Source organism: Notolepis coatsorum (assembly GCF_963971535.1).
Source record: "Notolepis coatsorum genome assembly, chromosome: 5".
NCBI lineage: Eukaryota > Metazoa > Chordata > Actinopteri > Aulopiformes > Paralepididae > Notolepis > Notolepis coatsorum.
The window spans coordinates 104925345-104997433 of record NC_140169.1 but is presented as its reverse complement, the minus strand read 5'-3'; positions in this window follow the sequence as shown (position 1 = coordinate 104997433).

Below are 72089 nucleotides of genomic sequence, written 5' to 3'. Positions count from 1 at the left end.
GAGTGCATGTGTGTCTCAGGGACTGGTTTTAACCTGCCAGCAGGTAACCAATCAGCAGCAATTAGCTAATTAGCAGCCCTTACCTGCATGGCCAGTGACACAGGAGTGATCAAGCTCATGGTACATAACAACACCCTACTCAACCTATTACGTGATTCCAATCCCGGGTTACAAGGCCGAACAACCAACAAGCGTCGGTTTCGGACAAGTGACCACGTCCGGTTTCGGCTGGCCCTGAACGGACCATTCACCTGATGGTGAAAATGATTGACCTTACGCGAGGGCTGATTCCTAAGGTAAAGGGACAGAAGAAGATGGGGAAGTTGTTGAAAACACTTGTTTATCATGGGATTGTTATCATGTGTCACCGTGTTTGTATGTTTTCCAGCTCCTACCTCTCAGCTGGAACTCAAAAACAGGCATCTGCCAACAAGTAAAAAAAACTTTTATTTCAGTGTGTTCAAACCTCTGTAACTCTATTACATTAGCACTCAGAGTGATTCTTCCTGTTGAGGAAGAAAGTTCAGAATGTTTACTTTCAAAAGAGATCAGACTCATGCATGTGCTATAAGTGGTTCAAGAATAAATCGCAAATTACTTTGGGTATGCAATCGTCAGACACGTTATGCAAAACTAGCCCCATTTTTGCCCAATGGATAACTGGTTAATGATATTGTTGTATTTATAGTTATTATAATTATTTAATTCTGAGGATGTCTGTAGAGATCACCAATGATTTCTCCCAAATGAAGCCCTTAAGAACACGGCGCACACCAGTCTGTCTGACTTACAACTGCTTTTTCTAGTTGGTAAATCCTGTTCGTAGTTACGAACGAATCTCAGAAAAGTAGCCGTTCAATCATGCCAAAGTTCGAAGTTCGTAAGTCCTGTTACGAATAATTTGTTCCTAACTTTCTAGTAAGTCCGTTCGAGCATGAGGTCCAATGTTTCTAATGCATAGGAATTTCACCTACAATATGTGGCTGACTCTGGCATGTTGTGTTGCTGATCTGATTATAGGAGTCTAGGTGAGGCTCAGGCTTAGTGTAGTAGTGTCTTCTTGCATTTATGTTTACCATTATTGATTTCACTGAGCAATGATCAAAATGAATTCAAATTAAATACTTGTCGTTGACCGACTTGAAAAATATTCGAGAATTCAGGTCTGTCAGCTTATGTGCAATGTTTCATCCAAATCGGATCAGAACTGTAGAAGTTGGTGCAGATGGATAGACAGACTGACAGAACGAACCACAGGAGTGATTGCAATACCCCCTCCAGTGCTTCACGCTGCGCGGGTGTAATGAGAAAGAGAGAAACACACAAAGGGGAAGAAGTAGAAAGAGAGAGACTGGTGAGAGACAGACGGATGGATAGAGAGGAAATTAGTTGGTAGGCAGGGGGTGAAAGGGGTAAGAGAGAGAGAGAGAGAGAGAGAGAGAGAACTCTGAACACACTGTTATTCAAAGTGGCATTCACACACACACAGTGGTTTACCATGTACTGCACACAGACTCCTTGGCCTGTTCGGTTCCTAGTGTGAGACATGTTGCACGGCCCCCCTGTTGTTCTGCTCGGTAAATACAAGACCACACTCCGCAGGGGGCTCTCTCTCTCTCTCTCTCTCTCTCTCTCTCTCTCTCTCTCTCTCTCTCTCTCTCTCTCTCTCTCTCTCTCTCTCTCTCTCTCTCTCTCTCTCTCTCTCTCTCTCTCTTCAAGACTCATACACTCACCCTAGCCAAATCTTTCATAACACACTTCAAAAGCCCCCTGGCAGCAAACCTTCATACAGTATATCCACACTGAGCCTCTCTCCTTCCCATTGCTCCCTCCTTTTGCCTCCGGTTCCCAGCATCCTTCCCTCGACACCCAGCTCTATCCTTCCGCCAACCCACCTCTGTCTTTCACTCCATTCCCGCCTCGTTCCTCTCTCCATCCCTCTGTATTTTCTCTCCACCCCGTCCCCTCTTCTCTCCGTCTCCCAGAGAGAGAGAGAGAGAGAGAGAGAGAGAGAGAGAGAGAGAGAGAGAGAGAGAGAGAGAGAGAGAGAGAGAGATCCTGCTGAGAGAGTTCCCACTGGTAAACAATGCAGGATGGGGGCTTTGTAACAGAGACACAGCTAGAGGACATCATTGGAACAGTGCCAGGCAGAGAACTACAGTTCCCAGAAATTCTGGAAATTTGGATGATGGAGCTACATGGGGGGGGGGGGGCACTGCTGTTTCTTTGCACAATCCCATATCAGGGGCAGAAAAAATGCTGTTCCTAGTATTTCTCCAGAAATTGCATTGACATCGCTTTCACAGGGAGCTCTCACGTCGGAGTTCTGTACACTCATTACTTTCGGTGGGGCCAAAATCCATTAAACTGGCTTGATTGCTTGAGAGGCAGACCCTGTACAATGATACTGCAGTTAACTTGGTCTCAATTGGATGATGTTTGGTTCGGTGTGTGTTTTGGTCTCACTCAGGTGGAAAGTCGAGTCCTTGAAGTCTAATTTGCTTTCAGAGTATAAGCAAGCAGAGAGAGTCTCCAATTTTCCGATGTTATTAAAACGATTTGCACAGAACATTTCCTTACAAGTGGTGCCAAACAGCCCAGAACTAATTACAAGAATTACAAATTATATTTATTATTATTATAGATTATTATAATATGAATTATTAGCGATAACTGAAAGTATGCCATCTTGAATGAACTAATACCAGCGCTTCATAGTATTCTCATGACGTGTTTTGCCAATAAGGCTCAATGCCACAGCTCATTGGCCAAGGATGTAATTGAATGATAATCAGTGATGCCAGTAACTAGTTACTAAGTAACTAGTTACTCTAATCTGATTACTTTTTTCAGTAAATAGTAATCTAACTTGTTACTTTTTACAAGCCAGTAATCTGATTACAGTTACTTTTCCCAAGTGGCTGTGCCTTACTATTTAGTTACTATCTCATAATTTACCCATAATGATAAGCCTAATTTGAGAGAATAACAAACTATAATACCATGTTTTATATTACACGGTTTTACAATTTTATTTTTAATTAAAATTATATTATATACATTTTCTATTTTATTTAGTTTGGGAACCACTGTCCTAGAGTGCCTGAGCAGTGGACAGCTGTGACCTTATATGGCCTGATGGCTGATGACGTCTCATGATGACCTGTCTGAGGAGCCAATCATGATTTATGACATTATGCACTTTCAATAAAGCATAAAAAAAAAAATGTTGTCATTCTTATGTTGTGGCAGCAGCAGGGGGGACGACGACGACTTCGTAACCTAGTTACTTTCAAAGTAACTAAGTTACTTTGCTAATCAAGTAATCAGTAAAGTAACTAGATTACTTTTTAAAGGAGTAATCAGTAATCAGATTATTTTTTACAAGTAATCTGTGGCATCACTGGATGGAATATGATGAGTCGACCTGCATATAGATAAATTGATGGAAACCTAATGGTCATGAGAAGCATAAGCGAGGTACTTGTAAGGTATCGTGGGTTCCTGGCTTCGGAGAGTCTGGGAAAGTGGTTTCCAGTCCCTGAACAGCTCAGGGCAGTCGAAGGGGCCTTGAGAAAAGCACTGAAGTCCAACACGCTCCAGTGAAGCTGCTCAGTGTGGTCAACGGTGCACCACTGTGCTTGTTACCGGGCAGCTCCCTTGAGTGAGTGTGTAATCCTTCCTCCCTGCGGGGTTAAAAAATACTATTACTGTGTTCCTGAGGGTCGTAGACATTTTATTTTTTATTTTTTAAAGAGTCAACTTGACTGGTGAAAAAAAAGAAAGGATCACTAAAAAAAAGAGATTTGGAATCCTCACAAATTCGGTAGAGAGAGAGAGAGCGCTGCAAATCTCAAAATCTCAATTACCACCAGTGCAATCGTTTGAAATGAATCAGGAAGAGAAAACAGAGGGGGAGTAAAGAACAGAACTCCCTGTCTCCCTGTCTGGCTGCGCTGCATAATCCCATCAGAGGCGGCGTCTGAAAGACCCAGCGGGGCCCCGGAGGCTGGACGTTTCAGTGATGGATCACAGTGTGTGTGTGTGTGTGTGTGTGTGTGTGTGTGTGTGTGTGTGTGCGTGTGTGTGTGTGTGTGTGCGCGTGTGCATGTGCGTGTGTGTGTGTGTGTGCGTGTGTGTGTGTCTCAAGAGGGCTGATACTGTCAGGCCATCTCAGTGTTCTGAAACAGCAGATCTTAAGGGGATAGAGGATATGCAGGAGGGGGAATGCCAGTCTGAGTGTTTGTCCTAATGGAATCCTAGATCGGCGTGCTATCTCTGAGTCTTAATGTCCCTGCAGCTGCCCTGATACCAGGATCAATACATGGCAATGCCCTCCCCTCCCAGCCTCCTCCCTCCCTCCCTCCTTCTATCCCATCTCCCTTCCTCTTCCTTCCGCCAGGCTGTCACTGTTCAAAATCTCTCCGGCCTGTTTTGACAGCATCTGGCAGTAAAATAGCTCCACTCCGTTCTCAGCCGCAATGACAATGTGATTATTAGTGAGGAGGAGGTATATTATTTCAGCAGGGATGGAGTACAGCCAAGGCACGAGAGGGGGGGGGGGGGGGGGGGGGGTTGGGTGGACGGAAGGGAGGGAGGGCGGGACGAGAGACTTTGGCAGCCAGTCGGCATGGTAACACCTGTAGTGAAACGCACTGCTGCCCTAATTAGCCGTAGAATTTAGTCCAACATGAAGGAACACCGCGCTTCACCTTCAACACCATCACCCCTCATTAAATTGGGACAGGTCGACCTAGCGGGTATATAAGGCTGCTGAAGTCTCCCAAGAACACTCTAGATCCCCGTAATCAGTCTCCTGACTGCCGGCTCACACTCTTTCATTTTGTGATCACCACTACCAGGATACTCTGTCCACACCTTTTTCAACCCACTACGCATATCCCATCCGGAGATTAACTGGCCGTGGTCTGCATTATTAATAGAGAGAAATGATGCAATTGTTTCAAAGTCTGTGGCAGCAGGCGAAGCGTGAATGCTTGGATTTCATCAGGTCTTTCTTGGAGGCCAGGCCTAATAACATGCAACATATGGGCGAGGCCAAACGAGCCAGGGAATGACAAATGTAAAAAAGAATAAATGGGAGCCCTGGCTGTATTATTATAACAAAGCACATAATGTCCATAAATAGGGAACATATTTGTGTCCTTTTCAACAAGTTAATATACAGTAGGTCGTTGATGTCCCTTAAACATACCCTAGGTTTTTTGCTGAGAAGCTCTCTATACCCCTCTATTTCAGTCTTGTTCTCAACGGGTTGTTTCTGTGCCTGTAACAAACACGCCACTGGTGCACCATCTAGCAGTGCATGAGCCTGTACCGTCGACATTCAGATCACACTTTCAGACTAGATGTTTCAGATCAAATAGGACTCAAGTCTCAAGATCCAGCAATAGCTATGTAAAATGTATTGTTAAACTAAGTAAATTTTCAATATAAGTATAGTAATGTATGTGTAGCAGGGTGGATTATCCCTGCTTTATGGGAGTGGTTGTACATGGCCCCCTGGTAGCGGGATGCAGCAGAGCTGAGTCTAGCTGGATCCCCGACTGTAGGCCAGGAATGTCGAAGTGGAGGTCGAGCAGCAGGAGCGGATGGGGCCTAGGATTCACTGACCTAGGGATGGTCCTTCTTGCCCTCCAGGGCAATCAGCAGTAGCTCCCCACACACCCCCACTTCCCCCAATACTTCCTGTGCCCTCCCACACCTGATGGCAGTAAGATGGATGATGTATTCGCTCCCCAAAGCAGTACCCTTCCTTAATGACCTGTAGAGACCTTTATCAATGAACTATAAGCAGGGGTGGGGAAAGGGTTAAATAATAATGAGCATTACCCGGGCAGAAAAGGGTTAAGACAACAGACTCAGTAACAGACACACACACAGTGCTCCCATTCAGTGTTCTTTTAGTGAAGTCTGATTCAAGTTACAATTAATAACAGTCTGATTCAAGTTATTCACGCCCTGGGCACCTAGTGCCCTTGCTCTGTAACACAGACTAAAGTGCTTCCCACACTGGGCTAGTCACAGTAACAACACCTTCCCTTTAAGGGTTTATATATACTGTTCCGCTACTCCATAGGTGGGGAGGGAGGGGAGGAAGAGGGAAGGGATAAAGGGGTTACTGAATAAGAATTTTATAAAGGAACACACATATTATTACACTCAAAAGAAATTAACAGTGGGCCCACATTTAGCAAATAAAGTCCTATCTAAAGCCGGCTTGAAATGGTTGGGGCGCCCCTATACACTGCTCTCCAGTGTGCATTCAAAGCACCGTTTATCTTCACTCTTACAGAGCCTGCTCCCCACAGTGGACTGTCTACCGAACACGTTTCAACACTCAGAGCACCGCTGATACTTATCCAAGATGACGGGCCCAACCCTAGCACCACTAGTCCGGATGCTAAGATGGCAGACGGAGATCCCGCGATAACAGCCAGCGGGGCGGAGTAGACGCTGGGGCAGGTGATGCTGGGCAACGGCTTGGAGAGGCTGGAGAAGCGTGCAGTGTAGTGGCGTCCTCTGCTGGGCTGAAGAGGTGTGCCGGCGCGCATGCTAAACTGTGGTACTCGCCTAAACACAGCTAAACTGTGGGTCGTGTGGAACCCTCCTGCTATGACGCCTATAAACAGCTAACGCAAGGTGGCTAATGTCTACCACCTGCTCTTCGACGATGCTCGCCTGTTGATTCCTTCACAGTGTCCCTGGCACATGAACCAAACGCTAAGCTACCGCAGATATTCCTAGGATAACCCATTGTGTAACTGAGCTTATCCGGCGCATTAATCAAACGCTCAACTACCGCATGTATTTCTGGAATAACCCGTTTTGTAGCTGAGTCTGTTCCTCGCACGCTCGCTCGATGGTGCTCTCGTTGTAGACGTCCTCCCTCCTCTGTGTAGAACGCCCAAGAGGAAGTCCCTCTCCGCTGCACTTGGCGTTGAACTCCTTCTTCTTCGCCTGATGTCCTTCCTGCCCAGCGACCACCACCGACCCCCGGTGGCACCTATATCCTGTGTCGCTATGAAACGTCAATGTTGTGAAGAAGGAGAATCAAAGAGAACTGCACGTTAAATGTCCATGTCCAGGAGGGATGATCAAGAGCGGTCAACTGGTTACAACGTCCTTGTGAACACAGGGAATGCAAAAGATTAACGTTAGCCACCCTGAATAATAGCCAGACATATTCAAGTGGCTACATATAAATTAGTAAATAAAATATAGAATGTTCTGATGAGTAAATAGGGGTGGGATTAAATAAGTGTATGCTTCTTCCACTCCTTTTCAAATATGTAAATGACAAAAAAAAATTTGTTTGACTTTTTTGTTTGTTCTTTCTTATTTGTAATTAAAACATTTTTATATACATTTATTATTAACGGCTTAAGGCTATATATGTACTTGATGTTTGTTTGTTATGTTGCATATTTGAAATAAACTTCAATCAAATCAAAATCAAACTTGTTGTCAGAAACATATTTTAGGTTCAACCTTAGGTAGAAAATAAAATGTTTACGAGCGAGGCGCCATCTTGTACACGCACATATACTGTAAGGTTTTACTAATCTCTGAACTGCAGAAAAGGCACAATGTACATATTCCCATAATCTATAAAAACAATGCAAAACACAGGAAAAGGCCACTTTCACAATAGTTCCCGTGGGGAGTTTAGTTTTTAATTGTATTTGCTATGTTTTGCTTTAAAATGTTTGTTTACATTGATAATGTGTGTAAACAACACTGTAGTAAAACATATCTATATTCCAATTTACAACGGGTTAAGATAGTTCCAAATACCTTACTTTCCATCTACAAATGGACTACAAATTGGAAGAAGGTGAATATATCTGAAAGAAATGGAGTATGCCTATAGCATGTGAATTGAGGGCTCCTAAAGCAGGTGAAAACAGATCTCAAAACCTGCCCTCTGGTCATGAATGTTTAAGAGAAATACCATGTAGACCAGGGAGACGCATTATAATAACATGAAGGCTGAGTAGACTTTGCTCAACCACCTCAGGAATCTTACTACACATACTGTACCAATCCGTGGCTAATACTTTGACCTTGGTGTGCTTTTTTAAAAAGATTTAAAAAGTTGTTTTTAATCAATAGCGCAGGGCCTTGGCTGACTGTCAATCTAGCTATCCGCTACATTTAATACGTGACAATGGTTAAGACTTAAGTAACTACATGACCCTCTTTGGGATGAGTAATCTGATACATGATGGCTAACTGACTACATGACAGAGACGAGCAATCTGACATGTGATGGCTAACTAACTACATGGCCCTCTTTAGGACAATGATCTGATACATGATCAGTTATTATGATCAGCAAGTTACTCAGGAAGTGTAATTAGTTCCTTATTACTGATTATTACTTTACTGATTACTTTGTATCAAATTAATGTGTTATGTTACTAGTTACGTTACTCTACCCACCCCCCTGAAACAAGTGATGTACAACCTGTAGCTTCTGTTGTTAGCCGTCCAAATGTCACCTGTGGTGGAAACAAGGAGTGTGGCCTTCAAATGAACTTCCATCACTGCATATTCTCTCTTGAGATAGCCAGTATCTTTCTCAGTTGGCAACTTGTTTTTTGTGGGTATTTAGATGAAATGAGGGCGAGTCAACCAAATAGGTAACATCTCCTTGACGAGCGCTCCACTCACTGGTGGTGTTTGCCCTGATCTTGTTGTTGTTAAGCCTTACTTTACTCGTTACTGGGGAAAGTAATAAAATTACAGTAACACGTTACCATGTAAAAAAAACTAAAAACTTAGACTTGAATGATCTTTTGGTTAAAATGCGTGTTAAGTAGTTCTACAACAGCCATCACTGGTATAGTGTTTTTTAAACTATCAGTGATGGCTTTATATTCTAGAGATATTATTTTAACATGTAGACCACATATTTTAACCAAAAAATACCACTTACAATGCCTTTAACTGCATTTCCGCATTAAGATCACTCTTGTCTATCTCTTCCCGTAATCTCTCTCCTCCCCCTTAATCGTACAATCTTTTCTTAGTAGCCCTCTCTTTTTCTCCCACTCCGGATCTATCGTCCTCTCGCTCACCCACCCACCCCCCCCCCCCCCCCCCCCCCCCCCCCCGCCCCTACATAATGTCAGACGGCCAGATTGGATTTGCCAGGGTGCATTTTCATCCTCACCACCCGACCATTTTCTCCTCATCATCCATCCCTGAGATGTGGCTTCAGATGGATTCAAGCACCGGCTCCTGTCTCCCCCCACTGTAATCCAATAGTCCTCTAGTCGCAGACTCTCCCTCCACTGCAACACTACTATCACCGACATCTAAAAAGGGAGATCCCCCCTTGAATGGCCCTTCTAAGGTTTCTCTCCTCCAAATTGCCTGTGGTGCATTTTTTCCTATTGCTAGGTTTTAGAGTTTTTCCTTACCTTCGCGTGGGAGTCTGGGAGTCCCCCCACTGTAGTCCAATAGTCCTCTAGTCTCAGTCTCGAGTCCCAACCCAAGGTCACCCCACTGTAGTCAAATAGTCTTGATTGATTGATTGATTGAAAACGTTATTAACAGATTGCAGAATGGGTACATTACAGTACAGCTCAATACATACAATTGTTAAGGGGATGCAGACCAGAGAAAGACTTTCGTCTTGTTTACATATTGAACATGGCATTGTGTCTTTGTTCTTCAAAAAGTTTATATATTTATATATAGACACATAAATGCTAAATGGTGCATATAGCGCTTTTATCCAAAACGCTTTACAATTTGTTCCTCACATTTTGCATGCAAGGTGTCAACCTGCTCATCGGGAACAGTTAGGGGTTAAGTGTCTTGCTCAAGGACACTTCGACACGCTGCCTGGGAGGAGCGGGAATCGAAACGGGATTACCCACATATACTATATATATTTACAGTATATATATTATATTATCTGAACATAGTCCTGTTGTTAGATGAGCTTTAATCCAGAATTCCCTAAATGTCTATACTGTAGATGGAATGATAATAAGGACACAGTGAAACCACAATACACAATCACAATACTCTAGTGAAGCAAATATTAGTGAAATTAAACTATTCCCCATTTTTAAAAACTACTATTGGGCACCGGTTAATACACTGGTCAGTCCAGCGGTGTGAACCAGAGAGGACCGTTCCTTCATGACAGCCGTCTCCAGGAGAGCTGCTGGTGTCTGGACTGTAAGACATGCTCACTGAGCCTCTACCAGAACCTGTGCACATTAATCATCAGCCAGCACTCACACGTGCATGACCCACACACACACGCACACACACACACACACACACACACACACACACACACACACACACACACACACACACACACACACACACACACACACACACACACACACACACACACACACACACACACACACACACACACACACACACACACACACACACACACACACACACACACACACACACACACACACACACACACACACACACACACACACTTGTACATTTGTATGCCTGCCTAGACACATGCACAGGAGCCCACACACACACAAATATACAGTCCGGGTCAGTCATGCAGATACAGTAAGACAGGGAGTGGACACACGCCCATGCACTCCCGCACAAACACACACACACACACATATACACGCACGTATACACACACACATACATACACATGCACACCCACACACACAGGCGTGTTTCGGCTCCACTCATAATAAGTGATTGCTTCCTTTCCAGCTCCTTTCTTTGTATTTGCGTAGAACAGAAGGTGGAGGGTGTAATGTCTAACGCGCTGCCTGAGCAAGTCAGCTCCATGTACAATATAGAGAGGGGGGGGGGGGGGCAACTTAAAGCTAATGGCATGCGATGCCCAGCTGTTGGCTTTATGCAAATATGTGTCAGCCATCTGCTTTCTCTTGCCAGGTTAAATGTTTTCACTTTAACAGTGACGAGGGGGCTATTGAACGCTGACAGTCACTTTTGGGGGGTGGGGGTTGGGGGGTGGGGGGGGGGGGGGGGGGGGGTTGGAGGGGGATTGGAGAGAACTATTATGGAAAGCATCTCTGGATCTCAAGAGTTCACGATCGGGGTGAGCGGGCCCCTACGATGAAGAGATTTCATCATCTGAAAGTCGGATGTTGTGACACGATGGTCACAGTCAGATCCATAACGAGTCAATAACGGCCATCACACAGTCTAATCTATAATGTGATGAATGCTGTATTGCATTTGGAAGGTGTTGGGTCAATACTTCAAAATCAATTGCCTCCTGTGGACCCACCCCTCAGACTAATATAGCCCTCTCTTGATGTGTCTCACTTTGTACTTGATATGTATGAACTTTAAAACTTTCTTTCTCTTTTAAAGGGGACATATTTTTGTAATTTTCAATGACTTAATCTTTGATGTCCCCTAAACATGCCTTTGCAGTTTCTTTGCTGACAGAAACCCGACTCAGATTATGCATTCGAGCAGCCTCTATGCCCCTCTGTTCCAGTCCTGTTCTCAATGGGCTGTTTCTGTGCCTGTAACGAGCGAGCCACCATCCACCATCTAGCAGTGGTGCACGAGCCTGTGCCATCTAACACAATTCTGATCAAACTGTCAGATGAGAGGTTGCAGATCAAATATGACTCAAGATCCAGCAATAGCATATCAAACGTACCATTAGAAATGGTGTCAGAAACATATTTTGGGTTCAACTTAGACAGTAGAAAAGAGAAGATTTGGGATGCAGTTTTTTTTGGGATGCACTCTTGCAGAAATCTCCAAACTGTTTATTTTCTTCTTTTTTTTTGTATTCTCAAGTGATCAAAATAAGTTTTGTTTCGCACCAAAACTGTGTAACTAAGGCCCTGGAACAGGCCGCCCACCTCAGCCATGTGTGACGGCTGCTCCGCTGAGCTGCAGCGGCTCACATGCATAATGCTATCCACACAGACGGTGCTACTGCTGCGGAACGGAACAGCCGGCCTATATCTTTCTACAGTTTTGAGTTTGCCTTTGATAACGGCCATAAATTATTATGATAATTTTTGTTTAGTTTAGAGAAATGTGTGCACAGCTGTAAAAAAAATTATAGACATCAATCACACTAATTTAAAAACTGGTTTCCAGTGGCTTTTCTGTTCTGCATATACGGTAGCCTCCTGGAGACTAGATGGCCATGAAATCTCATTGACATTAGAAGAAAGTTAACCCTTTCACTGCCGCACTACCAAACGGTTAACCCTTTCACTGCGACAATACACAGAAGATTAACCCCTTTCACTGCCACACAACAGCAGGTTAACCCTTTCACTGCCACACTACAGAAGTAGTGTGGTAGTGTGATAGTAAAGGGTTAACCTTCTGTAGTGTGGCAGTGAAAGGGTTCATTCACATTATCGGAAGCAAACTGGCGAGGGGTCTCCATTTTCCTTTTTCGCTCTGCTTCCTCTGATTCGCCTTTTGGCCAAGCTGGTTTTCATTGAGATAAATAAATGGGTTCTATATCATACTAGCTTCCGCTCAGCGTCATCTGCACTAACCTCACTTTGTGCATTTGCACTGAATAAAAATTCACAATGTACCTTTACATACCAACATTCATCTGGCCACACCCCTATCCGCTACCTTCATAAGCAGGTGTGTGGCCCCACACTCGCCTCCTTCTTCACTTTCACCACAAGGAAGTGCCTGTATACCAATCACTTGACGAGGTTATTAAGCTGAAGAAAGTTGAGTTACGTGTTTAAATTTTTTCTTGCTTTTTTCTTTCTCTCATACTTTTACAAAGAAAAAAGCTAAGTCATAATGTTTACCTCGGAGGGTCGCGCTAGCAACGTTACCCTTCACCAGCGGTTCTCCATTTCCTCCTCTGTCGTGCGTCTTGGAGCGGGGTTGACTCCTGTGAGATGGCCTGGTTCTTGCTCTGGTTCCTTTGCCGCCGGAGAGTCGTCCGCTGTTGGGCGGCCGGCTCCTCTGGTGGTGGAGGATTTGAGACGCAAACTTTTTGCGTCTGCTCGCTCCAGTCGTAAGATGGTGGCTTGTAGACGCGAACGGCCTGGTTTTGGGGAGTTGCTGGAGCCGGATGACGATGCGTCTGATTCTCCATGGCCGATGGAAACAGAGGACTACATGGTAGAGGCAGACGGGTTCTTGTTTGACGCCCCGGTGGAGACATGTCCGCCTCCCATCCAGGGTACACTGGCGGGGGGTGATAGGTCTCCTTGGGGTCCCTCGTACGCTGATGTTGGGTTAGAACCTCCGACTCAGCGGCGGGATGCCCTGCTATCAGCCACATCAGAATGTGGCTCTGTAACCAGTAGTCTGCTGCATGTGAGGGACGCGAGCTCGGTGGGGGAAAGTATGCAGGGGGAACTGCGTGCTTTGTTCCCCGAGCTCATGGCGGCGGCAGTCGCAAACGGCGTGCCGCTGCCGCAGCCACTGCCTGTTCCTGTCCCTGATGATCTCATAGGTCATCTATGGCAACGTCGTCCTGTGAGAGAGACGGGCGTTGTCTGCCCATTTCTCCCCTCGATGGAGGCCTACGTCCGTCAGGGACAGGTGGTCTCCCACTTCACGGGCCTCACCCCCGCCTACGTGCGAGTCACGAGGGTGGTGGGTTTGGTAGACGGTATGAAGGAGGGGGTGCCTCGGCTTGATAGGCCGATGGCAGCCCTCCTTTGTCCTGAGGTAGTGTGGGAGCCGTTACGGAAGCCGGTTCCCCAAGGGAAATCGGCGAGGCGGTTGGCTTACTGGAGTGACCAGTCATTCATCTCCACGACTCAATCTCTGGCTGCCACATCTAACATCGCGCAGCTGGCGAGATTCATGTCCGGGATAATGACGGGCGGTACGGAGCTGACCGAAGTGCAACGTGATCAGCTCGCCCAGTCGGCAGGAGCCATCATGCATCTGATCCAGCTGCAGGCCGTCGCCGCTGGGAAAGTACGCGCCCTGGCCACTCTAGCCCAGCGCCACCTTTGGCTGGAGCAGGCGCGTGTGCCGGAAAGGAAGAGGACTCCACTTCTGACGGCACCCCTCTCCGATGCTGGGCTCTTCGGGTCGGCGTTGCAGCTGATGACCTCAACCTGCAGGGAAATGCAGGAGGAGCGTTCCGTGCTCCAGCCTAATTTCCCCCCGCCCGATGTCGCCGGTGGAGTCAGACGGAAGGCTCATCGTCGAGGTTCCGCCGCCGTAGCCGCCGCTGCTACCACCGCCACTGCTGGCCCTTCAGCGAAGAAGGCCAGGAGGAGAGAGGGCGCCTCGGCCACTGCAGCCGGCCCATCCACGCTCGGAGGTGACGGTAGGGATCGTCGTGACCAGCCTCCAGTCCTTTACCGTCCCTCCGGGGCTCCCCGGGGTGGCAAGTTCCGAGCGGCTCGTGGCAGGCGTCGCTAAAGTGACTTTTTCCCTCTGTGGTCCCCCATGTTCCCTTCCCGGCCCATCGTATGATTTTGTTAAATAAAAGGTCCCTCCTGGGAGGGACAATTTTTTGTTATAAACTGTGTGTTTATTCACTACATATGATGGGGATATGATGTGTGAACCTTTCGCTAGTGTGGGTTTGATAGAAGGGCTAGACTTATAGTCTTGTTGGTCGCTACATTTTATGTTATAGAGCTTAAGCAAGGCCTGCAGCTTACACTTGGTTGAAAAGGGTTTTTTCTGCCTCGACCTGAAGATTAGGTTCTTCACATAAAGGTGGAGGTTAGTTGTGTGCTCTGTTGCTTAAACAGTGATATTGAGCCGCAACACTGTTGTGTTGGTCTGCAGTAATGCTCGTGTGTGTAAAGGTACCGCGGTTCAGGCCGCTCTCTCTCTCTATCAGATTTTCTGTGTCTTGCAACATAAACACGGGTGTCGGGTTCACACATATATAACTTTGGCCTTGTTATAAACCCTGTTCACAGACTTGTCTGTGGCTAGCGCGCATTGAATTAGCTTTGCGCTGTTCATCAGCATACTGGCTACTTAAGGTATCATATGGCTATTGTTGTTGTCGTGTTCGAGGGTTGGGCTTGCGAGGGGGTACCGGATAAACCCCTCCTTCCCTCTTCTGATTGGTCTGGGTTTTTTTTTACTCTCTTTTCATTCGGTCCGGCCAAGCTGTTAGCAGCTTGGCACGGGGGGGGGGGGGGGGGGGGGGGAGGGTTTCCCTGACTCTGCACCTATCACAGGCAGTTGAGTCATGGGTTTCCCCCATCATAGAATACGTCACTGGACACGTTTCTATTGGACGACGGCTTCCATGAGTTTTTTAAGACCCGTGTGTGGGTCTGTCATTGTCAAGTTGTCGGGGCAGAGCGTAGGAACTTAGTGTTCTGCTACGCTCGATATACGTGTAACTTAAGTCTGTTGGTCACATGGCTCAATGTTACAGTGACTTTTCAATTCATGGCTCACGTGGGAAGTCTCTCAGAGGATTCCCGTCTCCTCCCTGTGGTGAGGGTGGCGGGATGTGAAAATGAAGAAAAAAAATTACCCTCAGCCGCGTCACGTGGGATCCATGTCAGTCTGTGTTTCTTTCTTTTTAATAAAAAGAGGAAAGAACGTGAAGCACGACGGCTCCTTGTCGTTCTCCCAGGCGACTTGGAGGAACAATGTCTGGTGTCTTGTTAGACTATCCATTGATGTGTTTGGGTCTCGACGCGTACATAGTGCTGGCTCGGGGTGTTTCTGATAAGAATCACGCATGGGGCTGGTACGCCTTGGTTGCTCGTTATTAAAACTGCGTTTTTATAGGGCAACTGGGATGGAGGTTTTCTCTTCCGACTGTTACTAGGTCTCGACGAATTCTTGTTTATATCTGGGAGATGTTAACGGAATAGATCAAAACATAGGTAGAGGGGTCTCACGCCCTTGGGGTGGGCCACTGAGCGCGGTACGAATGGGACCGTCTGGGTGGCACCCTCTTTTCATGTTTTAGATCGACACGCGTACCTACCCCCTCTCTTGGAGTGGGGATGTCGCCGTGATTAGGGCACAGGACTGAGTCTGGTCACGCTGGTCCAGGTCAGTTAACCCGTTGTCCGCCGGGGACGCAGATCTTCTGTTCTGGTACCCTGAGGGACTTGTGCTTTTTTTGGGGGGAAAAATGCCGGGTCGGCCCGGGTGTCACAGGGTTGGGCGTTATGGAGACCCTTTGTTGGGTACATGTTGTACCCTGCGTTATCATAAAGGGGCTGGTTTTCCATTCTTTTCGCTCCTCTCTTACGCATGGCGAAGAGGGGGCTGTTGGGGTGGTCTTATGGACCTCCTCTGGCATCCCTGTGTGCTTCCAGCACCGCCGGGCCCGGTCCGAAGTTGTGTTACGTCGACCCGTAGGCCTGGGATAACCCCTTTTTGAAAACTGAAACACTTGTACTGCGGTATAGCCAGTGTATACCCGCAGGTGTGTTTTGGCGTTTTTTCTTGAGGGGTTATAGGAACAACCACCGCATGTGGTACCGAGAGGATGGTTGATTCCCTGGTGTGTTGGAGCGGAGTCAACTCCCGGGTTACCCGGTTGAGTGTGCCCCTGCACGTTCATGACGCCTGCCAATCGTGTCAGCCTTCTCTGCCTCGGCCCCTCTGGGTCGGGTTTTTTTTGGTGGAGGCTTTGTCATGGTGCGCAACAATGCCAGCATACGCCCCTTCCGCTGGGGGTGCTGTTTTCAGTTGACCCCTTTGGCGCCTGTCTCGTCCGCAGTGCTCCAGGCTCGGGTCAAATGCCTGCTGCCTGGATAGAGAGATCGACCCCTTCTGGTGGTCGTCTCCCTGGTGCGCTGCCTGCTCCCGCTGTAGTGTAGCCTCTTGAGTGCTTCGAGTTACAGCCATGCTGACTGCCTGAGTGTGCCAGGGTCAGTGTGCCAGGCGGCATGCTAGTGGGGGGAAGGGCCCGCTCTTGGAGGGGCCCTGTCCGAATACGCTGGCGATGTGGGGGGTGGTGTCACTAGTGACCGCCTGGTGAGGTCTCGATGCTGTGGCGTCGTTGACCTCTCCGGGCCCCCTTTTTCCGGGGGATCCAGTCCCTTCAGTGGGTCTGGGTCTTCCTTCGCGCTCCGCCGCTACGGCCTTGCCACGGGGTTGAGTTGCTCTTGACCCCGTGATTTTGGGGGCGGTAACGAGGTTTGTTCCTTCCGTTCGTTCCCTGGTGGCATGCGGGTTGTGCGTGTGCGTAGTCGTGGGGTCAAGCCACGGTCTGCTCACCCTGTGCGTTGAGTTGCTCGAGTTTCTCTTCGCACGGTCGGATCCGTCTCCCTCCTGTCCTCCAATAGGGATGGTATTCTCCATTAGGGAGGGTCGGGGGGGCTCGGTCCTCCCCGGTTCTGATGGTTGTGGGGGGCCTCAGTGGGGTACATTTGTCAAGCTTCAAGCTCCCGCTCAGCTCCCGTTGTGCAGATGGCGCTGAGCGGAAGCTAGTATGATATAGAACGATAGGTTATGAATATAACCGTAGTTCTATGAATACTAGTGATGCTCAGCGTCTGGACGCCACTGCAGCCTTTGATCTCGCCTTGTGGTGAAAGATTGGGAAGGAGGCGAGTGTGGGGCCACACACCTGCTTATGAAGGTAGCGGATAGGGGTGTGGCCAGACGAATGTTGGTATGTAAAGGTACATTGTGAATTTTTATTCAGTGCAAATGCACAAAGTGAGGTTAGTGCAGATGACGCTGAGCGTCACTAGTATTCATAGAACTACGGTTATATTCATAACCTATCGTTAAGCTGATTGATAAATGTGTGGTAATGAGTGCACTTGTGCACACTGGGAGGCAAAACCAATCACCTCCATATAGCAGCTGGGGTTCCAAGTGTGTGACACAGTGGAGTACGCAAAGAGACAAGAAGCTACCTGTGCTGAACAACTCACAACTCTTTGTTTAGTTAGAAAACCAGTATTTGTGGGCGGCCGGGTAGCGCAGCGGACTAAGCGTCTGTCTACCACCACAGAGACAGTGGGATCGAATCCAGCTGTGGTGCTTCCGGGTTGGCCGACCGTCCATACTAACACAATTGGCAATGTTAGCGGGTGGGAAACCGGCGTGGGTGGGTCCTGGTCGTTGTAAACAGCGACTCCTACAGTTCAGTCGGGGCGCCTGCACAGCAAGGGAAGGATCTGGGAGAGGTAGTGTGACCTTCCACACGTTACACTCTCCCGGTGAGAGTCCGCGCTGCCAGGTGAAAAGAAGCGGTGGGCTGGCTACACATGTGTCGGAGGAAGCATGTGATAGTCTCCGCCCTCCCAGACCGACGGTAGGGGGTAGAGTGCGCAACGACCAGGAAGGGGATTGGGAATTGGCTAACGACTAACATTGGGATGGGAGAAAAACGGAAAAAGAAGGGGGGGAAAAGATAAACAGTATTTGTTTTGTTAACTGACCAACCAACATATACAAAAAACTTGAACTAGAATAGGATTGACCGCCGCCGGAGCTGACACCACTCAGGAGAGCTCAGACCAAGCTGGCACCATGTTGGCATCTTGTGTACATTCAATGGTGACCTAACCCTACTATTATTTCTCTGTCTTCTTGAAAGCTAGACCTTTTATTATCCTCAATACTACACTAAATGGCAGGGCTAGAGCTTGGATTGCTAAACTGAATACCCCTAGACTGACTCTAGTCCGTAACAGTAACCCCAAACTGCTGATGTTCTGGGTTCAGGACGTCAGCATATATGTTCATATGTCACTGCTTGCTGCTTCAAGTTCTAGTTACATAATTATTCTCCTTACAAATAGGTCTGGTCCACTTGTTTCCTTATAAATGGGTAAGTAGGCCAGGCTAGTCGACTTGGGGACAACTGGGCCTTTGAACATAGTCACAGTCATGACTCGGTGGAAAACAATAACAATAACAACAACAACAACCTTTGACATAGTTCAAAGTAGGCTACATTAGAATTAAGAACTATATACACATACAATCAGCTATAGTCATTAGAGCTGTAGGTTACATTGAACATGGATTACTTCTCTGAGGTGAAAGAAAACACGCACCACAAGAAATCAAACGTATATGAGCTTATTGCCTGACAGCTGAGGCAACTTCATCCCATGCTTTTTCTTTTTTTCTTTATAGAATTGTTCTGTTTATCTGTTTACCCTTTCAGGCAAAGCAAGAGAGAGGCACCTGATATTCTCTTAACTTCTTTAAAAAAAAAAAAAAAAATGTGCATGCCTAAGACATGTTCTGTATAGGCATTGAAACAATAGTGAAAGCTGGCGGTTATGTAAATGCTGCTGGTATAATGTCAATATCGTCAACAAGCACATTCTATTTTGGCTAAGCTCAGCAGACCTTCAAAATATATTGGTTCTACGCCAAATCTATAGATGACTCACTGACGCGGCCGCTCTGCTCTGTTCTCACCTGTTGACATGGGTGATGAAATGAAAAGCAAGATTTTTCACGTCACACATGCGCTGCTGAGGTTGACAGTGTTTTTGGACCTAATGGTATCAAACATAATGTCTTCATCATTTGAATAGGTGAGATTCAAAACATAATGTTTGTTGCAATTAAATTGGCACTGAGCACAGTGTGAGAAAAGGGGTCCCTGAGAAAATGGCGTATCACATGCACTTCCAGCACCAAGTGTGCAAGAGTGCACAAAAAGAATGCACTGAAGGCCACGCCCTTGTTCTTCAAATTGGTTGATCTATAGTCTCGTCTAAATCTAACAAACTAACTGTGTGTGTCAATCAAACAAGGTTAGACCCATTACAACTTTACCAAACTGAAAGTTAAACTTAAACATTAGGGGAAATTCACTTGATTCAGCTATCTGGCTGCACATTAGTTTAGCAACAATGGGCCTCATTCTGGAACAGTACGTTTGTAAATATCTTGGTAAAAATGTACAAATTTACTAAATTTACAAAAATCCACATGAAACCATCTCCATAAGTGGCCAAAATCTTTGCATGAATGATATACGTCACTCGTTTTTAACCTCTTAAGCCAGAGCGGTCCGGTACCGGTACAAGATTGATATCACGCCATAAATCCATCTCTACAGAATGTATGAATTAATGTTGCGGTTTCTTTTCAAATGTAGCCAAGAGTAAAAACTAGGGATGTCCGATATTATCGGCCGACCGATATTATCGGCCGATATCGGCAGTAAAATGTGATATCGAAAAATATCTGTATCGGTTTAAAAAAAAAGAAAAACAATAACAATATTTGTTATATATATATCCAGTGAAATTATTAGTTAACTGAAATTATTCCGTTTTTTGGGGGGGGGGAAACCCTGCATATATCGGTATCGGTTGATATCGGTTGATATCGGTATCGGAAATTAAGAGTTGGACAATATCGGAATATCGGTATCGGTAAAAAAGCCAATATCGAGCATCCCTAGTAAAAACCCAAACCCTGTCAAAACAGCAGTCAACGTGTATATTTTCAGCACTACGTTTGTTTACCAATGATTTTAAGTGTTATTAGTAAAATATGAGTTTATAGAAATCTCAGCCCATCGAGTCGGAAAAAGGCGCTTATAGAAAGGAGGATTAGGCGCAACCTAACTTGAGTGTAGTCTTTTGAGAGAAGAGACCCAGGGATTTCAATGGGCTTTTGGGAAAAAAACAGCTCACGCCAGCCAGTCAATCAAAATCAATCTTTTTTCTTTCTCTTTTTTTTCGGGATCATATCTCATGGGTGGAACAAACCTGAATGTTATTGCCATAAAGTAGATTTCATTCATGGTTTTTGCTGCCCTGTCAGGGGTGCCTGGTGGTACTAAATCCAGATTGAACTCTGCCATTGGAAAGGGGAGATTTGGCCAGATCCATTATCCATTATCCATTATCCATTATCCATTATCCATTATTAAGTATATGTGCGACTTGGCTATAATAAGGTAATTTATAGGCCTGATATTCTATATTCTATAATCATATTCAAATTCAGTACTGTATCTACAAAACATCCTGTTTAATCATCTTCCCTTTATTAATTTGCTTAGATCTTTTGTACATGTGATCTCAAGAAGTTGCTGGTACATTTTAGCATGGTATTATTCACCATCAAAGATAAATAAAAGAATATATATATATATTCTCATTTGGTTCATTACAATTTACTCAAGCCTAGTAACAGACACAATATTTCTGACACTGGGAATACATTCCCTGAGATCCATAGATGTCCGTAGATACCAAGAACAAGCAAAAGGACCTTGGAGAAGTGGAGCAATCTTCCATTTACTTAGGTATGTATTTTAGGCGGATTTTCAGAGAATAGGAGAGAGAGATAGGATACTGCTTCAATCAAACGCCCCTTTTTTTACAGGTAGACACGCCCCCTTTATGTTGCTCGCATGTTTCTATGTAATTATAGGTAATAAGTTCATGGGAACATGTCTACTGTGTAAGTATAGGTCTTAGATGTAGATGTAGTTTGTGTATGTATGTGGAGAAAAGGAACAACAAATTATTAATGGCAATGTAAATTTGACTTGTGTATTGTAAAATCCAATACAAATATTGTTTAAAAATATATATATATCATAGAGAAGAAAACACTATATGGCATATTAATACAGTATATTCCACTATACAGTAGCTATATGCGCGGTGATTGGTTAAGTTCTTATTTATTTAGTTTGCAGTGTGTGTGTGTAATGCTCAAGATGCCTCATTGAGTCAGGACTACACATGCAAAACGTAATTGTTAAAAGAACACACCAATATTTTGGGAAATTAGCTTATCGACTTCTCCAGAGAGAGACAAGAAAATAGATACCAGTTTTCTCTCTGTGCGTTCAGTAGAAAGCTATCTGGCTGCACGTTAGCCTAGATTAGCACAATGAATGGAAACGGACATGGCTGGTTAGTCAAAGTCAAAATCAAAGTCAGCTTTATTGTCACTTCTCGTAATGTGCAAGACATACAGAGACATTTAATTGTGTTTCCCCCTTCCCACGGTGTATATAAAAAATATCTAATCTAATATCTAACATAAAGTAACATATAGGACACTATAAACATAAAGTAACATATGGGACACGATGTACACACAATATACAGGACTATATACAGTATAAACAGTAGCTAAAAAATATAGGAGGTAAAAGAGAACTTAGTGCAACTCTTTCAGCAACAGTGGTACATAAATATAAATAATAAATAATGGCAGTAAAATACAATAATGGCAGTAAAGTGGCAGTGAGATGATATATATGGCACTAAACTAATATAATGTTAACTAAAATAATGGCAGTAAAGTAAAGTGGCAGTGAGTTTGTAAAGTGGAAGTGTGTGTATGTGTGTGTGTCAGGGGGGGGGGGGGGGGGGGGGTTAGTCCAGAGTCTGTGGGGGCAGAGAGAGAGAGAGTGTGTGTGTGTGTGTGTGTGTGTGTGTGTGTGTGTGTGTGTGTGTGTGTGTGTGTGTGTGTGTGTGTGTGTGTGTGTGTGTGTGTGTGTGTGTGTGTGTGTGTGTGTGTGTGTGTGTGTGTGTGTGTGTGTGTGTGTATCTATCTTCTTGTCTCTCTCTGGAGAAGACGGTAAGCTAATTTCCCCAAATGTTGGCGTGTTCCTTTAATGATAAAAATATTGTTGTATTTATTATCATTATAATTATTTAATTCCACAGATGTCTGTAGTATCGGCAATCCCCAATGACTTGTCCCAGAGAAAGCTGTTGAAAACACGGGCGCACAGCGGTCTGTACGACTCACGACTGCCTTTTCGAGTCCTACAACGAATTTAGAATACGAAGCCGTTCGAGAATACCGAATAAGTACGTAAATCGAGTTACGAAGGAATTCCTTGGTAACTTTTATGTATGTCCGTTCGAGAATGAGGACCATTGTTGCTAAGCTAGGCTAACGTACAGCTGGATTGCTTTTTATTGAACGCACTAGTATCTATCTTCTTGTGTGACTCTGGAGAGGACAGTAAGCAAACGGAGAACGGTGAAAATTGATTGGACAAAGATTGTATGAGGTAGGAAATTGATTCAGCTTGTAGATTATAGAACAATAATAGACAAATGTATATTTTGATGGGAAAGTTAATAATAATCAAAAGTAAGTTTGGATAGCTTTAATATAGATAGAAAAGCTGCATCAAATGATTGGGTTCTAGCTTTCTGATGGTGTATGGCACCTACTGCAGACCTTGAAAAACGAATACTGTATGTTACAGAATTAATGAACAGAATCAATGTATGTTATTCCTATGATCATAGACAGGTCAATCAATATATGGAAATGCACGCTCTCCCGAGGCTATGGGTACTGGAGACAAAAACACTGATTTGTGTGACGATGTCATCATAAGAAAACAAGTCACTCCACTGAGAATGAATCATACCAACTGTGGACCTGCATAATGTTTGTGGTTTTAGATGAGATTTCACCGTAGCACTAACTGTTATGAAGCAGGAAATATACACACATATCTCTGAAAAATCAGTCTGGCAACCATCACTGTTTCCGCAAAGTCATTCATAGAGCAGCTCCCGGATTTGTCTTGATTCTCTGGTTTCTAGTTATTGGAGAGACATCTTCTGAGGCACTGGGATTGACGATAGCCTAGGCTTGATGCAGGCTTGTGACTGAAAGCTTGTCGGTTCAAATCCCTAGGGAAAACCTGGCTTGACAAAGAGAACCTCTCGCTCACAAGCTACTGTCAAGGTGTCCTTGACCCCCCTAACAGCTCCAGTGGTTGTATAATGTTCTGTGTAGGTCTCAGGTGTGAGTGTGTGCATGGCCGTAGCCAGCTATGAGGTCACCGAGGTCCGGACCTCGGTAACTATTTGTAACTATTAAAAAAAAAAAAAAAAGTATGTAATTTTTTTTTTTATAAAAAAAATTATATTTTTTATTTTTTATTTTTTTGGTCAACGACCGGCCCACTACTAGGCTGAGACATCGGCCCATTGGTACTGACTGACACTGGGCTGGCCCAATCACATCTCTTACTAAGCACCCCCCCCGCCAGTCGTGCAGGTATATGACTGAGAGGGGGGCTGGTACATGACTGAGATGGGGCTGGTACATGACTGAGAGGGGGCTGGTACATGACTGAGAGGGGCTGGTACATGACTGAGAGGGGGCTGTGGTACATGACTGAGAGGGGGCTGTGGTACATGACTGAGAGGGGGCTGTGGTACATGACTGAGAGGGGGCTGTGGTACATGACTGAGAGGGGGCTGTGGTATATGACTGAGAGGGGGCTGTGGTACATGACTGAGAGGGGGCTGGCTGGTACATGACTGAGAGGGGGCTGGTACATGACTGAGAGAGGGCTGGTACATGACTGAGAGGGGGCTGGTATACATGACTGAGAGGGGGGCTGGTATACATGACTGAGAGGGGGCTGTGGTACATGACTGAGATGGGGCTATGGTACATGACTGAGATGGGGCTGTGGTACATGACTGAGAGGAGGCTGGTACATGACTGAGAGGGGGCTGGTACATGACTGAGAGGGGGCTGGTACATGACTGAGAGGGGGCTGGTACATGACTGAGAGGGGGCTGGTACATGACTGAGAGGGGGCTGGTACATGACTCAGATGGGGCTGTGGTACATGACTGAGAGGGGGCTGGTAGATGACAGAGGGGGCTGGTATACATCTGAGAGAGGGCTGGTACATGACTGAGAGGGGCTGGCTGGTACATGACTGAGAGGGGCTGGTACATGACTGAGAGGGGGCTGGTACCATGTATTGGGCATCATTGTAGGTCAAACCATTAAAAAGTTAATTTCCACGGCAGCCATTTTGGATTTTGGTCTCTCACAAATTTCCCCCGCCTTTTTAAAAAATCCATTGAGAAACGAAGTGCCACAGATGACCCAACTACTAGGTCCATATCGTATCATCATAATATTATTTTTTAAATCATTAGGATAAGGGTTCCCTTGATAAAGATGCATGAAAAGGCTGTATAATATACAACACCAGTAGCTCAACTGCAAAAACTGCTTTTTTATTTGATTAGATTTATTTGGAAATTAAAAACACATCATAAAAACAAATGATCTTGACCAATTTGTATTCCTGAGGATATCACCTAAAAGCATTCATTAACAAGCATTAACACTTATTTCCAAGGTGGTCCTCGATGGAAGACATAAAAACACAGCACATTATAACCTACTCAACTGCAAATTTTTCCTCAACTGCAAAAATGTATGCCTACTTATGTATTAGCCTACAGGGAAAAACACATTCACAACAGGCAGAAAAGTTTGTTTTCAGCCAAGTATGGTAATAAGGTAACTATTAGGATATATATGGTATGGATTACTTACTCTTAATAACTTATTACTATCTGTGGTAGCTCTAGTCTCCACCTACACAAATTGTTTTTGTGCTGTCCATTGATCATGCACCTTCATGTGGTAGGCACATAGGTCAAACTCCCCAAACAAACACACCATCAGTGTTGGGACTAACGCGTTACAAAGTAACGCGTTACAGAAACGAAGTTACTTTTTGCCGCAACTAGTACTCTAACGCATTACTTTTGAAATTCAGTAACGCTACTTACGTTACTGAATGGTTTGTTAGTTCGTTACTGCGTTCTTTTTATGTAGATTCATAGCGAGCGTCCTTATTTCGCCTGCGTTTGTTTTGTTTACTGTAGACTGAAAGGCGCTATATAAAACGAAGTATTATTATTATTATTATTTCTTTCCGTAGCCTCATTCTGGTTTCGCACTTCTGATTGGCCACTGACGTTCTGAAAGAAATAGGCGCTCTCTACAGTAAACAACAAGAGGACGCTCGCTATGAATCTACATAATAAGAACGCAGTAATAATAACGAACTAACAAACCATTTAGCAACTACTTGGAGAGATAATTAATATACAACATGGAAACGAGATAAAGAACATGTTTGAAGGGCTGCTGGAGTCAACTGGACTAACGTTACATCTCGACCACCGCAGACTGGTGACGGTGAGTGCAATGTGTTCACTGAAACTCAAGATCAACGGATTTTGACTGTACAAAATCTGCCAGGGAATCTCATAATACTAATCAAACAATATAAATATAGTCCTTTCATGCACAATTGATATCCTAACTATTCTAACGTTGCAATGCTTTGATAACAACGCTGCAAGATGGTTATGAATGAATTAATGAATGGATGAATGAATGAATGAATGAAAACTTTATTTAACAGATTGCAGAATGGGTACAATACAGTACGGCTCAATACATACAATTGTTAAGGGGATGCAGACCTGAGAAAGACGTTTGTCTTGTTTCCATCAGGGTCCCCCATTTTCAATTCATATAGACATTTATGACATACACAACATACATGACATTTATGGCATAGGGACATATAGGTATTTAGTACTGATACATTTGTGACATAAACGGTATTCCAATATACAGTACTGTTACCCCTAGATCCTGACAGAGTATATACATATGATGGGGAGGGGACTGTACATTAGGAGGGGGTGGGTGGGTGGGAGAGAAATATACATACAGCGGGGAGGGAATATATAATGAAACGCTCTAGACCACATTGCTTAGCAGAGTTCGGTGATGTGAATGGAAACTGTCAAGTTGATCAACCGATTTTGAGTATATGGGGCATGGGACTTGAGCAATTTTTTTTTTTTTTTTTTTTTAAATAACTAAATAGTTACTTTTCACAGTAACTCATTACTTTTGGGTGTAAGTAACTAGTACAGTAACGAAGTTACTTTGAAATGAAGTAACTAGTAAAGTAACTGAGTTACTATTTTTCAGTAACTAGCACAACACTGCACACCATTGATTTAATTGCCATATAAGATGAATATAAAACAAGAAGGTGATCTATTAACTGTGTAAACCTTATGCAATATTCATCATTGATATTTGAATACTTGAAATCTGTATGAACTGAGTAGTTAGTATCAAATGAAATAAGATGGAACTGCTCCATGCATTCATTGAATAAACAACTATTTTCTCATTACCAGTATGGTATTGTTTAAATTGTACAGCTTTTTGCACATCTTTGTCAGGGGATTCCAACAATTCTGGACCTGAATGTACCAGTTAATTGTAATCATCTCTCTCTCTCCGTATGTCTAGTCAAGCCAGGTTGTGGAGGAGAGAGACAGGGATGAACAGGCTATAGACTACGTTGCCCATCCTGAGCCTGCTATGATGCAGGTGTTTTTACATCACCACCCAAAACAAGATTCAGCCAAGAGCGAGTGAGTACACTGGTCCACTTGTCCATGGCACTTACTACCCAGCTTTGTAATGGGTTGGGGGGGGGAATAGTACAGTAGGTACGCATATTTCTATTTCTTCCACGGAGGACGCCATAGCCCATGTGCTGCACACAGCAGCATCACACCTGGACAAGAGGCAGGGGAACTATGTGAGAATGCTATTCATCGACTACAGCTCGGCATTCAATACCATAGTCCCCTCCATACTCATAGCCAAGCTCAGGGACCTGGGCTTGGGCTATGACCTCTGCCAGTGGGTCTTGGACTTCCTGACTGGCAGACCCCAGGTGGTGAGAGCAGGCAACTGCACCTCCTCATCCATCACCCTCAACATAGGGGCCCCCCAGGGCTGTGTTCTGAGTCCCCTCCTCTACTCCCTGTACACACACGACTGTGTGGCTCAGCGGAGTAGCAATACAATCATCAAATTTGCTGACGACACAGTGGTGGTGGGCCTGATCTCTGCCAACGACGAGAGGGCCTACCTGGAAGAGGTCAAGGTCCTGGCGGGATGGTGCCAGGAAAACAGCCTCTCCCTGAACGTCAGCAAAACAAAGGAGATGATTGTGGACTTCAGGAGGTCGGGGGTCAAGGACTACAGCCCCCTCAGCATCGACGGGGCACCGGTTGAGAGAGTCAACAGCTTTAAGTACCTCGGAGCCTACATATCCGAGGACTTGACATGGACCACACACATTGACAGTGTTGTGAAGAAGGCACGACAACGCCTCTACTTCCTCATGCGCCTAAGGAAGTTCCAAGTCAGCCAGAAGATCCTTAAGAACTTCTACTCATGTACAATAGAGAGCATCTTGACCGGCAACATCACCTCCTGGTTTGGGAATAGCACTGCACAAGACCGAAGCAGACTACAAAGAGTGACACGTTCAGCCGAACGCACAATTGGAGGGGGGCTCCCCACCCTCCAGAACATTTACTACAAGCGTTGCAAGGGCAAGGCTAAGAGAATCATTAAAGACTCCAGTCACCCGAACAACTGCCTCTTTGAACTGCTGCGGTCAGGCAAGCGATACCGGAGTCTCAAGGCGAGCACAGAAAGACTCAGAAGAAGCTTCTATCCCCAGGCCATCAGGCTGCTAAACGAACAATGAATGAACACTACACAACAACAACCACCAAACGCACATAGCACACACATCCACACGCACACACTCACTTTAAACAAACACACTGTAGCACCCACTCCACACACTTTATAGCACACACCCACTTTAAACAAACACACTGTAGCACCCACTCCCCACACTTTATATTTATGGATGAAGGATTGCACTACAACTCGTACACCTTACTGTAAATTGTACCTAAAATTGTACCTCATCCCATTTCTGCTTTGCACTAGATAGTACTGTACATTAGTACACTGCATAGTATTGTGTATTGTATATTATATGGTAACTCAGAACATTGTACATATGTCTATACCGAACACTCTGACCTCATTTTTCTTCTTCTAAATTCATGCTATATTATGTTATTATGTTATTTGATACTATCTTGTCTAGCACAGTCTCTGGAGCGTAACAGTAAGAAGCATTTTGTATGAAAGTATTCTGTACTTCTGTATGACAACTATTAAAGAACTTGAACTATTTAAGGGGACCGTAAGGATGGTGTACTGGTGGGTGGTGTCCGACCGATTATAGTGGGCCGGTCTGGGCCAAAAAAATAAATGGACCTCCCTAATTTCTAAACCCTGGCTACGGCCCTGAGTGTGTGTGTATGTATGTTTTACCCTCTCTCCATCAACTACTCCCCCATGTCTTGCAAATCTAAACAACATTGAATAAAGACTAGAATAAAATATTATGAAGTATATTTCACTTTTCAGATACACCTAGGCCTAGGGCCTTAGGAAAACATGGTCACTGGCCCAATCAGAGCTCTAGGAATGGTAGCAAGCTAAGCAAGCCGATATGAGAAGGCGGGCGATTTTTGCCAGGCAACCGATCTTTTAAGCGGGGCGACCGACAGAATTCTATCGCCTCCATTGTTATGAATGAGAGAACCCACAGGCAGGAGATTTTGAAGCGACGGTCGCGCAGCAATTTGGCAAAAAATCGCCTCGATCCTATTTGTTTAGGCGACGGCAGGCGACACAGCAAGGACAATGAGGAAATAACATGACTTATACTGGTGTATCATTTGTACACCATTAATTTATCAATACATTCATTGATCAATAACCTATGTATTATTACCATGCTACTTATGTTCATTATTATTAACAGGAACAATTTAAATAAATAACGTTAGTTGGAGAAGATATAGTGGCCGCTTGTCATTAACTAATAAATGAACAATGCGCCACGATGCACCTACTAGATGTTTTTATACTCGGGTAACAAAAGAAGTTGTGGATATTGACAGAGTTTAATGTCCAGGCTGCAGCTGATGTGGTTTATAAGGTTTATTGTCCAAAGAAAAATGATGGTTGAGAACAGAACAGCGTCTTCAGTGAAAAAACATTCTCTCTCAGCAGGTGCATAATACTTGTCCAATCGGTGGTAATGAACGTATTGTAGCGATCAGTCATGCAGTAATGTCAGGAAGAATGAGGAGAGGTTGTATTCGTATAGGTGGTTTAATTCCAGCTCAATATGGGTTTAGTTCCCTCGTAATGCATGTTATGTACCATGAGCTTGATTACTCCTGTGTCACTGTGCATGCAGGTGATGGCTGCGAATTAGCTGATTGCTGCTGATTGGATACATGCCTGGCAGCTTAAAGCCACTTCCTCAATCACACATGCAGGGTGACTGTTGCTAGAAGAGATTGTGGAAACAGAGTCTCTTCACTTTCCACCATTCTTGATCTTTAGTTTGAGCTAGTTATCATAATTAGAGTAGTCTTTTTGTTTAAAACACAGACCAGATGTCTGTGTGCACTAATGTTGCTTCCCTTTTTTTTTTTTTTGCATGGTGTGTCATGGTGCTGTAGTGTGAGTAGTGATCGTTACATGTTGTGTAACGTGGGGGCTTGAGCCGGTCTTCAAACAGGTGAGTATGCCCTTATTTTTTGTGATTTGATTTGACTACTTGCATGCTGTTAAAATATATAGTTTAGTGGACACCACATGTAGGTAGGGGCATTATTTTCTGGTTGTTTGTCAGCTTCCTGTGCACCACTTACTCCTGGGGCAGTCATAGAAGTGATTAGTACCATCTACTTGTCTTGTACCATACCATATACTTGACAGGTGGATGGTCAATATGATCTTTGGCTGGTAGCAGGTGTGGTTGAAGAGGGTTAGGTCTACAGTACTTTAGCTTCAGGGTAGGTAGGTTAGGGTGCCAGAAAATACAGGTAGTGTGTTAGGGCCTGATGTAGTTTTTTTTTAGGGTAGAATATGTGGTGGGTCTGGCAGTTCTTCGTTTGACTGCAGTTTAGATGTAGAAGCTTATTATTTTTATTTTGTTTTGAGTGTCACTCAGTGTTTGGGTAGCCTACCTGTTAGCACCTGACCTCCTGCGCGTATGACACATCTGCTTATTTCAGGGTGGTTGAATTTTTTGCAAAATAGAAAGGTGCGCTCAGTAATAATAATAATAATAATAACTTTATTTGTATAGCACTTTTCATACAGAGGTTGCAGTTCAAAGTGCTTCACAACAGTAAAAAATACAGGCATAAGCGAGCATAAAAAGATAGACGGGTAGAATCACAGTGTTTCACATTAGGATCTAGCATCCCAATAGGCTCTCCGCTTACAGTTTTCAGTAACACAAATAGTAAAAATAGTTTAAAATTATTCAGTTTAAAAATAGTCAAAAAATTATAAAATAGAACGGACATAAAAAATACAGGCATGAGCGAGCATAGCAAGATATGGCAAATCACAGTGTTTCACATTAGGATCTAGCATCTTAATAGGCTCTCTATTCAGTAATACTCCTGTAGTTCATGAACAAATAATCACAGTGTTTCACATTTGGATCTAGCAAATAATAAGAATAAAATGATTCAGTTTAAAAATAGTCATAAATAATCCTGTATGCATCGTTGTTTATTGTGTATGTGTGTTTATTGTGTTGTGTGTGTGTGTGTGTGGTTGTACTTCAGCTACTACTACTCTACAACTACCACTCCAGGACACAGTTAACCTAGATCTACTCTACTCTACAACTACCACTCCAGGACACAGTTAACCTAGATCTACTACTACTACAGCTACTACTACTCTACAACTACCAGGACACAGTTAACCTAGATCTACAACTACAACGCTACAACTATTACTACTCTACCAGGACACAGTTAACCTAGATCTACTACTACTCTACAACTACCAGGACACAGTTAACCTAGATCTACAACTACAACGCTACAACTACTACTACTCTACTCCAGGACACAGTTAACCTAGATCTACTCTACAACTACCACTCCAGGACACAGTTAACCTAGATCTACTACTACTCTACCAGGACACAGTTAACCTAGATCTACAACTACAACGCTACAACTACTACTACTCTACTCCAGTAGGCAGGGTGGTTCTGCTAGTGCATTCCCAGAGGGGATTATATGTTTCTATTGTAAGGAGCCTGGTCATATCGTTGCTGGGTGCCCGGTGCTTGAACAGAAAAATTTCAAAACTGTGGCTCTGGTAGAAACCGTATGCAGAACACCTATGCCAACGTTAGAGGGTGATGGGGAGAGTATCAAACGTGTGGACAAAGAGCTCGAGGGCTCCTCAAGATTTATGATGGATGGATTTGTTTCCCTGACTGATGCACTAGAGTCCAAGCAGGCTATAACAATTTGGAGAGATACCGGAGCTTTTCAGTCCCTCATTCTGGAGGGGATTTTGCCGTTTTCAGAAAAGTCTTCATTGCATTCCGGTGTTCGTGGTTTTGGAGGTGGATTTGTGGATATGTGGATATGTTCCCAGCCTTCCCAGAGACAGTCGCATTTCTCTCCTCTCCCAGGCTCCTCAAGGCCGTTCCTACCGCCGCCTCTACTGCCTCCATGAAGCCTGACGCTGCTGTGCTCTGTGCTTTGTGCCGATTGTCGGACTATACTCAAATCAACTCGAAATGGATCTAATCAGTGGATTGCATATTTTCGTCAAGATAGCAGAATAAGGCTAACCCTCTCTGCCTCTGCGACATTTCAATCGGGCTACCAACTTGAAGTTGTGGACATTTGGGTTATCGAAGCTTTTGGGATTGCAATAAGAAGATTTTGGATCTGTTTACCGTGCACAGGACCTACCAAAATGAACTGATTAAGACACTTGGACACTTGGACTAATGCATTCAGTCATTTGGACGGAGTTGTTAAAACTCACTCCACTCAAACCAATAGAGTTATAATTCACTCTACTCAAAATCAAATTTAAATCGACGTGACTGGGGAAATGTTGCCAGTCAGTCGGCCAAAACAAATTCCTGGACGACTCCAAGGTCGAACTGAGTGCTGCTGGAGTCAAAGGCCCTCTTGGAGATAAGAGTGGCATGCGGCCCCCCCACCCTCAGCCCCCTCCCCCCCACCCCCCCTCCTACGTGTATGGCCCAGCGCCTCACGTTGGTGATGGCAGCTAACTCGTATGCATGCTGGAGGGGGGAGCCAAGGCTGTCTCGTCAAACCCCCACCCCCCGTCCTACCCCCCCCCCCCCCCCGGTTCTCCGCGCCAAACATGGCAGCGGTAATACGCATACGTCTGTCTCAAAGAGTCCTGCATGTATAACAAATGCGCATGTTGGTGAATTTATGACTGTGTGCCATTATTACTATCAATGTAATAATTGTGGAATATTACTATAATGAGCTGTATGTGTATGAACCAAGCATCCTTTGTGAAGCACTTTGGTTGACAAGTGTCATGTTTAAATGTGCTATATAAATAAATTTGATTGATTGATTGATTGATTGATTGATTGATTGATTGATTGATTGATTGATTGATTGATTGATTGATTGATTGATGCACCTTTGCATGAGGTCACACTCAACTCTCCCTTAGTATCAGGCAATGTTGTTGTGGGGGTATGTTCTCACATCCCCATAAGAGGGGTGTCCTTCATTCTAGGGAATGATTTGGCTGGTGACAAAGTGCTGGCTACTCCAGTTGTAATTCCCATCCCTGTGGTTTCTGAGGTCCCTGATGAGCTGGCACAGAAACATCCAGGAGTGTTCCCTGTGTGTGCTGTGACACGGGCAATATCAAAGGACAAAAGTGATGTTGTTGATACTTCAACTTGTAACATTACACTTAGTGACACATTCTTTCTCTTTGAAAAGTGAACCTGATGAGAATTTTGGAAAGCACACTGTGGATGTACCTCTGCATAATGATTTTCTTGATTGTGCCTTTGTGTCAGGCCTGGTGGTGGAACCAAAGGTGACATGCGTGCCGGATATGCATGTGGCAGGAGATGATCTGGCAGCGCAGTGTCTCAAGGTCTTCCCAGCCTGTACGGTGGCTGAGGCCACGAACGAATTGGAGGATGAGTGTGGGAAGGATGCTATGAGAGATGCTGTTGATTCATGTGACACCGTTCTAGTTGAAGAGGCTACAAGGCCTGGCTTAGGCTGCCAGCCTTCCCACAGTAGCTCTATTGTTCATGATGTTTCACTTGTGGGCAGGGATGGTCCCAGTATGTCAGTTGATGATTCTGACATTGATTCACGTGTCCACACTGACTCTCTGCCACGCACTAGGTGTGCTAGTCAACCTAGTTACCTGTGTCCTGTACAGCAGGAGCCGGCTTCACGACCTGGTCTGATGAGTGGCAACCATTTTGATCAGGACAATGTTATTTTGTGTGACGCCATTTTGGATGGTATTCCAGACGCTTTTGTGACTGATGTATTGCCATGTTCCAGGGACGGTGGGGCTGTACCTGAGGCGGTGCATCCTACTCTGGATGTTCACGGTTTGCAGTATCCTGAACTGCCAGTGCCAGGTGGGATGGATATGGGCGCTGTGGTGGTATCAGAGATCTATGATTTTTGTTTTTCTGTGTTCTGTCCTGTTGAGCGCAGTGAGCTTAGCTCTCATATTGATTTTGGTTTGCAGTCTCTTTTTGACAGGTCGGTATCGGTGGAGGGGCCTGTTGAAATTAGGGATGTCCCGATCGCCTTTTTTTGCTTCCGATCCGATCCCGAGCATGTGATTTTAAATATCTATCGATCCGATCGTTTCCGATCCGATCTTTCACATTAGTAATCAATTTTGACGCATTTTTGTCAGAAACTGGCAGAGTGAGACAAGCCCATCTGTTGCCTATAATAGTCCGGGGGCGCGAGCGCGGAGGCGTTTGTTATTACATTCACCCTGAGAAATGTGCTTCTGCTTCATATAAGAAATATTAAAAGTTTCAATATATGTTTGCACATTAGTATACATTCAGTGTTCGACTTACGTAATGGTCCATTCTGGTCTGAAACGCCAACGATAAACCTCAGTCACGTAACGTTATCCTCCAGGTGAAAATTTTGTCTGAAAACTTCGCCTCCAGCCTGCTGCTTCATGAGTTTTTCCTCCACGCGGAATCTCCTCCTTGCAAACATTGCAACTGGCTTGACTTTATATTTTAAAATGCTTAGTTCCAAACCTCTGACATTAAGTCTAGCTGCTCAAGTCAGTGGATATTAACCGTGTTTCGGGAGCGACGTGTTGTTGTTGTGGTCGCGTGTAGCGTGTAGCGTCTAAATTAAAGGGAATGTTTGTTGCAACGGTGAAAATTAAAGGGGAATGTGTTTGTTGTGGATAATTATTCTGCTCTGTGTGACAATAAATACATTAATGATGATATATTATATGTAATTTAAAACCAAAACTAAGGCCTCCGTATGAGTTTAAGACGTGGACATGGTCATGTTTGTTGAATAAAATTTTTCTTTTTTTGACTGCCGATTTTTATTATTATTTTTTCCCGATCCCAGATACTCTGAAAAGCACGTGATCGACGCCGATTCCGATCACGTGATCGGATCGGGACATCCCTAGTTGAAATGGAGCTCATATGTGATAAGGTCTTGGTTTGTCGATGGGGTCCTAAGCCTTACGCCTCAGTAGAGGATGAGCCTGCCCCACTCCAGCCATATACCGCAGTGGAGGAACCTTTTGTGAGGTATCGCTTGCCCGAGAGTCGGGACAGTGTTGTTTTTTGTTTTAAACAGCATTGGCGAATGTTCCACAGTGGGGAGCATTCGACAAGGTTGATGGTCATGTTCGACAGGGGCTGGCCCGTTATCGCTGTTGTGGTAGTGGCCCTGACAATTAATGGGTCACAATATTTTTTGTTTACTGGTTTGATGTGTAGTGGTTGCCTCCTGGGCAACCATTTTGGTGGGGGAGATGTTATGTACCATGAGCTTGATTACTCCTGTGTCACTGTGCATGCAGGTGATGGCTGCAAATTAGCTGATTGCTGCTGATTGGATACCTGCCTGGCAGCTTAAAGCCACTTCCTCAATCACACATGCAGGGTGACTGTTGCTAGAAGAGATTGAGTCTCTTCACTTTCCACCATTCTTGATCTTTAGTTTGAGCTAGTTATCATAATTAGAGTAGTCTTTTGGTTTAAAACACAGACCAGATGTCTGTGTGCACTAATGTTGCTTCCCTTTGAGCCAGGGTCGTAACAATGCACAACACAGCTACCTGCTAATGCATCTCGCTTCACAACAACCTAACGTCCGGTCTGTCCTCCCATATCTCCCTCCGGGGGGAAACAAGTAACCACACCCCCAGCTAGACAGAGCGACACATATAGCTTATTATAGCTGAATGGTCGCCTCTGGTGTGGGGGGCCAAGCGATTGTCGTTGAGCGACAGACGATCGCATCGCCAGGCGACGTCGCTCGCCCGCCGTGTGCGGACCACTTTACATGCGCTAATCGAGACAAGCTGAACACCCTCTGGTTAGCTTAGCTGTCTGGCTACCGGGACCCCTTTATCAGGCTATAATACTAATAATAATAATGTAATAATGCAGGACCTGTTGTAGAGGTCTTTATTCGGCATGCAACGACACTCAATGTTTTAGTGGTACACACAGCGGTTAGTTTAGCACACACACCGGAACACACACGCATGCATTGTCTCTTTAGGATCGCAGATGCGATTTGTCTCTGCGATTAACCCATCCCGTCGTCCTTCCCCCCCAAGGGCAGCCGGGAGCAGACAGGCGTCAACGTGATCCGCGCCAGGGGACCAATCCAAGTGCTCCTGTCCGTCTTCGTCAAGGACGCCACAGCGTTAGCGATCTGTTGTTGTGCATGTTTTTCCATTGGGTTTATCTTATCGGGGGGGAAACCCTTGCGAGCACGGGGAGAACATGCAAACTCCACACAGAAAGGCCTGGGAGATATCCCACCTGGGTACCTGGCATCATGGAAACCTGGTCCCCAAGCGGAAATCGAACCCTGGACCTTCTTGCTGTGAGTCGACAGTGTTAACCACTACACCACTGTGGCGCCATAATGATAGTTTGATTGAATAATCATTCAATCGTCTTACTTGGCGTACACATCTGGTGAGGAATATTTCCAAACGATCCGTGATGTAAAATGTCAATTTGCGTTAAAAAGGTGTACCATAAACTCTCAATGAAGAATGCTGGAACTGAATTCCTCCAAAATACTTCCTGTTGCCTGATGCGAAACATATTCCCCCACCCTTGCGCCTCTGCAACTTTCTGTACCAAAGCACAGGCTGATCGGCCTTATAGTTTGCGAGATATTGGGATGACTCACATACACACAAACACACAGAGGCACACGAAAAGAATATGTCCTCCGGGCCTACGCCCCCGGTGGGCATAATAAGGCTGGTATGGTTCTTTTGTACAAGTCCTCCATTGTTCGTGTGAGGGCTCCTGACATATCCCACAATTCACCAGGGTTCTTTGCTAATCACTGTTCCATGTCTCCCTCCAGCTCCTCAGTCTCTGAGGGAGCTCCAAGCCTCGTCACTGCTGCGTTACAGAACCCAACAGAGATATCAGTGGGACCTGAACTGCAAATAGCTGATGATGATTCATGTCAGAGCATTTGTAGCCAAGTGAGAAATGAGAATGTGATCTTAGTCAATGTGACTGTGTTCATCTACAATCAGAGAAATAGAGGTAAAAATGTAAATGGTAAATGGTGCATTTATATAACACTTTTATACAAAGCGCTTTACAATTTGTTCCTCACATTTTTACCCATTCACTCACACATTCACACACCGACAGCAGAGGCAACCATGCAAGGTGCCAACCTGCTCATCGGGAGCAATTAGGGGTTAAGTGTCTTGCTCAAGGACACTTCGACACGCTGCCCGGGAGGAGGGGGAATCGAACCAGGAACCTCCGGATTACCAGGCGACTGCTCTACCTCCTGAGCTACTGTTGCCCCTGTCTGAGCATAGGGGCTGTGCTTGGAATCCGTTTCCCCCTGATAAGGTGCGGCATTTACGAAATCCCAATTCCTGCGGGACTCCTCCAGCGCAGGGCTCCCTGAGTAATTTACCACGTTCTCCAGCAACATACAGCGCACCGGGCTGAACATGTTATAATCATTATGAGAATCATAACATCACAAAATACCAATTTGTAGTTTGAGCATGTCAACCACCCCAACATTTTGATTTAGTTTGTTCTGGCTGCGTACTCCAAATACAAGTCCCCCGGTTGCAATGTCTTGGACATCGAAAAAAGATTTTCTTCTTCTTTTGTTTTACCATCTGTGTGAGGCTAAATCAGATACCCAAGAGGAAGTTAATTAGGTGCGAATATGTATCATGGCCTAATGGTAATGTGTAGTGGATATCAGGACACGGTGGCCGTTGTGTTTAACGAGTCGAAAACAGCCCTCCATTACACCCCTTTACTCCTTTATTTTATAATTACACACATTTGCAGGATCTCATCTCGTGTAGAAGTTCAAATAATCCCACTCTGTGGGCCACTCTCGCCCCTTCCTCCACTGAGCACAGTAACGTAGCGGCTCGTTTGAAAATGCACACTAATCCCCCTTTTTTTTTCTCTCTCCTCCCGTATAATGGGAAGTAATTTTCTGTAATGTGTGATTGGAGCGTTTTGTAAGAGTCATTTTATCTAGCTGTGCTGAGCCGGTCCCTCTCTCAGCAGGGGGCAATATCCACCCCCTCCCCCGCCTGCTCCTGTTTCTCCATAATAAAAAATAACTGCTGAAAGGCTGACTGATTCTGCCACACTGCTACGACGACAGCTAAATGAGAATGCACACTCCTCCGCCTCTCCCTCTATCCTCTTTTCCTTTTCTCCATATCCTCTCTCTCTCTCTCTTTATTATTTACCCAAAGTCTAAATGGTGGTGATAAAGGGCAAACCAGAAGGCACAGATGTCCTTGGAATGAACCAGAGGGGAGAAAGAAAGAGCATGAAAGAGGGAGGGAGAGAACGACTGAAAACACTGCCATCACATAATATAAACCTATTAATACACAATACTAGTCCCACAACAAAAGCAGTCTGATTTCACTCCAGCAGCTGTTTTTGCATCCATATATTATTTTTCCAAGAGCCTCTTGAACAATGGCACGTGTTACCGTTGTAAGTATGGCTTTGGTGGCTCACTAGTCCATAGGAGGAACCACCCACTCTCCACACACAATTGGTCTAATAAGAGGTTGGGGAGGAAATATTATTTTCAAGGCAGCCTACATGTGCACCTTGCCAGTTCTGGCACTCTTGATCCATCTCACTTGGCGGCAGTTGGTGCGCAAACATGGTCATTATAGCTGCCAGAGGGAGACAGAGAGCACAAGAGAGAGGGAAGGAGAGAGAGAGCGAGCAAGAGGGAAAGAGAGAGGGAGAGCGAGAAGAAGAGAGAGAGGGAGGGAAAGAGAGAGTGAGTGAGAGGGGAAGCTGGCTGAAGGGAGTGAGAAGAGGATTTAGTCTGATTTGATGGTGAATGACAATGAGGCTCCATAACTAGGTTAGGGTGGCATAGCCCGGGTGCAAACTGCGGGTAGCTTGGCTCCTCAGCAGCTCCCTTGAACACATGGTTTGTAACATTTTGAGGGGTTTCTAAAATATTGTAAAATGTTTGGCCTCTTGCCACTAGTTTTGTGTGCATACATTTTTTCTGTGTCATATGGGTTAAGTTGTATAGGCATGGTTAAAATACAAATAAAACCTTTCAATTGATGTGTGATTCATGCTTTGCTTAGGTTCAGTTTAAGGTGGTTGGACGTCATCCAGGTGGAGATGTCGGACAGACAGGCCGAGATCCGCTCAGAGACATGGATATCCGAGGGAGGAAAGGAGAGGAATAGTTGAGTATCATCGGCATAGCAATGATACGAGAAGGCATGAGATGTGATAATGTGACCCAGAGATTTGGTGTAGAGGGAGAAGAGGAGGACAGAGCCCTAGGGAACACCCATCTGCAGGGGGCGGGGGGCCGACAGGGACCCTCTCCATGACACTTGGTAGGAGCGGTCGCTGAGGTATGATGTCAGCCATGTCAGTACAAAGCCAGCCACTCCCATGCCTGCGAGGGATGCAAGGAGGATCTGATAGTTGACGGTGTCAACTATACCACATACTGCAAAATAAATGCTTTTTTTCGTTGAGGTTTTTTTAAGTTAGATTAAGACCTTGCAAGGGTAGACTTACTTAAAACTGCTGTATGATCCTCTTCACTGAATTGCTGCAGTGTTTGGAGGGTGCCAAACAGGCAGGCCAACTGTGCGCTCTACAATGGCTCTGGTACACGCTTGAGCCCGGTTATAATGACGCTCCTGTTCGGTCGTTGGCTTGGTCAGAGTCATTAGCCATGGCTTCAGTGGATAATCCCGATCACCTGCATTTAAATTTAAATTACAGATACCCCAGTAATAACATTACAATTTAATTAAATAAAATTAGGCCTGAATGGGTAACTCTCACCAATAAGCCATCTGTCTTCAACAGCGTCTCCATGGAGACGAAGGCCCAAAGCACTGTTCTGCACAATAAACGAGTCGTGCGTTCCTCCCGGCCACCGGCAACGAAACGTATCAGCCAAATGCGCATTGCAGATTATCTGTACATTGACCGAGTAGAATCTCTACTATTCACGTAACTGAATTAGTTGATTGATAGAGCTTTGACAGGTACTTGGATACAGCGATGATGTTGGGAAACCCAGTGATGGGGTGAAATTATCTCTTGACCCCGGCCTGCTGTCATTATTGATATGGGTATATTGTATATAGTTGGGGGTTGGGGAAATTATGACACCCAACACTGCGGGAGCCCTGCTCATGGAGGGTTGGGAAATTCCAAATGCTATTTATAGAGTTTGACAACAATTAAACTCATATCTCTATTTTACAATTAACTATAATTAATTATGAGTCATACACGTCAGTGTTAAAACTCTAATGCATGAAAGCTTGTTCCGTCTGTTGCAGTTTTCCTATTCTACCGCTTGGTGCCATTTACGCACGGTCGGAGCTGTGCGTAGATGTACGCACAATCTCAAGCACACGTTCATATTGAGAAATCCCACACGTTGCTTAGAAATGGTCGTACGTGCGGTTAGGTGGCCGAGCGGAGATTGCGTTCGTCACCAGCCCCGGAGCTGAGCTGGATTTGCCTGTTCGAATCCAGCTCACAGCTCCGGGGTTGTCACCAGCTTGGCTGGCCGTCTGCACTGATACAATTGGCTGTATTAGAGGGTGGGAGAAGCTGGCGGGGTGGGTCCGGGTCGTTGTAAACAGCGACTCCTACAGTTCGGTCGGGGCGCCTGCTAAGCGCGGATTGGACGTGAGGGGGATAGTGTGGTCCTCCCACACGCTACGCCCTCTCAATGAGAATCCGCGCTGCCAGGTGAAAAGAAGCGGTGATTGGCTGGACGTGTGTCGGAGGAAGCACGTGGTAGCCTCCACTCTCCCAAAATGATCTGACTGTGGGGGGTAAGTGCGCAGCGACCAGGAAGGGACTGGGAATTGGCATACGACTAACATTGGGATGGGAGAAAATCGGAGGAAAATGGAGGGGGAAAAAGACCAATAATAATAATAAAAAAAAAAAATGGTCGTACGTGCAGTTTACACACATCCGGTTCGTACGCAGCATTGATACATGATCGAGGGCCCAGGGCCCATTCATTCTTCATACTTACACATGCAGCCTTTCTGATACTGATTCTGACACAGCCCAGCAAACGTTTTGAAGTCCATTAGCTGTCTATTATCCCAAAAAGGCGTCAAAATTACTGTTTGTCTGATGTTGGTCTTTAGACTAATGTTGTTTCAACATTGTTTCAGCTGCTGTATACAGATAAGGCCAGGATTTAAAATGCAGGCTAAGAATACAATAGCTTTGAAAATCTGTAAACACACTCCTAAAAGCATGGTAAAGTATTATAGAGTTTGGGCTGCATGAAAGGCTAATTTGTGTCACGTTGTAACAACGTCAGTGTTGGCCTGGACTGAGTTCAGTCCAATCCCTGGTGGGTAGCTCGGATGAGTTATTCAGTGATCAAGCAGAATAGTATGTCCTTGTACTGTAGCTTTCTTGCTTGATTTGACATAGCATCCCATAATCTCCCTGCCTCCCAACTTTGTTATCACTATATGCTGTACTATCAAATACCAGTCTATAGTAGCCAGTGCCCTCTTCTTTGCTGTGGCATGCTGGGGGGACTACGTCAACTCAAGGGACACCAACAAACTGAACAAGCTGGTGAGGAAGGCTAGCTCCATAGTGGGAGTCGAGCCGGTCAGACTAGAGGTGGTGGCAGAGAGGAGGATGAGAAGGAAGCTGGCTGCTATCCTGGAGAACCCCTCTCACCCCCTTGAGGAGCACGTTCAGCCAGACTCATACCCCCCCCCCCCCCCCCCCCCCCAACACTCCACCAACCGCCTCGGCCAGTCCTTCGTGCCAGCGGTAATCAGGCTCCACAACCATGGGCATGGACTAGGGATGTCCGATATTATCGGCCGACCGATATTATCGGCCGATATCGGTAGTAAAATGTGATATCGGAAAATATCGGTATCGGTTTAAAAAAAGAAAAAAATAATAACAATATTTGTTATATATATATCCAGTGAAATTATTAGTTACCTGAAATTATTCCGTTTTTTGGGGTGGGAAACCCTGCATATATCGGTATCGGTTGATATCGGTTGATATCGGTATCGGAAATTAAGAGTTGGACAATATCGGAATATCGGTATCGGTAAAAAAGCCAATATCGAGCATCCCTAGCATGGACTGCTAACAGCAGCTGTAGAACTTGAGACCGAATGTCTGACCACTAAATGTCAACCATTTCACTTAACCACCAACACCTGCTGGGACAAAGGAATGCTGTACATGGTGCCAGTTGGGGTACAGACCCTCACCTGCACCTTCAATATCCATCACCAACTAGAATATCAACGTCTTAGCACTTAATCCCGTGTAGAACAGAATGTACTAGATAATTTGCATAAAGACTACTGAAGTGACATTGAAGCTGGTTTTCCATGAAAAACCATTACTCAAATCTAAGATTAAGAGTGAAGAATTTCGCACCGGCTAGACTAGGTTTCAATCTGGTCTGCCGGTTTTGACCTCTAAAAGACTTGAAGACATCCCTATTCAAAGACTGATAGAAGGCGAGTAGAAAACATGTCCAGACATCTTAAAAATGTGGCGTTTGAGTGACTGCACCCATCCAGGAAGGACAACTAGTGATATTACATTTGGTATTACAGCAGGGTTTTAATCATAAGGAAAAAGGTTGTAGGTAAGGTCACTCTGATAAGGAAGATGTACACACCGGTTTAGTGAAGAAGGGGAGTGGGGGGGGGGTCCAGACAGTACTAAATGTAGAATTCTGTGTTATTCAACCTTAGGCAAGGTCTCAACAGTGAAACAAACACACATGTACGAACACACTTTCTTGTGTTTTCTCGAGAAGTTCATAAGATGCTTCAATGCGAATAGTTGTATTTCTATTGATTTAAATGTGCTATAGATATACTTTTTTATTCAGAGTAATGTTAAAAAAAGAAAAAACTTTTATAATACATCCACAGAACATTTAGAAAGGTGCAGAATAACAGTATTGCTCCCCCCACCCAAAATAATTATTGATTAATGAATGTATCATAAGATATTTGCGGGTCCAAAATTAATGTTGTTATTTACATGTTGCATGCATGTAAACTTCCCATTTGCCCACATGAAAGCACCTGATTGGATAAATGCTGGTGCTCTAGCGTGACTAGTAGCTGAATGTATTCTAGAGCCTTTAACTGAAAGTTGAGTAAATATATCCGGCCTGGTGGGATTTACATGCGTGCGTGCGTTACGGTACTATACTATGCATTAATTAATTCCCATAAGCCCTGTCCCTTCATGCTTACGACCTGTTTCTAACATGTTTTCTATGCTTCCTATCACCCTCCCTATGCTTCCTATCGCCCTTCCTATGCTTCCTATCACGCTTCCTATGCTTTCTAAAATCGTCCCTATATGCTTCCTATTATCCTTCCTATGCTTCCTTTCACCATTCATATGCTTCCTAAGATCCTTCCTATGCTTCCTAGCATACATCCTATGCTTCCTAACATGCTTCCTATCATCCTTCCTGTGCTTCCTAATACCGTGTAGCGTTAGCATGCTAACGCTAATGCTAATAACTATAATTGTATTTTATTTTTTTATTATTTTTTAAACAAACACATAAACAAACATGACAACACACGATAAGATATACAAGCATTAGTTGTCAGTGCACATCCAATGAAATCACATTTTAGTTAATTGTCTTATAGGATATACCCCTAATACCTGTTATCTAAAAACCTCCACACATATGCTCCAGCTCGAACCCCCCCCCCTCCCGGACCCCACCTTGGATAGTACCTCCACTATCCCTCGCACCTAACCAGACACTACCATTATAAGCTAGCTTTTATTCTCTCCACCACTTCTAACCACATTGACATTTTGGATTCATTGAGACCCAGAATTCTTGCTGTAGATATTTCTTGATAAATCACATCGAGATATGTAATAAACCAAACTTTCCGGCAATTTTTTTCCGGTTGAAACCAGCGTGATGCGATCAGCTTTTTAGCTACTGTGATACCCGATAAAACCAATCTCTTTAGCTGTGGATTTACTGCAAACTCAAAAACATCATTCAATAGTAATACCGAGGGGTGTACAGGTATATTCCAAGATACGAGTTTTGATAATTGTTGGGTCACATCTTTCCAGAATGTCTTAACTGGTGGGCAGTCCCAATACATGTGCATAAATGTCCCTTCGTCCCCATTTGTACATTGGGAGCATTTGGAGTCTTGTTTAAGACCCATTCTGCTCAGTCTTATAGGAGTCAAGTATGTCCTGTGAATATAGTTAAGATTGATTTGTTGATGGTCCGGGTTCCTTGATGTAAGTCGGACATTTGCCCAGGCTTCTTGCCAATCAAAGTCATTTTCCAGGTCTGGTATATCCCTCCTCCAGACAGAGTCTAGTTGGAGGGTTTCATACAAGGACGTTAGTAATTGATGATAAAAATCTGAAACAAAACCTCTCGATGTCTCTCTTTCATAGAAGAATTTGTGGTATCTGTGGTGTTCAATTGGTATGTCTAATGGAACACCGTGAGACTTCAAACATAGCCGTAACTGTATGTAAAAAAGCCATGTGGACTTGGTGAGATTAAATTCTTTGCATATTTCTAATTAATTAATAACTATAATTGGAGAGCGGTCAATTTGTGTCAGTCAGTGTGTTTGTTAACATTAGCATGCTAATACAGTAACAACTAAAAAGAGAACGACCAGTGTTTTTGTGCATCCGCTGTGCCGCCAGGTGGAACTGAGTGCACCTTTCTAGTTTTGTAAGTGGTGTCTATGGTATAGTTGAATATCGATAAGGCCTTGGGGAGACATTAGAGAAGCTGTTATGCAGACATACAAATATCTATGTCTTTTGACTGAGCTTGAGACAGAGGCAAAAAGAGGATAAAGAAAAGAAAAGAGAGATAGTGTGTGCGTGTAACAGATGTGCAATAAATACAAGAACAGAAGAGGTTGGAGAGCGGCACACTGAGGAAAAGAAAGATAGGGTAATTACAGTGGCTAGACAGGGCCTGTCTCTAAGATAAACTCACATTTATCCAGCCATCATTCATCCAATGCTAATGTTTAGCACCATAAAGGGACGTGGGTGACGCTCTCCCGTCTTATATTCTCCCTCCCTCTTTCCTTGAGATAAACACCATAGAACAAATATAAGCAGGCTGAATAAATAGAGTGGGCAGCGCAATGAGTTCCCTTGTTTTTTCCTAGGAAAGCCTGCCTGCATACTCGCACAGCGAGAGTCTCTCCATCTCTCTCTCTCTCTCTCACACACACACACATACACACGCACTGTAGTAACCGCATGATGAGATCTCCAATGAAGAGTAATGGACCATTCGGCACACTGAGGTGAAACTGCAACACGGCAGAAAATGACAGAGACCACCACCATAATGTGCCATTTTTCATGTGCCGTGTCTCATTTTCAGCTTGTTGGAACTCCATTATGTCCGGCCATTTTCTTTGATGCGAGCGGACGGATCTTTGACAGATTCTGTAGATTATTACGCATGCGAGCGCTAGCGGGAGAGAGATTGAGATATAGTGCGATACTTCACACAGGTCACTGGTAGTAAATACGCTCCCACCTTGAAACATTACCACATGGTGGCGTGAGTGTAGATGCATTTTTAGATCTTACTTCGCTGCAGAGGACCTGTAACAGGATTTCAGTTTGTTTTTAGTTTTTTAGGACACTTTCACACCTGTGTTGTTTAGTGTGGTTCAATCCAACCTTGGGGGCATTTACCCCCTTGGTTCAGATAATTTTGGGAGGTGAGAAGACCCTATAGTTGAACACAAATCCAGACCAATGGACAGTGCCCTGGTCTGCCTGAAATAGGTCACCTCAGTCTGCTTCCATGTGAACCCTGGGAAGGTGAGATGAGCAGATGAGCCAAAGCTGGAAAATAGTAGAGGAATTGTGCTTCCAGAAATAGTTTTAAATTTTTTATTTCATAGCTCTCAGAATGTCTCGAAACCGTTTGAGCGGTTCCAAGCAACAAAATGATGACACTGTACTTGGCCAAATCACACGTGGTATCGATTCATGTCAACAGATGGTGACTTGGACAAGCTAAATAATATTTTGTAACTATAAAGAGCAGACATAGAGCTTTGCATTCGTTAATGCACACCAGTCACACACAAACACTGACTATATGACTCAGACAAGAATCCATTTAAGCTGTTCTGCCTCTCACTCATGCTGCTTGCTACTGCTGCTTTGCTGCTGTCATGGTAAAACCCCCTCCACCTTCATTTAGTCCATTCTTTAGTCATCTATGCTCGCTATTCTATGCAATGCCGGTTTACTATGTCCTGTAATATTGACAGTATCATCTTAGGATGTGTATAGGCTCTGAATGTCACCACAAAGGGTTAGCATTTTGTAGCACGCGTGCATGGATTTTTTTTTTTTTGCTGGGAGCACCTTGCTGAGAGCTTCTCTACCAACAAATACAACTGTACACAGTACATTTCGCAGAGTACATTTTACTCCAACCATGCAAGAAATAGTTTAATCTCTGTGACCAGAGTGTTCCTGACTGAACTGCGTGATCACATGGCTTTGTTTGTCTGTGAGTTGGTAAACAGGGTAAACATACACAAATCCATGAACAACTGCAACAAAGGGATCACTTTAGCTTGTAATGGTCTCGGCATAATTGCTTTTAAATCAGGCAGACTAAGGTCACCTATTTCAGGCAGACCAGTGCCCAGTCCCTTGGTGTGGATTCAAGTTTGACTATAGAGTATTCTCACCTCCTAGTATCCTGCGTTCCTTTGGAGCATACTTTGTCTTCATGAATTAATGCTATGTGTCGCCATGTTTTATGTTTATGTTGCAAATCTGAATAGTGGATAGTTCACAAGGAAGATATTCTCCTTTTATATAATTCTACTGTTTTAACTGGCTCATAGGGACGATTTTAGAAAGCATAGGAAGCGTGATATGAAGCATAGGAAGCGTGATAGGAAGCATAGGAAGGGTGATAGGAAGCATAGGAAGGATGATAGGAAGCATAGGAAGGGTGATAGAAAGCATTGATTGATTGATTGATTGATTGATTGATTGATTGATTGATTGATTGATTGATTGATTGAAAACTTTATTAACAGATTGCAGAATGGGTACAGTACAGTACAGCTCAATACATACAATTGTTAAGGGGATGCAGACCAGAGAAAGACTTTCGTCTTGTTTACATCAGGGTCCCCCATTTTCAATTCATCATAACATATATGACATACATGACATACAGATAGACAGTACTGCTACATCTATACATTTATGACATACCAGATTTGCAAATACAGTACTGTTTGTGATACGAAAATAGTCCAGAAAAGAGAGTATATACATTTGATGTAGAAACAGTACATTGGAGGAGGTTGGGTAGGTGGGAGGGGTGGGTGGGGGACACTGTACAACTGTACAAGCAAAACTGTCCATTGGAATATTGACAAGACCATACTTGGTCATTTACTGTACTTTGGAGGGGGTTGTGTTAGTCTCCCGTAGGTGTTTTTTGAGAGTGTTTTTGAAAGTGGGTAGTGATTCACATTCCTTTACAGCTTTGGGTAGGGCGTTCCACATTGATGTGGCATACTTGCGAAACGTGTTTAGTCCCTTGTTTGAGATGAATCTGGGTTTAACATGATTTGTGGAGCTCCCTCTGGACATAGTAAACCGGCATTGCATAGGAAGGGCAATAAGAAAATTATGGGAATTAATTAATGCATAGTATAGTAATTTCCCATGTAATGTGTTGTAAACAGGGGCCAAAAAGCTGATTCTTTGAGTTTAGTGTTCAACTGCTGACTGTGTTCAAAAGGTCTAACTTTATTCTGAACATGAACAATGGTGGAAATAAATTCCAATAAAATACTTGTTGGCGGCTAGGTGGTGCAGTGGGCAAGGCGCTCGCCACCAACGCAGGAGATGCTGGGTTCGAGCCTACCAGCTTGGCTGGTCGTTCATACTAATACAATTGGCAGTATTAGGGGGTGGGAAGCTGGTGGGTGGGGATCGGACGTTGTGGACAGAGACTCCAACCGGTCGGTTGGTGCGCCTGCGCAGTAGAATCAGGAAGCAACGGGGGCGGCGTATCCCTCACACGCAGACCCTCGCCGCTGAGAGATCGCGCTGTGCCAGTAAAAAGATGCGACGGCTGCCTCCTTGTGTACCGGAGGGGACACGTGATGCAAGGCTTCGTCCACATTGCAGCCGGCTTGTGGGAGGCATGGCCTAACAATGTTCGAGACAGGGGAGGGTAGAATTGGACAATACGAAATTGGGGAAAGGGAGAAAAATAGAAAAATGGGGAGAAAAAGTAGAGAAAAAAAAGAAGAAAATACTTGTTGTTGACTGTGTGTCAGTCAAGTCTCATAGCTTTTGATCTGGCTGAAACTGGAGCGGACTCTAACTAGGTTGCAGCTGATTGTTTTGCTAAGAGCCTGGCCGCACGTTCATCACAGGTGTCTGACATTGGTTATATTAGAACTAGGGATATAAGAGCTTTCTGCAGGAGCGGCTAGTAAAGCAGCTTGTGAAGCGGCGTCAAACAAACACAAGGGAGTTCTCCGAGGAAGGCTCTGACCTAAGACATCACCCACCAGAGTGCTAAGTATAGACTATTATTTATCCTATGAATTACTCTTTACTGAGGCGGCTAAGTGGCGCAGTGGGCAAGGCGCTCGCCACTAATGCAGGAGATGCTGGGTTCGAGCCCAGCTCTCTGCATTGCTTCCGGCTTGGCTGGTCGTTCATACTAATACAATTGGCAGTATTAGGGGGTGGGAAAGCCGGTGGGTGGGGATCGGACGTTGTGGACGGCGACTCCTACAGGTCGGTTGGTGCGCCTGTACAGCAGAATCAGGAAGTATCGGGGGCGGCGTGAGCCTCCCACGCGTTACTCCTCGCCACTGAGAGATCACGCTGTGCAGGTGAAAAGATGCGACGGCTGCCTCCTCGTGTACCGGAGGGGACACGTGATGCAAGGCTTGGTCCACATTGCAGCCGACCAGTGGGAGGCATGGTCTAGCAACGTTCCAGACAGGGGAGGGAAGAATTGGATAATACGAAATTGGGATGGGAGAAAAATGGGGAGAAAAAGTAGATACAAAAAATAATTACTCTTTACTGGAACTTTACTTTTCCATTTTCTTCTCTTTTTTCTATTCTCTACCTTTCCTCCTGCTACTTACACCTACCCCTATCCCCCTCACCCATGTGTTTTCTACCTATCCCTACTTCAGGCTCCTCCTTCAATCAAACTTCAGGCTGTCCACACCAGTTTGGAAGCAACCCTGCCAACCTCCGCTACCTGCCTACAACATATACCTGTCACCGTATGTGGAGGCTTGTGGAACTGACAATCAGCTGTCCAGCTTCTTACTCTTACAGAGACCTGGATAACGACAGATAACTCGACGACGCCTGCAGTTTTATCTATAGCATACAGACCTGTCTACAGACATCTCCAGACATGGTGGAGGCACTGATCTTCTGACCTCACCCTCTCCTCTCTCGAATATTATGTGGTATCTGTCTCTTGTCCATTCAATCTCACCATTGTTATACTCTATCACCCTCCTCCAGGTCCCCTCGAAAAATAAATTGCATCCCCCTTCTGCTAATGGGTGACTTCAAGCTGCCTGATAATTAACAGCATAATTAACACCACGGTAATCAGACAACTTCTTTGTATCCTTTTCACTAACTCTTATGCTGAACCCCAAACGACCCACTCCAACTCAAACTGTCTCATTCAGATGCAACCTACGCTCCCCCTCCACCCTCTCCTCTGACATCCTGTCCACTCTACCTTTGAGTGAGACTTTCTCTGTTCTCCCCCCAGATACGGCAACCTCCACCCTCCTTTCAGACCTCTCAAGCTCTGTCCCCTCGCCATGAAGCCTGCCAGCAGTTCCACATCCAGACCATGGCTGTCAGATGCAGTACGAGAAGAAGGACAGAGTGGCCGAGAGAGCGGCCAAGAGGAAGTATAAAAAGATCCGCCTCATTAGTGACATCACTAGTAGTACCTACCATAACCTCTCGTTAGCAGTCTCCAAAAACATTACTACTGCCAAAGCCTCCTTCCTTCACCATAAGATTCATTCTGCTTCTTCTCTCCTTCCTTTCTAAATCACTTGAACATGATGTATCCAACCAGCTCACTGATTATCTATTACAGAACGACCTCCTAGACCCTAATCTGTCAGGCTTCAAGACTGGTCACTCCACAGAGATGGCCCACATAGCAGTCACAGAGGCTCTTCACTTAGCAAGGCCTCTCCTCTGTCCTGATTCTCCTGGACCTGTCAGCAACATTCGACACAGTCAACCATCCGATTCTCCTTGCATCTCTCACAGGAATGGGAGTTGTAGGCTCTGTGCTGGCATGGCTGTCATCCTACCTTGACAACCACTCCTACCAAGTATCATGGAGAGGCACCCTGTCTGCCCCCAGCCCCCTACAGGTGTCCCCCAGGGCTTGGTCCTTGGATCCCTCCTCCTCTCTCTCTACACAAAATATCTGGGTAACATTATCACGTCTCATGCCTTCTCATATCACTGCTATGCCAATGACTTCCTCTTCCTCAACTCAACTCTTCCTCTCCTTTCCTCCTTCAGATATGCTAGTGCTACGTCACAAATCCTCCCCACTGACAGTTGACTGCCAAGAACCTAGATGTAGTCCTTGACGACCGGCCAAACTTCTCTGCTCGCCTCAACAACCAGAACCTGCAGATTCTTCATGTCTCTTCATGTCTCACCTCGACTACTGCAATGCACTGCTAGCTGGTTTACCGGCTACCGCCACCAAGCCACTTCAACTCATACAGAACACAGCAGCCCGCCTGATCTCCAACCTACCAAGGTCAGCCCATGTTACCCCACTTCTTACAGAGCTGTAGCACTCAAGTTCAACACTGTTTGACGAACAATGTTACTTACCCTTAGCTGCCAGATTTGTACCCTTCCTGCTGACTTGTACACTTGTAAGTCGCTTTGGATAAAAGTGTCAGCTAAATTACTAAATATAAATGTGTCAGCGAGGGAGGATCTCGAGAAAGAAAGTCTATCCACTAGGCGGCCCTGATCTACCCCCTAGTCAGTGGATAGATTTTTCAAACCACCAGGTACACGCAAAATATGCAACGCAGCTGCTTTTCTACTTGTATGCATGGTTAAAAGCAAGTATACCGAGATTCTGACCAAACTGACTCATAACTACCTACGCCCATAGTAAAAAACCTCCAGCTTCTCACACAGAGATAACCCTTGGATGCACACACATCATGCTACTCCTTATCCTTACACACATGAGACAGTTAAGGAAGTTCAGAGTATCGGGGAAGATACTCCAGTCCTTCTACTCCGGAGCTGTAGAGAGCATCTTGACTGGAAACATCACTGCCTGGTATGGAAACAGCACAGCACAGGACAAGAAGGCCCTACAGAGAGTGGTGCGCTCAGCCGAGCGTACCACGGGTATTCCACTACCTCCCCTGCAGGTTCTATACAACAAGAGGTGCAAATCCAGAGCCTGCAGAATAATGAAAGACCCCCATCACCCCAATAACAGCCTGTTCCAGCTGCTGAGGTCAGGCAGACGCCTGCGAACCCCAGCTACTAGGACAGAGAGGCTTAGGCTCAGTTTCTTCCCCCAGGCCATCAGAGCCTTGAACAATGAACACTGAGTGCCACAGAACACTGATCTATCCACACACAAGCACACATGAGCACACACGACACGCACGCTCACACACTAGCAGCCACTTTAACACTTTAACATGAGCAGACACACTCATGCCGCACATGCCCACACTTATGGCCAAAAAGGAAAGGTCACTTTAAATTAGTATAATAACAGTAACAGTGTATTGCACTACCTAAGCTACCTAGCATGTCCTATATGCCCTGTAAATAACTATGTACAGATACCGAGATGTCCCACCATGCTACCCGTTACCTGTTACCTGTTACCTGTTTATTGCACAATGTTGTTTTTTATTGGATTCTATTACATGTTGTACCACTGTATTGCACATCGTTGCGGGCAAGGCCACCCGCATTTCATTGTATACTTGTATGCCGTGACAAATAAAACTCTTGACTCGACTTGACTTGACTACCCCACACTCTAGTATGTCAGTCTGTATTATCCTTATCACATTCCAAATGACAAAAATAATGGATTCTTGAAAAGCTCCTTTCCAGAGATGTCATCCGCTCATTATAGTTGTTCTATAGTTCCTTGCTGGTGATTGGCTAGAATGTGTCTGTAGGGTGATTATCAGGAGGATGAAAGACACTCTTACTTTCTGAACTAGAGTTATTCTCTCGTTTCTGATGTTTGTGTCTCTCTTGCTAAAAGACTGGAGGCCAGATTGTCATATTATTTTTGCTGATCGGTCAGATAAAAAAAAAAGGGGAAAACAAACACAGAAGCTTTATCTTGCACATCGATATGGATGCATGTGTACATGAAATGCGACCGTGTGCATGCATAAATACACACACATACACACACACACACGCACACACACACACACACACACACACACACACACACACACACACACACACACACACACACACACACACACACACACACACACACACACACACACACACACACACACACACACACACACACACACACACACACACACACACACATGACAAACGGCTCATGTTACTTGTTATTCCGACGTTGGTTAATCTCTTGAATGGCCTACGGGTGACGATGTGGTTTTCCCCCTGTTCCGTTTTTTCCCTTTTCTCCGCTAACTTTTAGTCCGGCGGAGAAACATTACTTCGGAAAGAAGGAGTGTCTGGAGGGAAGGGTTTGCTAAAAGTTGACATTGATCTTTTTATTCCTGAAATAATTTGTACGGTTTGGCAGGCAGGCAACTTCATCTCTTATCAATGACTGCCAAAAAGCCAGACAAGCCGCCTCTCCCCGCAGGCCCCCTGCCTGTAATAACAGTCCTCAGCTCTAATCACTAGCAGAGAGGAGGGGGTGAGGGGGACGCGTGTATGCTTTTACCAACGCAGTTGTGTTTCCGGGTTCCCGTTTTGCGCTCTGATTGGCCACTGACCTACACGCGTACCCTCTAGCAAAACATGACACAATGTGATCCTATCTCCGATAGAGCGGCTGATCGCAGAGACGCGAGTTGAACGAACACATCGGGAGGAGAATGAATGAATGAATGAACCTGATGTAAACAAGACAAAAGTCTTTCTCTGGTCTGCATTCCCTTAACAATTGTGTGTATTGAGCCATACTGTATTGTACCCATTCTGCAATCTGTTAAATAAAGTTTTCATTCATTCATTCATTCTCCTCCCGATGTGTTCGTTCAACTCGCGTCTCTGCGACCAGCTGCTCTATCGGAGATAGGATCACATTGTGTGATGTTTTGCTAGAGGGTGGCGATGTTTATTATTCCGAATAGATCTACACGGGCTTATAGCCTATAATACGTGACATTTGAAGCAGGCACCACTGCAGTTGTAATTGTCTGGTAATAGCTGTTTCGAGTGTTTATTATTGGGTTGTTGTCGCAGTTAAATCTGTCTTCATATCTCACGCCCCAAAGGCGATAGCGAGGGGGGGCGTACGCGTGTAGGTCAGTGGCCAATCAGAGCGCAAAACGGGAACCCGGAAACACAACTGCGTTGGTAAAAGCATACACGCGAGGGGGACAGGTGGGGGGATATGGCAATTAACCCTTTCAGGTGTACAATCTTACATGGGAGATAGAGTTGAACATTCTGAACATGCTGATGTTCTGGTTACTGGTCACGGATGGTCAACAGGAGCGTTTTGGATAATAATATACCATTCATAGAGGGTGGAGAAAAGATAGACTGAAAACGAGTGAAAGAAAATACTTGGAAGACAGCGTTGAATGAAACGCGATAGAGGAAGAAATAGAGAGGTGAAGCCTTTGACTAAACAAATAGGGCAGAAAAAGAGCTGTGATGGAGAGACCGGAATATTTCTCAGGGTTATACTGTGTGTAAAAAAAAGAAAAAAAGAAAAAAAAGACAGAAACCTTGGGAATAAAAAAAAAGACAGAAAACAAACACCAGCTTTTGGTAGTAATATCTGTGCCATGATCTCTGCCCTCCTTCAGACCCAGATATCACTCCTTGTTAAGACTGGTTGAATCAAAGGGGTGTTTACTCCTGTAGTATGGTTAGTTTGGCCTGGTGTGAACACAGGTCAACATGTCTGCTGTAGGAAAGGAGACGAAGAATTGTGCATTTAATGAAGCTCATTCGGACGCTTTTGTTTACATTTACCAATATATTCCCAAACTTTCTTTTTTCGTCCATAATCTGGTTATGATTTCCGCTGCTAGTAAGTTCAAGATAGCCAAATAATGCTGTGATAACAGGGCTGTACAGTGCAACATATATGTCACACATGCTACGAAAAAATCAGCCTGTGCGATGAATGAATTGACTGCAGTAGCACCCGTGCGATAGCCTGCGTGTGTGAGGGGGGGGGGGGGGGGGGGAATTGCATGTGAAGTGAATCGATGGGCCACGCTATTCTACTTTGTAGTTGTAGTCTATCGTGCCATTAAAAACCATGTCCCGTCTGCGTAGAGTCCATACATCTAACACCAAATCCCATAATTCCTAGCGAACAATCCCATTTGCCTCAGCGAGTCGAGAGCTAATTAGCCTATGACAAAATTAAGTATATTTTCAAGTATTAAATCAAACGAGAAGAACGGAGCGGATATCAGTCCATCTTATGACAACCACGTCCGATGTGGAGAGATGATAGAGACCATAGCCGATGAAATTAAGTCGGACCTGGCGGAGGAAATTGGAGGAAGCCGCTACCTTTCATTGATGAATGAATGAATGAATGAATGAAAACTTTATTTAACAGATTGCAGAATGGGTACAATACAGTACGGCTCAATACACACAATTGTTAAGGGGATGCAGACCTGAGAAAGACGTTTGTCTTGTTTACATCAGGGTCCCCCATTTTCAATTCATATAGACATTTATGACATACACAACATACATGACATTTATGGCATAGGGACATATAGGTATTTAGTACTGATACATTTGTGACATAAACGGTATTCAAATATACAGTACTGTTACCCCTAGATCCTGACAGAGTATATACATATGATGGGGAGGGGACTGTACATTAGGAGGGGGTGGGTGGGTGGGAGAGAAATATACATACGGCGGGGAGGGAATATATACATGCGGTGGGGAGGAGACTGTCTATTAGGAGGTGGTGGGGGTTTTGGGCATTTACGGTGGCCAGTTTCGAATTGCAGCCTCCCGTAGGTGCTCTTTAAGAGCGGTTTTGAATGTGGGTAGGGATTCACATTCCTTTACAGCTTTGGGTAGGGCGTTCCACATTGATGTGGCATAATTGTGAAACGTGTTTAGTCCCTTGTTTGAGCCGAATCTGGGTTTAACATGATTTGTTGAGCTTCCTCTGGTGTAGTGGTTGTGGTATTCACTGACCTTTGGGAAGTATTTTGACATGTACATGGGTACCTTAGTCGTATAGTGTATCTTGTAGACCAGGCCCATTGCAAGTTGCTGTACTCTGTCGTCTACTCTAAGCCATCCTAGGTTGTCAAAGTGGGCAGGGGTGAGGTGGGTTCTGGGGGTAAGGTCAAGTAGTAGTCTGACCAGTTTGTTTTGTGATGTTTGTAATCTTGTTTTAAGCGCCTTTGAGGTGCTTTGGTACCATGAGGTGCACGCATAGTCGTAGTACCCTTGAATGAGTGCTCCTGCCAGAGTCTTCAGGGTATTCTTGTTTACCAGAGAGGAGATCCGGTACAAGAATCTAGTTCGTTGGTTGACTTTTTTTATTACATTGGATGCCATTTTGTCACAGGAAAGATTTGCCTCTAGGATGGAACCCAGGTAGGTAATATCATCTTTCCTTGTGACAATATTGTCACCCACTGTAACTGAGAAGCCGTCGGTCTTGCTGAGTTTGTTATTTGAACCGAAGAGAATGGACTCTGTTTTGCCCATGTGTAATGATAGTTTGTTATCAGCGAGCCATATGCAGATTTTGCCTAGTTCCGAGCTGAGGGTTTTTTCAACCTGCAACTTGTTCTTGTCAGAGACCAGCAGGACTGAGTCGTCCGCAAACAGGAACAAGTTGCAGTCACAGGCTGACGACATGTCATTTGCATAAATTAGGAAAATGATTGACGGGGACACGGCCGCTTCTAACAAAGAATGTGAAATGGTCTACGTTCAAATCATTATAAATGGAAAGCCAACGGCCAAGCTGATCGGGCAACAGGAACTAGAGCACACCCACTATTAGGAAGTTTTTCAATACTTAAATACTGGCTACTGTAGTGCCCAAGGATAGGAGTCTGAGGCAGGGTGTCGAAAGACAACGCTAAACGTTTATTCAACATCAATACAACGTCAACACTCTGTCTACTTCCTAGCTAACAGGAACTTGTTTGTCGACAGGAAAGCAACCAACAATATTGTCCGTGCGGAACCCTTATCCCCAACACATAGGGTGAATTATGTTGATCCTCCACACTATACTTAAATTTCCCTCCGGGGATCAATAAAGTATCAATCTATTGATCTATCTAATAACGAGACAATATGCAAATAAGGTAATAATAATAATAATAATACAATTTATTTATAAAGCACTTTTCATTGTGAAACAAAGGTATGCAGAGTTCCTTGTACTTCTAATGCAATGGTGTGTGTGTGCGTGTGTGTGATGATCTCATTCAAGGAGTGGCCAGCAGACATGCTAGATCTGTTATACAGTACGTGTGCGCGCACGCACGCACGCACGCACACACACACACACACACACACACACACACACACACACACACACACACACACACACACACACACACACACACACACACACACACACACACAGTTGTTCTATTTCTATTAGTGATTTACACACTTTCTCAATAAAAAAATATTGTATGACAAATGTAAACAGATTTGCACTGCTAATTTGAAGCGTAACATATGGATGTAAGATCCATGTCCTTTGCCAGTCACATGCCTATTTAAGCGATGAACGTTGGGTTATGACTATAACCAAGTTCTGTTAATAGTGGTGACGCTCGGCGTCACTCATGCACTGTCCTCGCACACGTGCACGCGCACTGAATAAAGACCACAATGTACCTTTATATCCCAATATTTGTCTGACCACACCCCTATCAGCTCACCTACATAAGCAGGTGTGTGGTCACCTGCTCTCCTCCTTCCCAAGCTTTCACCACAAGGTGAGATCAAGGGCTGCAGCGGCATCGGACGCCGAGCGTCACCACTATTAACAGAATTTGGTTATAGTCATAACCCAACGTTCTGTATCATAGTCGGTTCCGCTCGGCGTCACTCATGCACATAGGGAGGCCGAGCGTAGCCACCGGCCGACAAATACACCCCGCTGAAGGCCCCCCACAACCATCAGAACAGGGAGGGCCGAGCCCCCCCGACCCCCCCTAATGGAGGGCACCCCCCCTATTGGAGGTTTCCCGGGAGGGCGACGGACCCGACCGTGCGAAGAGGCACTCAAGCAACTCAACGCACAGGGTGAGCAGACCGTGGCCTGACCCCACGACTACACACACGCACAACCCGCATGCCACCCGGGAATGAACGGAGGGAACAAACTCGTTACTGCCCCCAGAATCACGGGGTCAAGGGCAAACCAAACCCCGTGGCAAGGCCGTAGCAGCGGAGCGCGAAGGAAGACCCAGACCCACTGAAGGGACTGGATCCCCTGGAAAACGGGGGCCCGGAGAGGTCAATGACGCCAGGCATCAAGACCCCACCAGGCGGTCACTTAGTGACACCGCCCCCCACATCGCCAGCGTATTCGGATAAGGCCCCTTTTCTCCAAGAGCGGGCCCTTTCCCCCCAATAGCACACCGCCTGGCACACTGACCCTGCAGAACAGGCAGTCAGCATGGCCGTAAGCACACAAAAAAGGTTAACCAACGGAAGCAGGCAGCGCACCGGGGAAAACCAGGCAACAGGCTGTAACCTGAGCCTGGAGCACTGCGGACGAGACAGGCGCCAAAGGAGTCAGCTGAGAACAGCCCCCCCGGCGGAAGGGGCGTATGCTGGCGTTGTTGCATGACCAAGCCTCCATTTAAAAAAAACCCACCCAGAGGGGTTGAGGCAGAGAAGGCTGACACGATTGGCAGACGTCATGAACGTGCAGGGGCACCCTCAACCGGGTAACCCGGGAGTTGACACTGCTCCAACACACCAGGGAATCAACCACCTTGTCGTTACCCAATGCGGTGGTTGTTCCTATAACCCCTCAAGAAAAAACTCCAAAACACACCTGCGGATACACACTGGCTATACCGCAGTACAAGTGTTTCAGTTTTCAAAAAAGGGTTATCCCAGGCCTACAGGTCGACGAAACATTACTTCGGACCGGGCCCGGCGATACGGGAAGCACAGGGTCACCAGAGGAGGTCAAAGACCACCCCAACAGGCCCCTCTTCGCCATGCGTGAGAGAGGAGCGAAAAGAATGGAGAACCAGCCCCAAGCACACCGTATTTGGTATTCCCAGGCGGTCTCCCAACCAAGTACTAACCAGGACCAACCTGCGTAGCGGCCGAGATCTGACGAGATCGAGCGTGTACAGGTTGGCAAGGCCGTAAGCCATTACGACAGTGCTGAGTAAAAAATTTACCCAACCAGGGTCTCCATAGCGCTTAACCCTGTGACACCCGGACCGACCTGGCATTTTTCCCCTGAAAAAAGCCCAAGTCCCTCAGGGTTCCAGAACAGCAGATCTGCATCCCCGGCGGACAACGGGTTCAACTGATCCGGACCAGCGTGACCAGAACCAGTCCCGTGCCCTAACCACGCCGACATGCCTACTCCAGGAGAAGGGGCAGATATGCGTGTTGATCTTAAACATGAAAAGAAGGCGCCACCCAGACGTTCGGGGCGAACCGCGCCCCGTGGCCCACCCCCAGGGCGTGAGACCCCTCTACATATGTTCAGATCCATTCCGTCATCATCCCCCAGATATGAACGAGAATCCGTCGACAACCAAAACAGGTCGTCGGAAGAGGAAAAACCTCCATCCCAGTTGCTTTATAAAACGCCGTTTTAACCCCAAGCAACCAAGGCGTGCCAGTCAGTCGCCTGATTACAGAACACCCCGAGCTAGCACTATGCGTGCGTCGGGACACAACCACATCAATGAACAGGCTATTTAGACCTGTCATTGAATCCCCAAGGCGCCCAGGGGAACGACAAGAGGGGTGTGATACTTCCTAACTCCAACTCTTTTTAAAAGAGAAGAAGGAAGCACCAACAGTATGTATCCCAGTCTACACAGCCGGGGGTACATTTTTTTTACATTTTTACATTCCACCACCCTCCCATAGAGAGGAGACGGAAATCCCCAGAGAGACTTCCCACGCGAGCTGTACAGATTGAAAAGAATATATTGCACCTTGAGCCATGTAAAAGTTTGGTTTTAGGGCTCTCCGGGGAGGAGGCACTGAACCCATACACACTCAATAATCGAATTGAATCGAATACACACACAATAGAGTAGGACTCCTTCTTGAGGTTCCACTCACCTTATCAATCTGAGGAGGAGGCTCTGTACTCTGAGGAGGCTCCCTCACATGGAAGGAGAGTCCCAACTCACAGAAGGCCCGAATAGTAGCTTCGTGAGGAGGAGCCCTGACCACCCCCCGAAACAGATCCATCATATGGACCTGAACAGCACACGGAAGTCCTACCAACAGAGACGCGCACAGTGACGTACTCTATGGCGGGGGAATTTCTGCGGTGCACACGCCCAATATTCCAGGGCGTGGGACCAGGAAACTCCCCCCCCCCCTCACCCTGTAACATGCCGAACCGCAACGTGACAGGAACCTTGAAGGACAGGTGGGTTTACCCCTGACCAACAGAAAAAAGGGGGAGGAAAGGTTACCAGTTCACCCCTTTACGACCCCACACCCATGATACGATGTAATGACAAAAAGAGTAACTAACAGCTTCACACAGCGCATGTGCTAACCTGCTATCTGATTTTTACTAAGGAAAAAACACAGAATAGAGAGGGCCCTCCAAGAGCCCCGGTACCAAACTTACACATGTGCTTCTGTGGCCAGCCCAACCCAGTTGCAGGTCACATGACACACACAACCCATCATCACCTACAAAAAATGGCAAAAACACTCTACAGAGGATGCCGTTTTTCATAATGAGAGAATACATAATTCTCGATTAGTATCGGCCACAGGCCTTGCTAAGCACACACGAAAAGCGACCAAACAATCTTTTCTTTTAGGAAAATAAAGTTCCTCAAGCAGTTTTAGCACAACCTCAGCAATCAAGCTAAGGGTTACATCGTATCCCTACCACACAGTGACACAATATAGTGTAACAACATGTCTGAGAGGAGGATGAAGAAGTCCCCAGGGAACCGGGGGGAAACACAACCCTCCTACTTTACCCTTAATACGGCCAGTTAAACAGGTAAACCTGTTAATGTGTGAACACACTGTTCATTGTCATTACAGGCTGAGAAAAGAACCATTCTTTACTCATATGTCACTAAGCATAGCTTTATAGGTTAGTTTAACCCCCTTAGTTGTGAGTACACAGTACATAAACACACATGATGTTTCTCAACACAACAAACCAGATCATTTTCACATCTGTAACAAACAACCCGATTTGCATGGAGAAGCTAAATACCAGTGACAAAACAGTTCACACATAACTTGCGTCGTATCCTAAATGTAGTGCAGCAACACTCGTTTTGGAAAACATTGTTATTTACAAAACATTTAGAAGGGAAAGCAAGAAGAAGTGTTCAAGGCCTGGTCAGGACCTTGCCTACCTTGAGCGCAGATCAAGCGAAACTGCAGTCTCTAACATGGCACCGAAGTAAACACAGCCGTCCTGTGTTTGACGGCACGGGCAGCTCGCTGCTCCAACCCGCCGCTACGGTGCTCCTTGTTGACGCAGCCCTCGCCGGCCTGGCTCAGGGCAGGTTTGACGAACATCCATGACGTCGTAGTCAAGAGTGTTAAAAACATGTTACCGTCACAGCACGTTCAACAGTGTAGCATTAAGCCGCATCTCGGCCGAAAACAGCAAGCTAACGTTTACCTAGCCTAGTGACACAACAGGCTTGGTAAACACAGCAAGCTAGCGCCGCAGCTAACAGCTGACTGGCTAACACAGTAGGCCACAACTAGCACGCAAGCTAAGCAGCCAGCACCTGAACTCGTACACAACGATACAACAAGTCACACTCCGACAGGCCGCCGTTCTGAAACCCTCCTCACTTTTTAAGAGAAAGAGAAACAAGATGTTAACACAGTTTTACAACGGTGATTTTACCAACACCCGACGGAGCCAGCACAATACCCAACTGGGCTGTAGCTGACTTGAACACAGATCTTCCGCTAACGAACATCCATGCCCATATTTCCTCGTGAGGGAATACTCTCATTTGTATATGAAAGAAGGGGCCTTACGGTGACAGAGAAACATCCACTCGTCCAGAAAACACAGGGATCACCAGTGTTATTGGTCGTGGCCCACTAGTTAACTATAATGGGCTTCAGACCAAGGTCTTCCGCCGTCGCCTAAGAGGCTGAACAAAGGACCCTAGTCTGGGGCCGGTTTTCATAAACATTGTCAGCTAGCCCCCATAGCACTAACAGACAAGTGGAGCTCGCAAGCAAAACATTACTCACCAAACCTGGAACCCACCGCTTCTCACAACAGCGGCGCGTCCTACAGTCCAGCTGTGCCTTTACCGCAACCAGCACACAGCAAGGACTGCAGTTGGAAGGCATGTAGCGGCGCAAACTCCCAATACGAAAACCGGTGGAGGATTTTTAGAATGATCATCATCTTCCAGACACTCCAGTACGAAGACAATATCGCCGTATTTTCTCGAATATAGTGAGAGAGAAAATAAAGATATGATGTCAACGTATCTCTTGTTTTCCAACTCTTCTCCTACTATCACATTCACGTCAAGTGGGGATCTACCGAGGCACTTCCTTGTGGTGAAAGCGAGAAGGAGGGGAGCAGGTGACCACACACCTGCTTATGTAGGTGAGCTGATAGGGGTGTGGTCAGACAAATATTGGGATATAAAGGTACATTGTGGTCTTTATTCAGTGCGCATGCACGTGTGCGAGGACAGTGCATGAGTGACGCCGAGCGGAACCGACTATGATACAGAACTGCACTACTTGTGGTTGTTTTTAGAGATTTTAGAGACGTTTTATACTCGTGCTACAAGATTTTGGCCTGTGCTACAAAACTATCCACCTCTGTAGCACCAGTGCTATGTGCAAAAAAGGTTTACGTACAGCCCTGGTTACTAACTAAATGGTAAATGGTGCATTTATATAGTGCTTTTATCCAAAGTGTTTTACAATTTGTTTCTCAAATTTTACCCATTCACTCACACACAGATGGTAGAGGCAACCATGCAAGGTGCCAACCTGCTCATTTGGGAGCAGTTAGGGGTTAAGTATCTTGCTCAAGGACACTTTGATAGACTGCCCGGGAGGAGCTGGAATTTAACCTGGAACCTGGACGACCGCTCTACCTCCCGAGCCCCCCCTGTGACAGTGCGACAACTAAACAAGTAAGTGAAGTGAGAAGCATCGTAAGTCTTCCTTCTTACATTTCTGCTGCTCCGGAGGCTGTGCAGAGGAACTGTTTGTAAGTCCATGTTGAGATCAGAGGTTCTGTGTAGGATTGTTAGTAACTGTCTAACTGTACATATGGCTGTTTACCCTAGTAACTGTTTACCTGCATATATAACTGTCTCCACCAGTGACTGTCTAGTTGCATATATATATATGTTCCCACTAGAGGGCGCTCTAGGCGGAGCCACCCAGGTACACCACCTTGTGGCGAGTATAAAAGCAAAGGTATACTCCCACTTCGTTCTCTCCCCCAATGTCTCTCAGTGAGAGAAGACCATGTATGTTACTGCTGCTCTTTCCATGTGAATAAAAAGAAACCACGCCAGTTCAGGCTCAAGATAGAAACCATGCCTCTTGACCACATTATTGTCGCCCTATAGTCGAATTCTGTTAACAGTCCATGTAGTCCTAAAGCCAGCTAGATGCAGGGTGTTGGTGGACGTCTACGGGGGCGAGCGGAGATACAGGTATGGGCAGGGTAATAGTAGAAAGACATACATGAATAGGCAATCAAATTGGATCTGAATATAAAAATATAAGAAAAATAAGCAAAGGTGTAGACAAAGGTGCATATGAGGGTCTGCAATGCCCTATCGGTTATAGTATACGTTACAATAAATAATAGGCTGGCTGCTACAGTACACAGACAATTGTTGAACAGTGATATCAAACAAAAGCTCTGACCTTGCGTTGTCTGTAGTTGGTAGTGGGGGATGTTCAGAAGATTGTGACCAGCGATAACAAACACTCTGACATTCTATAGCATTGGGCCTCTGCATTATCTCCCCTGTGTTACTGTAGATGTCTATCTACTGTCCACTGAGGCTTTTATCTTAATTGAATTTCCTCCTAGATCAGAGTTTGGGATTGTTTTCTCGACTTCGAGAGCTTGGTAAGTACCCGCAAGTAAAGTTCTAACTCTAGGACTCTAAGGACTCTAGGGGAGGCAGGATCGCCTAGAGGTAAAAGAGGCCGGCAGGTAAGCGGAAAGATCGCTGGTTCGATTCCCGCCACTGACAGGAGAGCAAGGCACTGAACCCCAAAACTGCTCCAGGGACACTGCACTGCGCTCTGACCTGTCTGATGAAATGCACATGCATGGGGGACTGTGTATATGTATAACTAAGAAGCATGTTCAGAGGTTCTAGGTAGGATTGTTAGTAACTGTCTAACTGCATATATAACTGTTTCCACTAGTAACTGTCTAACTGCATGTATAACTGTTTCCACTGGAGGGCGCTCTAGGCGGGGCCGCTCATGGACACCACCAGGTGGCGAGTATAAGTGGAGATGTCTCCTCCCATTCTTTCTCTTTCCCCCAGTCTCTCAGTTAGAGAAGACCTGTAGTGTTACTGCTCTGCCATGTGAATAATAAACCATGCCAGTTAAGGCTCAAGATAGAAACCATGCCTCTTGACCACATTATTGTCGCCCTATAGCCGAATTCTGTTAACAGGTTATGGGCCCAGATTACGCCGGGGGCGAAATAATAAGGGTAGCAAGTTTAGCTAAAGTATAGGCTAGGTTAGCACCGGGAGTACCGCGTGGCTAGACGCTAGGCCAACAGGAGCTAAAACTATGGCCACCATCAAAGAGCAACATGAAAGCCAAGAAGCCTCACAGGAGAGTCAAGAAGGTAGCAGCCGGGAGTCACTTGAAGGTAGCAGCCAAGAGCCCAGAGGAGGCGGCACCGGGGGAGACGGAGCATGCTGAGCACAATGGAGGCGATGGGGAGAACCCCGCCTTAGAAAGCGTGGCGCCTGCTGAACACAATGGAGGCAAGGGGGAGAACCCCATCTTAGAATGCGTGGCGACCAGAGGGAGGAACAAATGGCCCTCATTCAATGGAAAAGCAGAGAACTACAAGCTCTGGGAAGAGCGCATGCTATGCTGCATGCACGGTGCGGGACTAAAGGGGACGATCCTGGCAGCCCCCACGGGAGAACTGACAGCAAGCCCTGGATGACCAGCTTAACGCAGACGCGTACAGTGAGTTTAAGTTTAAGTTTATTTGGATCCCCATTAGCCACAGCAGTGCTGGGGCTATTCTTCCGGGGGTCCATAACACATACAATACAGTTACAGACTTATACACTCACAACATTTACATGTCATACAGACAATTAAAACAACAATAAAAACCCTTATACATATACAGCCTGGGGCTGATATTCCGCGACACTAAAGGCAGAGGCCGAGAAAGCCTGGAGGTATTGAGAGAGCATTACATCGGGCGAGGAAGACCCCGAGTCATGGGCCTCTACACAGCACTGACGACCCTGAGGAAGGGGCAAACCGAGACTGTGACCGAATACGTCAACAGAGCGGAGCAGATCACGCCGCCATTGAGGAGTGCCGGAGAAGCACCAAGCGATGGGCTAATGATGGCGATGATGATGAGAGGACTACCGGAGCTGTACAAACCGTTCACACTCCTGGTAACACACGATTCAACGGACATGACGCTGGGACAGTTCAAGGCTAAGTTAAGGAACTTCAAGGCCTCAGAAGATACCCAACCAGCCGCCGCGGAGGCGGGAGAGAGGCCGCCAAGGGAGAGGACCAGGACCACGACGGAGCAGGCGTGTTGGCGGTGCGGAGAGAAAGGCCATCGGAGAAGTAACTGCACGAGGACTGTCTGGTGTGGCCCCTGCAGATCCACACGGCACGCAGGCAGAGCGTGCATGAAGAAATGCGACCAGGGCGCGCGACACGCGCATGGACAAGATGGCGGCGATGGTCAGCGTGAGACGGATCGAGGCGACGACTGGAGAGTAGCGGAACGAGAGGGCTTCATCCCCAGGGCGCAGACGGCGTACGTCACCAGGCCAACGCAGCTGCAACAGGCCCAAAGGAAGGGACTGATCGTGGACACAGGTGCGTCGTCCCACGTCATCAACGACAGGAGTCAGTTCAAGAACTTTGACAGAACTTTCCGCCCGGAGAGACACAGCATGGAGCTGGCAGACGGAAAGCGCACCTACGGGTTGGCAAAAGAGAGAGGAGACGCACAGGTATGCCTCACGGACAGCGGGGGGCGCCGGCGTACAAGAACGTTAAAGAACGCTGTAGGAGCCAAATCCTATGATGATAAATTGTAACTTTATTGCCCCCTTAGAAATGTGGTTTATTATGGTATTCGTGTTTTTATTTGTTTATTAATATTTGTCAATGAATTCCAAGATGGAGACTTACCTGGTCAACTCCCCTTTTTTCCCACGCTCCCCCTAACCACTCCTATAACATGGCAGGTAATTTAGAGTTCACGCAGGCCCAGGTGGAGCGGTACCATATAGTTTTTGCCCGCACTCAATTCGCATTTGATTGACAGTTTAAGTTCATGTACATAACCCGTTTTGTTTGTTTTATAGTGGTAGGCAGCTATTGGGGCTGTTGTGACTCGCTTCCCAATAAATCCTGTTTGTTTTGAAAGTACATTGGACCAGCGTCATCTTTTCTTTTTGGATTGCAATTCGGAGCGTGTCGGACTAACAACGCATTACCTGGAGCCTCAAGGCAACTGCGGTTCGTATGATTGCCTTTATATTGTCAAAAACTACCGCTGACAAAGCCGACGGACAACTTCTAAGCGCAACAAGGAAGGAGGTAAAGTAAAAAGTGGATGTTCGTTGTGGATCAAAGACGTTGCGTCTGAGTGGAGTGGATGTGATGAACATAAACGGCGCGGCCGTCTTTATTGTTTGAAGGTGTCTTGTGCTGGTGAAGAGGAAAATATAATACGGACTCTGTCTCTGTGGTTGGCAGCGATACGGACTCTGTCTCTGTGTGGCTGACAGCGGGTCGGTGTGTGTGCGTTTGAGAGTGGATGACGTCACGCGCAGCATTTACCAAGTGCTTCATTCATAAAACACTGTTCTGTTTTAAATGCATACAACGCCGCTGCTCATCTGAATTAGGAGGTTTTCGTTAGCTGCCCACATTATGGAGGAAATGAAGAGTGGTATTTTTGAGGATCCTTTACAAAAATTTAAAGGATCAAGAAGTGCAAAACTGGGTGCACTTACTAAAAAAAGGAATGAAATCACTGAACTTATGGGAAATCATGGAAATGTGGAATTGGTTCACACAAAAATGACAGATTTCTCCAAGTTGTGTGGCGAGTTACATGAACTCAATACAGCTGTAAAGGGTTTGCTAACTAAAATATCCATAGAGGAAACAGAAGAGGACCAAGCAGAATGGTACAAGCCTAAAGCAGCATCACTGCATGCATTTGCTGCCCATGTTCAAACGTGGACTGAAGCGACACAACCGCATATTGAATATGACAAAGGTGAAGAAGAGATCCACCCAAAGGACAGCGTTTCAAACACCTCTTCAAGGCATTCAAGGAGGTCATCAAAAGGTAGTAGGCATTCTAATTACTCCTCTACATCCTCAATCCGACTCAAACTACAAGCTGAGAAGGCAGCTTTATTGATCAAAGCAGAAGCATTAATAAAGAAACAAGCACTGGACAAGGAGGAGGCTGTACTAAAGGAGAGGAGCGACAAGGAGGAGGCTGAACTAAAGGCCAAAAGGGAGCAGCTGGAACTGCAAACTGAAATACAAACCACCAGTGCTAAACTGAATGTTTTTACAGAATATGAGAACATTCATGAGATGGACAATAGACCAGGCGATGGAATGAATGAATATTTCGATGAAAGGGAAAGGTCTAAGGAAGCCTCAAAAAAGGTTATTCGAGAGGCAATGACGCCCACCTCCACTGATGTCATCACAACATTACCCATCACAAATTCAGATGTGTATGATGTGGAATTCCAGCCTCTTACTCCATCTGCTCAGCTTGCATAGTTGAACAGACACAGCAGCATGTTACCAGAAAGTGTTCAAACTGTATATCACCCTGTTTACCCAAGACCAAGCAACATAGGAGGGGAGCCTGTTGTAAGACGAAAGGAAACGTCACAACAGCCCCAAATTGGAATGTCTGCTTTAAGGGTCAGCCATGGAGGATCTGCGAAACAGCATGAAAATGGAGCCGTCAGACACGATGGTGCTGTCACTCTAGAAGGATACAGGGAAACACCCGACATGGGCAGGATCGTCGACGTCATGCAACATCAGAATAGTATAACTGAAGTACTGGTGAAACAACAAAGACTATCATCCTTACCACCTCTCAGCATACCCACGTTTAAAGGGGATCCATTAGAATACAGGTTCTTTATACACGCATTCAAGCATGGTATTGAGGATAGAACTGAAAACTGCAAGGACAGACTGTATTTCCTGGAGCAGTTTACCATGGGGCAACCCAGAGAAGTGGTACGGAGCTGCCAACATATGGACGCCTCAATAGGATACACGGAGGCCAAAAGGCTCCTAAAGAAGTATTATGGCAACGAGTACCAAATTGCAACAGCTCACATTGATAAAGCCCTGAACTGGCCAGCAGTCAAAGCTGAAGATGCTGAAGCCCTACAAGCATATTCAGTCTTTCTAACTGGATGCTGTAAAACGATGGACAGCATTGAGTACATGGAGGAGATGGATAATCCAACCACAATGAGAGCCATTCTCTCTAAATTGCCATACAAAATGAAAGAGAGGTGGAGAGGCTTGGCATGTGACCTACAAGAGAAAAGTGGACGGAGAGCTAGATTTAATGATCTAGTTAATTTCATTGATCACCAAGCTAGAATCATGTCACATCCTTTGTTTGGGAACCTAAAGGAAACACCCACCTCTTCAGGAAGAACATCAGGACCACTTCCATATCGACCAAGTACACCAAGGGAGAGGAAGAGTGGTTTTACTACCTGCGTCTCACCCGTTAAGAGAGTTACTGGAAGGCCCTCACCAGCCGCCCTCAAGCCATGTTTGTTCTGTCAGGGAGAGCACAGTTTGGACCTTTGCAGAGAACTGGACAAGAAGCCACAAAAGGAAGAGTTGGATTTCTTGAAAAGCAAAGGAGTGTGCTTTGGCTGTCTGTCATATGGACACATGAGCAAGGGATGCACACAGAAAGTGACTTGTCGAGTGTGTTCACTGAGGCACCCTACCATACTCCACATAGATAAACAGGTCGACGGTGGTAAAGAAAATAAAAATAGGGAACAGACTGTTACCAGTGCATTTATAACTGGAGACGGCGAGACCCACACAGGGGCCGGGGAGCCTGACTGCATGCTATCTATAGTGCCGGTGAGGGTGAAAATGAAGAAAGGTAATCGCATGATACAGACTTATGCCTTTCTGGACTCAGGAAGCACCGGCACCTTCTGCACAGAAGCTTTGCTTAGAGACCTCAAGGTTTCAGGAAGAAGTACAGACATCCTTCTCAAAACCATGAATAAAGAGGAAGTCGTCAGTACCTCCGTGGTCTGCGGAATGGAGGTATGTGGCATGGACGACAACACACTAGTGGAACTCCCCGCTGTCTACACGCAGAAGAAAATACCTGTGACCAAAGACCATATTCCCACTCAGGAATACGTGGATCAGTGGCCATATTTGCAGCAGGTACGTCTCCGTCACATTGATGCTGACATTGGCCTGTTAATCGGAACCAATGTACCAAAGGCCATGGAACCATGGATGGTTATCAACAGCCAGAGAGATGGTCCATACGCCGTTAAAACAATGTTGGGTTGGACCGTCAATGGACCCCTAAAAAAAGGTTCTGTCTCCCCCTGTGGACAGTCGACTGTAATGGCACACAGAATTTCGGTTGTACAGCTAGATGAGATTCTGCAGCAACAAATCAAGTATGATTTCCCCGAATGACAGAGGGAGGAGCAGCTTGAAATGTCTAGAGAGGACCACGTCTTCATAGAGCGTGTCTCCCAGTCAGCCAAACTGGTGGATGGCCACTACAACATAGGCCTACCACTTAGGAAGGAGGATGCCGAATTTCCCAATAATCGCTGTGTGGCACAACAGCGGGCCCTCGGCCTGAAAAGGAAACTTAGCAAGTCCCCTCAGTTACATAGGGACTACGTCAAGTTCATGGCCGACATCCTGGATAAAGGCTATGCCATAAAAGTGGAAAAAGGCTCACAGGACAGCAGCAAAAGGACTTGGTATATCCTGCACCATGGAGTTTACCACCCCAAGAAAAAGAAGCTAAGGGTGGTATTTGACTGTGGTGCTTCTTACCAAGGAACCTCACTGAATGACCAGCTTTTACAAGGCCCAGACTTGACAAACAGTCTCATTGGCGTTTTATCCAGATTCCGGCAGGAACCCGTAGCCTTTATAGCAGACATTGAAGCCATGTTCTACCAGGTTAAAGTCCCAGACAAGGATTCAGACCTGATGAGGTTTCTTTGGTGGCCAAACGGAGATCTGGATGGAGAGCTTGAAGAGTACAGGATGGTAGTGCACATCTTTGGAGCTACATCCTCCCCAAGCTGTGCCAGTTACGCTCTGAAGCAGTGTGCAAAGGACCATAGAGAAGACTTCACACCAGAAGTCATACACACAGTGCTGAGGAATTTTTACGTAGACGACTGTCTAAAGTCAGTGGCAACCGAGGATCAAGCTCTGACGCTTGCTCAAGACCTCACAGCCTTGTGTGCAAAAGGAGGCTTCAAACTAAACAAGTGGGTCAGCAACAGTCGCGTTGTTATAGCCTCAATTCCTGAAGAGGAGAGAGCTAAGGAAATAAAATACCTTGATTTGGATCAGGACGTGTTGCCAGTCGAAAGGGCACTCGGTATCCAGTGGTGCATTGAATCAGACTCACTGCAGTTCAAGATAGCCATCCAAGACAGACCACTTACTAGAAGGGGTATCCTTTCTATGGTTAGTTCCATCTACGACCCCCTGGGAGTTCTGGCACCCGTCATTCTTCCGGCAAAGCAGTTACTGCAAGAGCTAAGCAGGATGAAGCTTGGGTGGGACGAAAGCATTCCAGTGGTCCTTGCTCAGAAATGGCACCACTGGTTAATGGATCTACACCATCTATCAGACTACAAGGTCAAGAGATGCATCAAACCCCAGGGTTTTGGAAACGTGGTTTCAGCTCAGCTCCATCACTTTTCCGATGCATGTGAGACTGGTTATGGCACTGTTACCTACCTGTTGTTGGAAGACATTGAACATCAAATCCACTGTTCCTTCATCATGGGTAAGGCCAGGGTCGCACCACTGAAGTCAGTCACCATACCACGAATGGAACTAACGGCAGCTACAGTAGCCGCTCGTATGGACAAGATGATGCAAGCTGAACTGGAAGTCCCACTTGGGAGCTCCGTATTCTGGACAGATAGCACAGCAGTGTTGAAATACATTAAGAATGAAACTACCAGATTTCACACTTTCGTTGCGAATAGAGTCACAGCCATTCGAGCAGCTTCTGAGGTTTCCCAATGGAGACATATAAGTACTGCACTGAATCCTGCCGATTGTGCATCAAGAGGCATCTCAACAAGCATGTTCCTAAAAAATAGAACATGGATCTCAGGGCCAGGCTTCTTAATGCAGCCAGAGATTAACTGGCCAGACATGCCAGATCAAGCCCTTGCTGCAGATGATCCAGAGGTCAAGAGAGCTGCAGTTGTGAATACTACATCTGTAAAGCAGGACCTGGAAACTGTTAGCAGGCTCATCTCTCACTACTCCGAGTGGCACAGACTCAAAAAAGCGATTGCCTGGATGCTCAAGATCAAAGATGCACTAAAACAAAAGTGTGAGAAAAGAGCAATGGAAAAAACAGCCAAAGTGGATGAGAAAAATGAGAAAATAAGGAAAGATGAACTGAAAAATCAGAAGGGAAAATCGAACCAAGGATCACTCTCTGTAAAGGAACTCCAGCAATCAGAAGTGGAAATCATAAAGTTTTGCCAGCAAAGAGCCTTTCCAGAAGAGATTATGGCACTGAGAAAGGGTTCCACTGTGAAAAGTAGCAGCCATCTTCATAAACTGCGTCCAGTTCTTCAGGACGACGTGTTGAGAGTAGGGGGAAGATTAAGCAGGTCAGCCATGCCAGCACAAGCTAAGCACCCTGCTATTCTGCCTAAGGACCATCACGTTACCCAACTCATCATCAGGCAGATACATGAGGATACTGGACACGGTGGAAGGAATTATCTTC